Source organism: Dendrobium catenatum, unplaced genomic scaffold (genome assembly GCF_001605985.2).
Source record: "Dendrobium catenatum unplaced genomic scaffold, ASM160598v2 fragScaff_scaffold_156, whole genome shotgun sequence".
In the NCBI taxonomy this organism is placed as follows: Eukaryota; Viridiplantae; Streptophyta; class Magnoliopsida; order Asparagales; family Orchidaceae; genus Dendrobium; species Dendrobium catenatum.
This window is the reverse complement of record NW_021318618.1, coordinates 10,446,921-10,519,009: the sequence shown is the minus strand read 5'-3', so window position 1 is coordinate 10,519,009 and position 72,089 is coordinate 10,446,921. Positions and strand designations below refer to the sequence as shown.

The 72,089-nt window shown below is 34.3% G+C and overlaps 1 protein-coding gene and 1 pseudogene across 1 annotated transcript; one reads left to right on the top strand and one right to left on the bottom strand.

Annotated features, from left to right (window-relative positions):
- Positions 1–26,539: 26,539 nt before the first annotated feature.
- Positions 26,540–27,923, bottom strand: LOC110101215 (annotated as a pseudogene).
- Positions 27,924–33,201: 5,278 nt separating this feature from the next.
- LOC110101216 lies at positions 33,202–35,898 on the top strand. Its single transcript, XM_020829016.1, has 6 exons — positions 33,202–33,340; positions 33,455–33,940; positions 34,024–34,345; positions 34,668–34,931; positions 35,052–35,166; positions 35,296–35,898. Exons 1-6 carry the CDS (start codon positions 33,202–33,204, stop codon positions 35,896–35,898), a joined length of 1,929 nt encoding a protein of 642 aa, XP_020684675.1.
- The last annotated feature ends 36,191 nt before the right edge of the window (positions 35,899–72,089 follow it).

Sequence of the window (72,089 nt, the reverse complement as noted above, 5' to 3'; positions counted from 1 at the left end):
TATTAACAACATGATTTTTGCTAATAGGCTGGTTGATTTACATTCGGTTGGTAGCTTTTACTCCTGGTTTAATCAGCAATCTGTGAATCCTATTTTCATCAAATTAGACAGAGCACTAGTTATTAAGGAGTGGGTTAAGAATTTTCCTAATTCTTATAGCTCCTTCCAAATTCCATCAAGTTCGGATCATTCTCTGTTTATTTTGCACCTGTGAATAACTTTTCATTCCCATCACAGATTTCTTTTTAAGAACTTCTGGACTAAGAATGACAGATATTGGGTTTATCTTTTAAATGCTTTCTCTATGCCCATGATTGGTAACCCTCTATCTCATCTTTGCAATGTTCTTAGGCAGTTAAAAGGGGATATTAAAAACCACCAATGGGCAAATTCTCAATCTCTTAATACTCATCTAGATGTTTTTCACGCTGAGCAATTGCATACCCTTGACCTTATTCAGATGAACCCGTTGGATGATTCTCTGGTTACTTCCCTTAAAGAGACCAATCTTAAAATTTTTTATGCTTCCTCTTCTCTTGCTAGCTGGATAATTCAAAGAGCTAAACTTAAATGGTTACATGATGGTGAAGATGACCTTAAATTCTTGTATGCCAAAATCAGAAGTAGATTGGGAAGTTCTAAGTCTATTGCTAATCCGTTTTCCTGCAATCCTAGTTATACAAGAGAGGAGGTTTTACAATCCATTATTTAGTATTTTTAAAATTTGTTTAACCACCCTCCTCCCCCTTGCAAGAATTTGGATTTATTTCCTGTTGGATCTGCTCTTCCTGAAACTTTTGCTAATTTGCTTACTATGCCTATTTTGGAGGAAGAAATCAAGGCTGCTGTCTTTATGGGATCTTCTAAATCATCTCCTGGGCCCAACGGTTTTAATTATCATTTTTATAAATCAGTTTGGCATATTATTGGCCCTTTTGTGTGTAAAGCTATTAGTGCCTTCTTTACTAAAGGTTATCTTCCTAGTGGGACTAAAGCTACTATTTTAGCTATCATTCCTAAACATCGCAATGCTTGTTCTATCACTGATTATAGACCTATTTCTCTGTGTAATACTCTATATAAAATCATTGCTAAAGTTATTACAGGGAGGCTCAAACTGATGATGCCAATATTGTTAAAGACTCTCAAGAAGGTTTTATGAAATCTAGGATTTCTACCGATAGTATTTTGCTTGCTAATGACATTTTATCGTTGGTCAATAAAAGAGGAGTTGATAACATTTTTTGTGCCAAAATTGATATCAAAAAAGCTTTTGATTCTGTCTCTAGGGAATTTTTGCTTGCTCGGCTATTACAAAAAGGTTTCCCTAAAACCTTTATTAGTTGGATTAAGGCTTGTATATCCAATGTGAATTTCTCTGTGGTTATAGATGGAGCTTTGGAAGGTTACTTCCCATCTTCTGTGGATCTTAGGCAAGGGTGCCCATTGAGTCCATACCTTTTCTGTTTGGTAATGGATGCCTTTTCTAACCTTCTAGATGAAAGAGGTTTCAAAGGTTTTAAAGCTGATAACTTCCACCTCTCTCATCTCTTATATGCTGATGTTGTGTTAATCTTTGGGGAAGTGACCCATGAGAATTGTAGTCTTCTTTCTACTATTCTTAAATATTTTGCGAATGCTTTGGGTCTTCATGTGAATTATGATAAATGCTCAGTTATGTTTTCCAAAAAGCAAAGGAATCAGGAATCATTGTGCCAAGCTCTATCTATTTCTAATATTACCTCCAAGATCTCTTATCTTGGTATACCCATCTCCTTTAATACGTTGAAATTGGTTGATTATTTGCCTTGATGGATAGTATACACAAAACATTTACTAATTGGAAGGCCAACCTTCTTTCATTTGTGGGCAGATTGTAATACTTAAAGTTTACTATTCAGAATACGATTGCTTATTGGATAAGGGGGTCTATATTGCCTAAAACTATTTTTAAGTTTTTAAAGAAAACTTATTCTAGATTCCTTTTTTTTTTTTTTGGATATTACTTGCATCAACAAGCTTCAAATGGTTTCATGGGATAATGTTTGCAAGCCTAAGTCAAAAGGTGGTTTGGGTATCTCCTCTTTAAAAACTATCCAATTTGCATTCAATTGTTCTATCATTTACAGAATGTATAATTGCCCCTGTCCACTTTCTAATTGGTTGTCTTCCAATTATATCTCCCCATGGAGACCTCCAACACTGAATGCTAGGAAATTTTATTGCAAACTTGATTTCATGGATTGTGATTTTGATGTTAGCAAACACTTTGACTACCTTCCTCAACTGACATTTTCAGGATTCAAAGATCGGACGGAAATCAGAATCAGCTCAAGACTGGGTAGATTAGGGTTGAGTCAGTCTGTAATTTTCTTTTTTCCCTTTCTTGAGTCAATTGTAATTGTTTGAAGTGACTGAAGTTAATTAACCCTATACACACACACTTGAGAGATTTAGAATTTCTATTTTTACTCACATCATCCCGGACGATGTTTATATCGTCCTGGACGATCGAGTTCAAAATAGAAGTTCTAATCAAGATTTCTTAGTTAAGGCATCCGTAAATAACTGATCGGCCTGGATAATACTTGTATCAGCCAGGACGATATGCTCAATACAGAAAGAATTTGTCTCCATGATCAATTTAGGTATTCTGTATTTTTGGAAATCGGCCAGGACGATCGTGAGATCGGCCTGGATGATATCACATAATTATGTTAAAAATTAATCCAGGAATCAAGGAAGTAATTAAGGATGATTGATACGATCACATCATCTTGGACGATCGAAGGATCGGCCAGGACGATCTATTCAAAAACCCTTAGTTGCTCCTGGATGATAAATATCGGCCAGCATAAATTCAGGGCGATGTTTTGGCCGATTGGGATCGGATAGCTTGAATTCAGGGTGATGCTCTGGACGATTTTCCTCTGGTTTGAACTGATCGACCGGGACGATCATGAGATCGTCCTAGACAATCAAGACAATTTTTAATCATCTAGATCATCTTCAGGGCGATGTTCTGGTCGATCATCAGTGATTTGAACTGATCGTACAGGACGATATGATTATCATCCTGGATGATAAAGTTGGAAACTTGCAATTAATGAGCTCCTTTTAAGCTCTTCTATTTAATAGCTCTTGTTCAACATTTTGAAAATCCTTGGCTGCTGTCTTGACCTGAGAAAACCTAAAGGAGAGAGAGAGAGAGAGAGAGGATCTTGTGAGGGGGAACTTATGAGGGGGTTCACAAGGGTTGCTCCAAGCATTGTTCCACTTCTTCTTCCCTGGAGTCTCTTATCCTTGGAATGGTTGGGAGAGGTAAGTTTTAGTAAGTGATCGTGGTTCTCTGCCTGCTTCAGGAGGAAGCAAAAGGAGTGGGGTTCTCTACCTTGCCGGGGGTGGCAAAAAGGAGGTGTTTTGTAACGGCTTCTCCGCCTAGCTGTGGGGGCTAAAGGAGAGTCACGTTGGTAGTGTAATACTCGGAAGGCGCCTCCGGGGAGTGGACGTAGGTCAAGTTGACCAAACCACTATAATTGTGTTCTTTTTATTGCTTCCGCACTTTAATTTTTCGCACTTGTTTTTTCCTGGTGAATTTGGTTTGAAATATTTGTTCTTGGTTTTAAGGAATTTTTTAAAATTATCAATTTACCCCCCTCTTGGTTAGCCTCGGGACTAGTTCATAGGGCCTAACATCCCTAACGAACTTTCAAATTCTGAATCTCTATTTACAATATTGCTACTCTTGTGAAGGCTATTTTTAAATTTATTATTACTCCAACTGCTCCAATTGCTTTGCATTGGGATCGTTGGTGTGATAATAACACTCTTTCAGATAAATTTGGTGGTGCATTTCTGGACTTTTTCCCTCTTCCTATGCTGAATCAATATATTCATGATGTTCCACAGCTTATTAGGGACTATATTTCCTGCATTCCGATTATAAACTCTACTGGTCCATGTTTAATTTGGAAAGATTGTGTTAATGTTAAATTCAGATATTTTATTGAAGAATTTTACTGTGTTTTGCCCTCCTGTTCATGGCACAACCTGGTTTGACACAAAAAACACATTTTGAAACATTCTGTATTTGTGTGGCTTGCTCTTGTTGGAGGATTTAAAACTCAAGATTCTTTAAGGCTCAGAAATGTTCATGTGTCTATGATTTGCTCTCTCTGTAATGCTGCTTTGAAAATTGTTAACCACCTTTTCTTTGAGTGTTCTTTTGCCTTTTTTGTGATTTTTTCTCTTATTCCTGCCACGAGAAAATTTTTACTTAGACCTACTGTGTTGCATCTCTTTCAATGGCGGGAATCTGATTTTACGGGCACTATCTTGTATATGAACTTTTAAAAGAAGTTGGTCTGTTGCATCATTTATCAAATTTGGAGAGAGCGCAATAGCAGGAGGTTTGGAAATGATATTCGCAGCATTACTTCTTTGATTCTTATTATCAAAAGAGTGGTTTTTAGCAAAGTTGCTTAATGGAAAAATAAGGAACTTTTAATGGACAATTTATGATATTTTGGTTGCCTTTCCGATTATGCTGTAGTTGCTGGATGGCTGGTTGTTTTTAACTAGGACAATGATGATGCTCCGCTTGCTGAATACTGAATTCTTCACCCCTTGGATGGTCTTCGGGCAACTAGGGTCACTCCTGCTCTTCCAATTTTATTCTGAGTCCTGGTTATTATTATTCAGAGCTTGTGATTTAGTCATTCAGATTCTCCAATCCTTCTAATATCCTGTGTATCTGAGCATTGGTATATGGCTGGGAAGTTGGCTTTCTCTCTATTTCTGCAGGTCGGAGTTTCTCTGGAGCTGGAATGCCTCTTTTGACTGTTTGATCAGCTGCTGTTTTTCTTCAAGTCTTTTTGCTACACTTATCACAATTTTGGTGATACATTTGTCTTTTGTATGTATTGGGTGGTATAGTTGGGGTTTCTTCCTTTTTGACCTACATAAGTGTTTTGTTTTACTTATGTTGGGTAGTTCTTACATGTAATCTTTTTTACTTGTAATCGTTCTTTTCTTAGTAATATATGGGCTTTGGCCCCAAATTTTCCCAAAAAAAAAAAAAAACATAGTTTTTTAATATAAAACTTTATAGTTCAATAATATTTTGTATTTTAGAGAGTAATAAAAATTTTATTTCAAATAAAACACACACGGGAGCACACGCACACACACATAAGGTATGAGGAGAGAGGGAAGACATACTGATGGGCCTCCTATCCTTCTCGAAGACGCTTGCATAAGTGCACTATTTTTTATTTGCCACAAGTTTTGTTGAAACAGCGCAAATAATATTAACAAAAGAAGAAATATAAAATATGATGGTGGTCTTCTACCATATTCATTTGTATTTTGTATATTAATATCTTAAAGAAATTTTTTTGTTACTTTCTATATATACATATATAGAAAGTAACAAAAAAATTTCTTTAACATATATAGAAAGTAACAAAAAAATTTCTTTAAGATATTAATATACCAAATACAAATGAATATGGCAGAAGACCCCCATCATATTTTATATTTCTTCTTTTGTTAATATTATCTGCGCAGTTTCAACAAAACTTGGGGCAAATAAAAAATAGTGCACTTATGCAAGCGTCGTCGAGAAGGATAGGAGGCCCATCATGATGTCTTGTGTCTCTCCTCATACCTTATTGAATGAATAGAATAATCTATTACCTGAGCTACCTGTAGATTTTGACATATATTAATCGGGGCAAAATATATATATATATATATATATGTTAATAAATGGTTGGAAAGGGTTTTTATAATTCTTGTTTAATTCAGAAGAGCTTTTACTATAAGTATAATAAACTATAAGTGTGGGATAAGAAAAAACAGGCTAACCAAAAGATTTAATTGTATTAAATAGATAAATAAATAACAGGAAAATATAATTACATTATAAAACGATTATTAATATTTATATTTTACTACAAGCTACAAAACTCAAAAATATTTATATATTAACCACCACTAGCAACAAAAGAAGGCGTATAAATAAAAATAAAATAAAATAAAATAAAATATGACAAAAACGATCATCCCCTTCTAGCCTCATGTTGTAGGCTCCTTATATTTATCTGAAATAATATAAAATTATATAATGAACATAAAGTCTGACAAGTAATCAAAACTCTATCACTTTATTCAATACAAGACAAAAGTATCAATACATATGTTCAAGTTCAATTTAAAAATAAATCAATAATGATCAGTAAAGTTAAGAGAGATCCATTAAACTATAAGACAAATTTATAAAGAGGACTATAACCCAATAAGCCATATCATTATGATATGTTATGTTGTATAAATATTAATGTTAGTATGGTCTTAGTTCTATCTATCAATCAACTAAATGCCCCATTATGTAATTGTTGTAATTATTAAAAACAAGTTAAGACATCTAGCTTTGACATTATATTTTTAGATTTTCATATTTTATTTATCATATATATCCAACTATCAATCTCATCTTATCTTTCATTTATTTGTAAAAATTTTTTATTTTCACAAGTGGCTTTCTATAATTATTTAAGAGTCATCACCGTCTGTCCATCAGCATAATTCAATAATTTAGTTATAAGTTATAACTAGGACTGCATCACTAACCTTTTATTTAAAAGAAAGTTCATTAGCCCACTCTCTTGCAGAGTGTATTATCTATTGAGAGTCAGCTCGTATTAATTACATTGTTAATAGTTAGCCCTCATTGCTTACATGAAAAAATGCTACCACTTTCTATGTAATGTAAATCATTATGAATAAGAAACTAAATAATTTATAAAATCTCGATAAATCTATGAAATTAATATATTATTTAAAATATAGAGAAATCTACGAAATTAATTCATAACCTCTAATTTAATCAATAAAAATTCAATATATTTCTATCAAAATGGTCATATTGACGGCATCTATAGCATACCAAAAGCATGAGATAAAAGTTTTCTAAAAATCAAGATATCGTAATATTTGACCAAATTAAAATGTGTAAACATAAAATATACAAAATCATTGAAATCAAAGATAGGGTAATTTTTCCTTACAGTAAGAAGAGTAAAATTTATAACTGGACAAATTGGGAAAAATTATTCCATGACCTCCAAACCCCTAACTTTCCTTTTTCTTTCCTCTCCTTTTCTTCTCAAATTCATTTTTCCTTCTTCGAACAGCAAGATGAATTGAATAAAAAGAATTTTAAGGGATTAAAGTTTAGTGCCTTAATATATTTTATTATAAAATATTAATATAATATAAATGTAACTATATAATTTATTCAATTTCTAATATAAATTTTAAATAAATATTTTTGGGAAGTTCAAAATTATATTAAAAAAAATTAAAAAAACAACCCTTCATTTTTATAATATTTTAAAAAAATTGATTTGTAAAACAAACACCTAATAGTCTCAAAACTCCCACTTATACCAACATGCAACAATTTCTAATGGATTTGCACCAATACGCAAAAATTATGAAAAAATTATTATACTTAAAACTGAATAGTATCAATATTATGGTGAAGCTAGTTTATGATTTGAACTTATAATTATTCCTAAAAAAAAAGGTTTATTTAATTCAAAATATGGCTACTACAATACTTATATAGGAATTTGTAAGTCAGCGCATTCCAAGTAGTTATAGAGCCTAAGGGCTAAGAGTTCAACAACATCTTAGCTTTCTCCTTTTTTTTTTTTTTTTTTTTTTTTAAAGATGCATATAGCATTGAATTAAAAAAAAAAAAGCTATTGCAAACATAAAAAACTTAGGCAATCCTTTGAAAGAGAAAGGAAGCCTTTATTTGAATTAAATTAAGCATAGAGAAGAAATTCAAAAAACAGGAGAAATCATAATGAAAATAGGATCCTCTACTAATCATTTTAAACCAATTGGGATGCAGGGGATACCAAAAATTAAACAACTCAAAAGGTTGATTAGTGTCCCAGAATTCCCGATTAGGTAAAAAATATAAAATAGAGAGATGCCTAGTTTCCATTAATCTAAATCCCCTTTCCGAATTCCAACTTGTGCATAAAATAAAACTAGAGAAAGAAAGAAAACTAAACATAGAACAAAAAATTAATTGAAATCCATAATCATCCACTAAGAAGTAAACTTCAATCTTCACTTCTTCAACCATTATGTTAGTCACAATCTTCAACATCTTTATCCAATCCATAAGCCAACCATGGATTCCTTCAGACGTTTCTATGACCATTTCATGAGGCAAATGATGAAGTGTGTCTAACACTATCACTAATACTCAACTTCTTACCTCTTAGACTCCCTTTGATTAGATCAAACACATTCAAATCTTTATTAAACCTTTTCTTCAGATTCCCTGATTTGGAAGGAATAAAGAATTTCCCATCCTCTATCACTGCTTCATTTCTCTTTACTTTGTTTATCTTAGTCAAAGGAGTGACAGAATTATGCAATCCAGCCATAATTTCGATTTCTTTCTTATGTTCTTTTCACTTCAAACCTTCAGCTAGAGAAAGTTCCTCGATAATAGAATCTTTGTATACAGCAGTCTCTGTCTCGAGAGCCTTTGATTTGTCTACCACGACTTATTCTAAACTAGTAGAACAAATTTGCACATCTTCTCCCATTCCAGCATACTCATCATACGGATTTATTTCCCCATCTTCTAGTTGTTCTGTTTCAGAGCTAACCAAGCCAGAATCTTTATTTTTCTCTTTTGTTACCGAGCATTAAAAATCTAGATCTACCCTTCTCTCTTTGGCTAGCATTTCATTTTCTTCACCATCCATTCTAACCAGTTCTTCTGCAAAAACCTGGGACAGCAATTTGAATTTGTTCCCATTTATCTCTTCAACAGGTGCCAAGCTGTCTTTAGGAATCTTTAACTCAGTTGAAACCTGAGAATTCTTCTTGGCAACCAATAATTCATCCTCCAAAATCCCTGCCGGATTGAAGTAGTCAACCTTTATTACTAAATTTGTATTACAGTTTTCTCTATCCGAAGTGATTTCACCTTCTTCTACCTCTTGGTTGAAAATCTTATGCCCAACAGTTTCTTTTTCCTTGGTTAGCAAATTTCCTTCAGGTTGAAAATTATTAGCTTTGCTTTGATACATCATATGAACTTTCAACTGTAATTGTCTCACCTTGGTCACTTCTTTATTAAACCTTTTGTTCCATTTGTAATTAACATGGACCCAAGGTCCATAATTATCTATCATGTCAGTCTCTTATGCCTTATGAAGATTGTCTTGGGCTTGATTAAAAGAAGCATCCACATTACTCTTCTTCACCATACTTGCCTTTTTATGTTTGATTTTTTCATGACCAATCATGCCACAATCATAACAAAAGGATGAGATTCTCTCATATTCAACTTTTTGAAAGAATCTCCCACCCAATCCTTCCACCCAAACACCCAAGGGAAGAGGTATGTCTAGCTCCATACGAATACAAACTCTAGCAAACTCCCTCCTTCCCAATTGAAACATGTTCCCATCCACCATCAAAGGAACACCTACCATAGAAGCAATCATAACAACATTTTTCTCATCCCAACAATGTAGAGGCAATTGTGGCATTCTAATCGATATAGGAGAGGTTAATCCTTTCATAGAGCTCGGTGAAAACTCCATTGACCACCATTCCATTCCCAAAATGTGGCCATTAACAAACCAAGGCCCACCTGATAGGACTCCTTCCATTGCTTCCAATGTTTTGAATGAGCATAAATACCAACCCATTCCTAAGGTTGTAAAATGAAATTGTCCATAATGATCCCATTGTCGTATCAACTCCCAAGAACCTAAATGTGAACAAATTTCCCTCCCAAAAACCTTAGTAACCAGTGAGTGCTCTAACCTTTTAGCATTCAAAACTTCAGCGGATTCATCTAACTTGACAGCTTTTCCATCTTAAGATAGCACAACATCCTCTATTTTGAGATTCAACTTAATATATGGTTTATTACTCCACGGATTACTCATCTTGCTATTATCTTCAATGTTTTCAGGTAATTTCTCAATCACCGGGTCAGTTATGCACTCACTGCTCCACATCCACCCTCTTCTTAATATTATTATAAATTTTTTTGTCAATTGAATTCAAAGAATTCACATTTATCTCGCTTTCATAAACAAGGATTGCATTTGAATTCTCAAATCTATTCACAAAGATTTTCATACAAGATGAAGAAGCCTCATGATCAAAGGATTTAGTCGGAGAAATTCAAAGCCATTCAGTTCCAAATTATGTGGAGTATTACATCCAGTATTTAAAGAAAAATTTTTACCTTTTCCTTCAATGTACCTCATCTTCTCAGACTAAAATCACCATTTTCAGATATGACTAGTTCGCCTTTCAAACTACGTCTGCGAGCCTCCTCTGCTTCACGATCAATTCCAGACACCTATCACCCTTGCTTAGACTTATTCTGCATAGCACTTTGCCTACAGCTCTTGCATTCCCAATCGAAGGCAGTGATGGTCGGGCCATCCACCACCATGTCCCACCTCCCTCCCGAATCCAAGGAGAAAGAACCGGGATTGAAGAAATTTGGATAAAATTTGAACTCAGAACTTTCTCTCTATAGCGTCAAATCGAGAGCTTCTCTCTCTTCCAAGCTTCTCTTCACCTCTCACCCCTTTGAGGTTCTAATTCAATGAACTCTAAAACTATCATCATTGACACCATTATACTTGAATATTGTGTAGATCTTTATGAAACTAGTAAGTATAGGTTGTGATTCTCAACAGGAGTTCCCCAAAATTAGGAATTTTGAACAATTTAATTTATGGTGAGTATTAGCTCAAAGTTTTTAGCTTGAATAATATATCTACAAATGCTTCTAGTGGATTCCATCTACTACATAATTGATATACCCCTTGAGAGATCTAGGATGATCTTGATCTTTAACTGGTTCCGCTATACCTAAAATTTAAGTATTTTATATTTTCTATTTTTTTTTTGGACCCTTTTAATCTTTAATCAAACATTAAGGGATCCTTACTAAATATACTTTGCATATAATAATAAGGAAAAAATTAAATAACATTAAATAAAACTAAACAATAGGAAAAAGAGTTTTCTTTACTTTTGCAGAGTTTTTAGAACAAAAATAATACTGGGATACAAGATAAAAGTATTGTCAAATACTCAAATAGTTCAAATATATATATATATATATATATATATATATATATATTACTTCACCAACAATGATGAAAAAAAAAACTTGACGTTGTGTGGTATGCAGATTGCATTTATGCCATGGGTTTTAATATGATTAGGTTTTCTTTGATATTATTTACTTATAAAATATGCAAGTGCACATATTGATCAAATAATAAAATTTATGAGAGAGTGTCGATCTCACAAGAAAGTTTTTTGCTAACTTATAATTGAATTACTATTATCTACTAAAAAAGCACAATTTATCATACTAACTATAATCAAGGTTTTGAGTTCTACCTCTTATATAAAATACTAATTATAAATGAGTAACTATAGTATAAAATAATTTGGACTAATAAATATGAATTGACAAAGTTTTCCTAATGAGACTTGTTTATATTGAAGTGAATCCGAGCATAAGAAGCCCTATATCTCTATTGAGCTTATAGGGATGTAAGAAAGAAAGGTTTATGACCTTCTTATAATTTTTACATCTCCATATAACCTAGAAGGTTGAACATCCTTTGTTTGTGCATATAAACATTCCATATCAACACTCCTACTTGTTCTATTATTCCTCCTTCAAAAAAATATATCACACTATATCTTAATTAAACACATGATCATTGCATGCATTAAATTAAGAATGGTAGTATTGATAAGATTAATAATTCATTTAAAAGCTCAAGGGTCTATATTAGTACTTAGATTGTGTTCAAATCATTAGTCCATAAGTAAAAAATTAGCTAGACATGATAAAGTTAGAAAGCAACCCAATCTTCATTTCATGCATTAAAGAGAAGATATAGGAGAAAAGGTAAAGTATAATGTAACTTAGATAGTACAAATGCACTTTCCATGTTCATTTTTTCTCTAAATATATGATTACTCATAATAAGATAGGCTAAGATAATCAAAGAAAGTATCCTACAAGTGACATTAGTATCCTATAATGGAAACTAAAGAGATATAACATATAAGATCAAAAATAAACAAAACTCTCCAACTTATAAGACTGATAACTCACAGGGTTACTGGATAAATAGATGCGCCTTTTTGCTAAGTCAGTTCAACGACTCCTTTTAGTAACTGCTCCATCGTGGCAATATAAAAGTAAGAACTATGGCACTTGAAAGTGTCATGCGATGCTGCGCGTTGTGTAGTGTGGTGCTTTGGTGCTCAAATCCCCAAGTCTTAGATGTTGCGGTGTGGATTTAAGGCATATGGATGGTAGTACATTAATTATCCTTTTTTGTATTACTCTAGCACTATGATTTCTTGATCTTGTGATGAGGTGTTGTAAATGCTATGACGATGGTTGTTGGCATACTATGGCGTTGGCTCAACACTTATGAATTTTCATTTTTTTCTATGTATTTATTGAACAATATCAACTAAAAATAATTATTTTATTGATTTTTAAGATTGAAAAATATTATAAAATTTACACATAACAATCATGCATCAAGCTAAAGCCAAGTTAGTTCATTAAAGGAACTCTTCCAATATTATCATCATTACCCATGAGATTTGGGAGACTTAGACCCTTCGATTGGAAAAACTTTTTTGTGACAAATTTCACATTAAAAAAGCTATTCAATATGATTACCTGTGAATTTACATATCTAAGCTATTAGCAAAGGCGTTCCCTCCCATTTTTTTTCTCCTGGGTTGATGCTTTGATTTTTAATATTTATTTCTACTTTATCTTTAAAGTCTTATTGAAATGTTTCTTTCATCTTTCATAGGTTTTAAATAATGTTATCCACTTTTCCATTATCTTTTTTTCCGTAATATGATTTAGTTTTCTAAACTTATCAAGGACTATAACCAAAAGGTGAATTTAAGCTTTGTCAGTCTAACCATCAACCATCTCTAACAATAACAATTTTATTATTATTTTTTCATGCCTCGGATGTTAATCTTTCTAGCCTTATTAAAAATATTTGATAGCTTCCATTTCTCTTAAATCCTAGATGTAAAAGCTGAAAAAATATTGTTATTTTTTGAAGAACATTATGAACCTTTTGAATTTAAGTGAAGACATAGGCTATTTTATCTCTAATCCCCATTTCAAATATTTGGGAAAGCCTCTCTCAACTTTGAGGCACCAATTAGATAAATTTTGACCTCTAATTAATTTAATTTAGTTCAAATATGAAAGATGTGAAAGTTCGTCAGGGATGTTAAGCTCTATATAACTGGCCCGAGGCTAACCAAGAGAGGAGGTGAATTGGTACTTAAAAATTTCTTTAAGCAAAGCACAAATATCACAAACCAAATCACCACAAAAACAAGTGCGGAAGAAAGTAAATGCGGAAGCAGTAAAAATAAGAACACAAGGGTTTATAGTGGTTCGATCAACTCGACCTACATCCACTCCCCGGAGGTGCCCTCCAAGTATTGCACTACAATTGTGACTCTCCTTTAGCCCCCACAGCTAGGCGGAGAAGCCCTTACAAACACCTCCTTTCTGCCACCCCCGGTAAGGCGGAGAACCTCCCTCCTTTTGCTTCCTCCTAAAGCAGACAGAGAACCTCGATCAATCGCTGAAGCTTACCTCTCCCAACCTCTCCAAGGACAAAAGACTAGGAAGAACAAGTGGAACAATGCTTGGAGCAACCCTTGTGAATCCCCTCACAAGCTCCCCCTCACAAGATCCTCTCTCTCTCTCTCCTTTAGGTTTTTTTAGGTCAAGACAACAGCCAAGGATATTCAAAAATGTTGAACAACAGCTCTTAAATAGAAGAGCTTCAAAGGAGCTCATTAATTGCAAGTTGCCGACTTTATCGTCTAGGATGAAATGGAAATCGTCCTGGCCGATCAATACAAATCTCATAAGATCGGCCAGAGAATCGCCCTGAATGCAAACTGGACGAATGTAAATTTGCCTTATCGTCCTAGACGATCTCACGATTGTCCCGGCCGATCAGTTCAAATCAGAGGATAATTGTCCAGAGCATCGCCTTGAATTTGAGCTATCCGATCCAAATTGGCCAGAACATCGCCCTGAATTTGTGTTGGCCGATATTTATCATCCAGAAGCAACTAAGGGTTTTTGAATAGATCATCCTGGCCGATCCTACAATCGTCCAGGATGATGTGATCGTATCAATCATCCTTAATTACTTCCTTGATTCCTGGATCAATTTATGCATAATTATGTGATAACGTCCAGGTCGATGTCATGATCGTCCTGGACGATTTCCAAAAATAAAGAATACCTAAATTGATCATGGCGGCAATTTCTTTCTGTATTGAGCATATCGTCCTGGCCGATACAGTTATCGTCCAGGCCGATCCATTAATTACGGCTGCCTTAACTAAGAAATCCTGATTAGGTCTTCTATTTTGAACTCGATCGTCCGGGACGATGTGAGTAAAAATACAAGTACTAAATATCTCAAGTGTGTATGTGTAAGGTAACTTAACATCAGTCACTTCAAGCAATTACAATTGACTCAAGAAAGAAAAAGAAAATTACAGACTGACTCAACCCAAATCTACCCAGTCTTGAGCTGATTCCGATTTTCGTCCGAACTTTGAGTCCTGAAAAGTCAGTAGAAAATGGCAGTCGTAGTGAAACAAGATTTATTTGCTATCATCAAAATTATAATCCAAAAAATATGTTTGTAACAATCTCCTTCTTTTTTATGATGGCAAACATATTGATAATCAAATTTAAAATAGTAATGCAAAACTAAACAAGCTTTCAAAAAGGATAAGTACAAGCATAGTACAAGAACAAACACAAACATACTACTCCCCCTTTTGACATCTCAAAAAGAATGAGGAAACTAAAAACCCAAACTAAAGCAACTAAAAACACAATATAGAAAAAGAAAGCAATCTATAGAAAATAGAAACTAAAACTACATAAACGAGGGATCCTGATCATCAGATGGAGGTGGAGGTGGTGGAGCCTGCTAAAAGTAGCTAGCTAGCATAGTAAATTGAGCATTGAACTAGGCTATGTCCTGGTTGTGCTGCTGCTAGTGGTGAGTAATGTAGCTGTCAAAATGGGCTAAGTCCTCTGTGCGGTGCTGCTCGTAGCGGGTCATGTCCTCAGAATGTTGCTGCTCCTGTGTAGCAACATAAGCGTCGAAACGGGTATCCCAACGATCAAATCTCTATACTAACTGGTTAAACTGTGATTGTTGGCGAATAGAAACAGGATCAGGAATGGGAGCGGGAGCTTCCTCCTCCTCGACTCCCTAAGGTTCCCCATCTCCTGGGTGGAGACGGGTACTGTGAAGGACATTGAACAAATTGTTTGAGTAGCAGGGAGGCGGATGGTTGGGGTGAGCAGGATATTGAAGATTGTATTTGGTTTCAAGAATATATGAGATGATGTGTCCCAAAGCCAGATTGGGTTTCCTCTTATGACCCGGATCATGGATTGTAGTTAAATGATCAATGTATCGAAAGATTATATCAGTAGCATTAAAATCTCTATGGGTCATGATGTAAAAGGTGGTAAGAGAAAGTAAAGAGGTGATGTTGATTCGGTCCCCGGATTTTGGAATTATGAAGGTGAGAAAGACTTGTTGGATTGTCCTAGCATCTTTCACTAAAGAGCTAGTCTCTCCAACATGAAAGGGAGAGTTGGTTTGGCGTAGAAAATAATTTGCAGCGGACCAGTTGAAGTCAGGATCAGAGATAGTTAAATGCAGCTTATCCCCGATGGTGGATAGCTGCAGCAGTTCAGCACAGTCTTAATATGTGATCTCGACTGGGCTTCGATTCACATATGAGGTTAGGGCAGTGTAGGCAGCATTTATCTGGAGATTTGCAAAAAATTCAAACAGAATTTTGGAGGCAAAAGGGACTTCTAGAGTAAGAATGAAGCAGAGAGAAGTGTGAGCGAAGAGATCTAGTAGCGGATATGAAAGGTAGGCAAGATTGATTATCCTGAAGAGGGTGATGCTGTATTCTTTGTAACGATGGTAAGCTGCTTGATCCTCTCCTTCCCTGAATCGAGGGTCTAGAGTGGCCCTCAAGGAACTTCTAGAAGCCTGTCGGACTCGCTTTCCACTAACCATATCAAGAAACCAGTGAGTAAAAATGAGATAAGAAGGACATTCAAGGTGAAAACAATGGCTGGAATGGCCTGTATTTAAAGAAACAGCCATATCGTCTAAGACGATTGAAGAATCATCCAGGACGATTTCGTTGAATTATTGCGTACAGGCCGATTGGTCAAAAAAGGCGGTCCAATCGGTCGGGCCGATTAGATATCAGCCAGGACGATTAGACACAGGCGATTGTCCCGAGGAGTCAAGCCGAATGACCGTTGAAAAAGCAGATTGTCCGGGCCGATTAGTTGTATCGTCCAGGACGATGCACAATAATTGATCATATCGTCCGAAGTTAAAATGTTTTAATTCTATGCCACGTGTATCATCCAGGACCAACAGTGGATCGGCCAGGACGATTGTCCAATAATGGATCGTCCGGGGCTGATTTTAAGGATTTTGAACATACTGACACGTGGATCGTCCAGGACGATCTAGTGTATCAGATAGGACGATGACCATAAATGCATCGGCCAGGAAAAAAATTGTATCGGCCAAGACGATCAAAAAATGATTGTAAAAGAGTTCGATCATATCGGCCAGGACGATAAGGGATCGTCCAGGACGACGAGTTACAAAAAGCTCAAAAAAGTTCAGCAGATGAAATTTTGAAGAGAAATTATCATATCGTCCAGAATGATAGATATTTCATTCGGGACGATGTGACAAGAATTTCAAAACCAAAGAAAAATGGAGATGATCAACGAAAACCCCAAACAAAAATAAATACATACTAAAAACAACAAAAACATATAAAAATAAGAAAATAAAAAATGAAGTTTTTGGTTTTTTAATTTTTCTATTTTTTTGTTTTTGTTTTTAGCAAAGCATGCATATGACAAATTTCCCAAATAATTAAATTTTAAAGATTTGAAAGATGAATGAGTTAACAATGTCACAATCTGAAAATGGTAGAATATCCGATCCTGTTTACCCTAGCTCGGACTTCTTTCAGGATAAAAATTGTCTTCTAAAAACAAGTGGTCTAACTCAGAATAAATTAGATAAAAAGAAGATCCGTTCAAAACTTGGTTATAAATAAAATATTATACCAAAGTAATTTATCTCTATCATGGAATTTGAAATCAAACCTTTGAAAGTTTCAAATAACCCATGAGTCCTTCTAAGTTTTAAAAGTTTTGAAAAGAGAGGATAGCTTGCATTTAGTGGGCTCATTTTATGCCTCTTGTCACTTTGATTGACTCTTTGAGCATCTTTTGATTTTTGATACACATTCGCGTATATACTTTTCTTTTCAATTTGGCGTCATTGGCCACTTTCCTTTTTTTTTTTTAATTTTGCAAGCTAAAAACTCTTTAACAAACCCTTAAAAAAAGGTTCTTAGTTGTGATTATATCTTCTAGATATTAGAGTAGATGAGGTCTCTTTTTAACATAGAGAAGAACAAGCCACAAAGCAAAATAAAAATCATATGATAAGTGAAGTGGAAAGATTTCAATTAACTTGAAAGATATATAAGAACTTTGGATCATATATATAAGATAGACTATTGTAGCAAGATAAAAAAGATCTTAATTTCAAAAATTATTTGTTAAAATGAGATAGACTTTTTGTTTAGAAAAGAAAACTATATCACTAAAAGAGGTTAGAGTGAGTGAAACCATCAACGATGTTTTCTCCCTTTAACCGATTTAGAAATGCTAATCATTGGCCATAAATCTCCAAAGTTTAAGAACAAGAAAAAATCATCATAAAGAGAACAAAAGTAAAAATGACTAGAACAACTAAACAAAAAACTATCACAAAAACAAAACATAACAATAATCAAAATACAATTCAAAAATTTGTTAAATAGTAAGTTTAAGCAGTTATGAGCTGCGAGCCTCTGTTTTATATGCTCCTCACGAGGTCTTTGGTGAGAGTAATTCTGCAAGAATCAACAGCTGTCAGACTTAGGAACCCAAATAGGTTTGGGTCCCTTCTCATAAAAAGTAGAGTGTAATGCATGTGTGCTATGCTGTGAATCATGCAGTTTTGGTCTCCACACCCAATGTGTACTACGGTGAACAGTGCAAGTGTGTGAGATGTGTCCTAGCATTCCACATGAAAAGCATCTAACACCAGGAAAAGGATTTCTTAAATGGTTTGGATTGTAATGCCTCTTCCTAGGTCTTGGCTTTTGATCAGAAGTAGGTGTCATCCAATTTCTCTTAATTGAGTTCAATTCATCTTTAAGCCTCAAGTTAGTATCTTCTAAAGCATTATTATCAATCCTGAAGTTGTGCTCTATTTCTTTGGATTTCATCAAATCAGATTTCAGTGAGGTGTTGTGAAACTTTTAATGCGTCAAGCTCATTAATTAATTCTGAATTCTTTTTGTTTAAATCATCAAATTCATCAAGTAGAGCCATGTGATTTGATTCAATCGTAGAATGATCTTTGAGAATAATTTCATATTCTTTTTATAAATTCGAAATTTCCAACTTTAAACTAGCATGAGTCTTTTTAAGTTTTTTGTATGAAGCATGAATTTTCTCACTAATTTCGAACAATTGATCATAAGTTGGTTTACATACCTCTTCTTCATCACTTTGATCAAGATGATCTTCTGCCATTAAGCACAAGTTTGTTGTTTCATCTTCAGGTTTCGTCTTCGATGAATCCTATGTAGAATCTGCCCAAAATGCCTTTTAGACTCTCTTCTTGTCCTTCCTTAACTTAGGTTTCTCCTCACCCTTTTCTTTGCTTGAGTGATCTTAAAGTGTAGGACAATCAGCTTTCACATGTCCAGAATTCCTGCATTCATAACACACCACATCATTAGATCCTCTAGAATATTTGTTATCCTTACATTTTCTCCAACTTTGATGATGCTTGTTTTTCTTCCATAGAAAGCTTTTGAATTACCTTGTGATAAAGGCAATGTCATCGCTCTCAGACCCAGAAGAATCAGAGTCAGATTTGTGCGCCTTCAGTGCCACTGTTTTTTCTTTCTTTTTCTCACCTACATCAAGATTTCTTTGATTCACCCCTTGCTCGTAAGCAATGAGTGAGCCAAGTAAGTTATCAATCGAATAGGTGTTTAAATCATTAGATAAAGTTATAACAGTGATTTTAGCATCAAAAGACGAAGGCAAACATCTCAAAATCTTGTTCACTTTTTCATAGTTTGAAAGTTCTCTTCCTAAGGCATGCAAAGAAGTAACAGTCTGAGTAAATCTCGTATAGATTTTAGAAATTGATTCATGAGGTTTCATACGAAAAAGTTTATAGTCATGCAAGGGAATATTCAAACAGGATTGTTTAACTTCATTAATGCCTTCATAAGTGATACATAATTTATCTCAAATTTCTTTACCAGTTTTGCAAGTGGAAACACACATGTAGTCTTCTGATTTTAAAGCACATAAAAAGTAATTAAGACATTTTGCATTTAATTGAGTCAAATCCTTATCATCTAAAGTCCATTCAGTAAAAGGAAGTGAAACAGTAATGTCGTTAAGTTTACCAGTTGGAGGTGTGTAACCATCCTTAACAAGCATCCACATGCGATAATCAGTAGATTGTAAAAACGTAGACATGTGAGTTTTTCAAAAATAAAATAGGATATTATCAAACAAAGGTGGTCAGGTAATAGAATACCCTTCCGGTGTATTACGATTTCTAAAGTTAGCCATGGATCAAAATTCAAAAAGTTTTCAAACTCAGTTTTTATGAATCCCGCTCTGATACCACTTGAAAGTTCTATAGAGCTTAACATCCCTAACGAACTTTCAAGATGGACATCTAAATGTCTCCCTTTGGTTGGAAGATTCTATCTTAAGATTTTTTTTTTCAATTTGGAGTACCATATCACATTCAAATAAGTTTTGTCTTATATAAGATGGATGTATGAAGATCTTGAACAAGTATCATTCAAGATTTCAGGAGGGCTAAAAAGATTAATATGATTCTCTTAGGGCCCTAATTTCTAAAGCTAAAGAAAAAGGTAGCCTTGGCTTTCTTTCCATCATTTAAATGTATCATGGATTCATGTCTAAGCTCACTTGGGAGCCATAGGGTGTACCAATCTACATGCAAATATTGCTTGATAAGAAATACAATTACATATGGAAGCCTCAAATCCACTTAATCTCTTATAAAAATTATTAGGTTTCATCTCCAATTCTCTTTACCTAGATCACCCATATATCCTTCATAAATCAATTATGTTTCCACTTTTCCACTTTTATGGTATCCTTCAATTGAGGGTAAATGTTTTAATGCACTACAGAAAACTCTATCATTACCGTCAGACATTATGGCTGAAATATTTATGTTGGTAAAACTTGTGGGTTTATCGGTGGAATATCCGCCGATAACTTAACGGCTAAATGTCCGACGTAATTTCTATGCTAGTTTATGGAAATCAATTTTAGAAGTCAGGTGGTTATTTTTTTTTTTGTATATGCTACAGGTTTCAAGTAGATTGTCCGTCGAAAACACCGTCTACAACATGATATGACAAAACTAAATCATTGATTGCGGCGTATATTTGCGACAAATGTTTTGGCAGTATATCATTTGGTAATTTAAGCCATTAATAGTGCGATGGCCTTGGAAAGCGGATTATTCTCCTTATGATCCAGTGTACAGTATCGGCCAAAAATACTAATGGAAGAAACGCTGAAATTTACCACCTTAGAAGATTATGGTTTCTCAAATTTTGAGCAAAAAAATTTTCAGCCAAAATCTTACAATGGTATAGATTTTTCAAAATGTAAGTTATCATCAGAATAATTTTTGCTAGTAATTTTCTAGAAATAAGAATTTTCTGGAAAATTTCTTATGTTACCGATGGATTTTGTCTACGGGTAACTGTGTGTTTTCCTGTAGTGCCACCAAATTAGCTCAAATCTATTTTAGTCTCTTCTACTTTTGAACATATGTCAACTTATAACATTTATTAACACAAAGGCTATGACTTTTATGCTTTCAACCATGAGAACTTTCTTAATCTATACATTCATGTAGAATCTAATGAGCTACTACGGAATAGTTTGGCAAATCCTAGCTTTAAAGGCTTTATTAAGAATGTCATTAGTCAAAAAAAAAATCTTAAATGACATAAGTTGATTTGATATCACAACTATCTAATAAAATTCTTTTTTTATTAAATATTAAAGTTTTTGATGCTAGTGCAATTAGAAACATTATGGCTCCACCTCCACTATAGAAAAATTGCCCAAAATCCATGGTGATTTTTGATGGTTTAGAAAATTCCTGACATTTTTTAAATTGTCAGAATAAACCTAGTAGGAAATAAAAACTTGTGACAATTTTCGGTGGAAAAAATTTTTAACAATTTTCCTGTGGCTAAAACAGCTAGAAATTAATGAACCCAAAGTCGCAAGTAAACTGCTAGTAAATTCTAGCATGAAAATCACTGTGGGCAGCTGGTTTATTATCGGTGGTTAAAATCGCTAGTGATTCTAGCGGCCAATCTTCCAGCTATTACTGGATGCAAAATAAAAAAACTGGTAGTAACATCAAGCTATTAGGTATCAAAGTTTCTAGTGGCCAAAATATCGGTTAGCTTACTAACAACAAAATAAAATAACTAGCAGCATTATCAATCCATCCAGCAACAAAGTTTCCATTGATCAAACTGCCAATTATTTGTCGAAAAACTATATCATTTGCAAAAAAATTTATAGCCCTCCTATACTTACATCAATTTCCACATTTACCAGCACATAGGTCAAAACATATTTAAAAAGATTTTAATTTCTAAAATAAACAGAACAGTTCATATAAATTGATAATACATAATCAACAAATATATTTACACAATCCAAAAAAACCAAAAACAATTCCTTAAAAAAATAATATATATGTTCCACAATAAGCATAATATATGAAATCCACTATCAGATGTTCCAAATACACCAAATAGTTTTTCAAACAAATAACAACAAATAACAACACTAATCATTCTCCCTATCCTTACTGCCCTCTGATTCAAGTTTATCCTCTTGCCCTTTTTTCTTCATACTTTTAGCTTGATAAGGTCACAACTCCGTCTACATCTCATTATGATTATTTCTCATCTTCTATCTCTCTTTTTAGGGCTATAATCCTCTATCTAATAGTTTCTTCAGCTCCACTAATATCATAAAATACTAAAGTAGATGTACTACCCTCATAAGCATATCCTTAGAAAGCTATAAACCCTCCCCTTTGCCTTCTTCCAATACATATGATGACATGTGATACTTAGAATACTGGATTAATCATGAAGATGAACACTCACCAGTACAGTGCTAAAATCATTGAAGAATTAAGGTTTACACATCGACTTAAGTTTAATCCATAACCATCAAGCATTTTTAAACCTTGAAACCTTTGACATATTAAACTTTTTGATCTAATGTGAACAAGGTGCTTTGGGATTTATTATTTTGCCATCATTGGTTGTTACTAACTCTAGATTTCCTTATCAACAATACTCTTTAATGTTCATTATAGCTTTAGCATTATCCTAGCTCTTGTCTTTAACATCCATAATTGTAATAAAAATATTTTTGAGAAAGTTCTGTTGCAAACCTGGATTCAAGGAGTATAATTTTGATGATATAAAATATTTCTCATATTCCTATTTTCTTACTACTATTACTACTGCACATTTGTTTTTGTTTCCCTGCCTACTAATCTTTTAGGTCCACAAGGTCTAATGCAAATCAAGTCAGCTCATGATATGGTAGATTAGGACTGAGTCAGTCTGTAAGTGTAATTCAAGTGTTTTTACATTTTTTTGAGTCAACTATAATATGGTGAATCCTGATGCTAAGTAACCTTGCATACACACACTCTAGGAGAGAATTTCTATAGGCTTAAGAGGTTTTCTATTTTTGATCACATCATATAGGACGATAAAAAAAAATTGTCCTAGATGATTAGTTAAAATAGAAACTCTAATTAGGGGATTTATATTAAGTCATCCAAATTAAATAAATTATCATGGATAGTTTTGACATCATCTGGGATAATATGCTCGAATTAGAAAATCACAAACGCTAAACATATTTAGGCAAGATTTTATTTAAAAGATTTTACTCTAATCGTACAGGACAATACCATATTATTATAGACGATTCATTACAATCATGCTTAAATTAGCGAGGAGATTAAGGAAAGTAATTAAGGTTAGATTGATCGATCATATCATCCTGGATGATTGCAGGATCGTTCTGAATGATATTCATGAAAAACCTTAGTTTTCCTCGATGATCAGAATGATTTGCTGGACGATAATCGCTGAATTCGAAATAGTCATACAAGACGATTCAAGAATCGTCCTGGACAATATGTTATATTTCTTCAAGGTCAAAGATGTATCTCCTGAATGATCGAAATGATTTGTTGGATGAAAATCCCTGATTTTGAACTCATCGTACATGATGATAAATCATTCTGGACGATAAGTTATATTTCCTCATCGTCAAACATAAATCTTCTAGACGACAAGAATGATATTATGGATGATATGTATGATTTTGAACTAACGTACATGATGATGTCTACATCATCCCGGACGATCAGAAAAAATAAGGTTTCTAATCGTCCATCCCACCGAAATCATCTTGGTTGAAAGATCTGAAATACACTGTTTGTACAGGAAAATATATTGATCATCCTGGATGATCTTTGACGACAAGTTACAAATTAGGGAAAATTTTAAGTCCTTTATAAGATCTCATGTTTATTCAAGGGGAGATCTTTTGTTGTTTTCCTAACCTAATAGAGCTTAGAGAAGGAGAGGGAGAGCTTGGGAGAGAGAGAGAGAATCTTGTGAGGGAAGTTTGTGAGGTGTTCACAAAAGTTATTCCAAGAAAGGATTCCATTCATCTTCTCCATTCGTCGTCCTTGGCTCCTTAGTGGCTCTGGGAAGGTCTTCTTTAGCAATCAGTCAAGGTTCTTTGCCTGCTTCAGGAGGAACGAAAAGGAGGTCAGGTTTTCTATATCAACGGGGTCGGTGGAAAGGAATTTGTAAGGGCTTCTCCGCCTTGCAGCGGGAGCAAAAGGAGAGTCACTATGTTTTAGAGCAATACCTGGAGGAGAGGCTCATGGGAGTGGGCGTAGGTCAATTTAACCAAACCACAATAAAATACGGTGCGTTCTTTCTTATTAAGTTTTCACATTTTAATATCCGCACTTTATTTTGCTGTGGATGATTATATGGTTTAATGTTTTAAAATATTTCAAAGAGATAATGCTTTTTGTTTAAGGATTTTTAAAACTATCGATTCACCCCCCACCCCCCCCTCTCTTAGTTAACCTCGGACTAGTTCATAAGGGCTTAACAACCCTAACGAACTTTCAAGTTCTTGTCAATGTGAATAACATTCAGATTATACCTTATCAAATCATTTAGAGGCCGGAGTTCTGTTGATGAAATGAACACACTTCGGAGGGCGATGAGAGGGTGTCGTGACAAAAACATATGAACAATGCGAAGAAATGAGGAAGAAGGGGAGGCCAATTTTAGGGCAATTTCCAACAGTTTTTCGGCGGTTCTAACCGCGGAAAAATTTTCACTGAAAAAAGGAAGCTAAATCACCTGTAAAAGTCGCCACCTAAAGAAAATACAAGCGGTGTTTCTGGCGGTCATTAACCGCCAGAAATTCTTAAAGTTTTGTATTTAATATCGGCAGTTGAACCGCCAGATAATTGCAGCAGTTAAATTGGTTGTAGTTCAGGAAATCAAATGACCGTCGAAAATACTGTCAGTATGCAACGATTTTTATAGTGCTCCTTGTAATAAATAACTCTAAAAATGAGTATATTTATTACGGTTTTATATTTAATATCGACAGTTTAGCCGCTAGATAATTGTGACGGTCAAACCTACTTATGTTCTGGCAATCAAATGACCGTCGAAAATACTGCCAGTATTCAACAAATTTCCTATAGTGCTCCTTGTAATAAATAACTCTAAAAATGAGTCTATTAACTACCACTTCTCCTTAAGCTTTTTTTCAAACACCCTTCTAAAAGAATGGCTCAAAATGGATTGCGAGTTTTCTCATTGGTTTCTTCATCCTCCAAAGTTTACAATTCATTGAAAATATGAGAAATATCGCCAAATTAATTTCATAAGAAGTTATATTTTTTGTTACTACATTATACTATTTACTCTATATGGAGAGAAAGGTATCTGATGAAACTATGGGGTAATATTGATAACTCCTCGTTCCTCTTAGCTCATGAAAGTCATTTTCTCTAAGTTAAATGGACAATATGAAGAAATGATTGCGAAAATTTAGCAGCTTTTTTTAATTCATTGGATCTCTCCTCGGGGGCAACTAATTCTCTGATTTTTTTTAGACTCTATAGTCATGCTTGTCTCTCTTACAATTTACTTATTTTAGTTCTTCGGACAGTGATGTATGCAAGGACCCCCTTCGATTCTAATATTTGGCTTGGATGACTTCGTGGTGCTTCGATCATTGCTTGTTGTTCTTGTATAATTTGTGCAATTTGTCAGATTCTCCAACTAAGTTGTTCTAGGCCTTATGCTAGCTAGTCCTTTGATTAATGGCCTTTTTCTAAGGCCATAAAATTTTTTTCTAAGGCCATAAAATTTTCTTTTAATCTTATTTTTTCATATGGTTTTTGGTTAGTTATTCTCCTCATTTCTCGTTTTAAGTTGTACATGTACATTTTAAGTTCAACGGCTTCTAGATCAATATATTTAGCTATCTTTAAAATTTTCCCCAAAAAAAGTTAGAAGCATCATATAAGAGGATGGCTTTCTGAGTGGTACAAATTCCATTCTTACATCTATAACACGAAATAAATTCCTTGGCCTTGTGATCTTAATGAATTTTTTAGGCCTCGATCTATGAGTTTTTTCTCTGGTTTCAAGGAATGCTCATCATCACCCTATTAATATTTTAAACACGTTATTTTTTTTTTATATTTTGTAAGTATTATGGTAATCAGGCAACTTACATTTTTTTATTGATATTTAGCGCATAAGAAATAAATATATAATAAAAATAGCAATTTAATGGATATAAAAACTAAATTTTTGTTCAGTAAAATCTTATTCACCATCCTTTCGAAGGTTTATAATAATTCTATGAGAGCCCATTAAACAAATTAAAGCAACCAGCCTTCTGAAATATCATAACTCGAAATACGAAGATCTTCATGCAACCAGTAACACTTACTACCATACATAAAAGTTATTATGAACTAAAATTAAGAAAGAGAAAACATCCAGGTAATCCTAACAAGAATCACAATACTAAGAATATTTAGGATCCAATGCTAATTAACTAGGGATAAACTTCAATAATGGATCTTAAACCAATCGAAGTTATTATCTTGTAGTCGCTAAAACCAGCAGCTACAAATAGCTCGCGCCATTCATTCTCGTCTCTTTCCTTTCCTGTGACAAGAATCATCATTTCCAGATCAAATAAATGTTGCGTCTCCAAAGAAGTTTGAGTATTGATGCCTACACCAACTACCATATCGATTACTATCACTTTTCCACCTTTCTCTTTTGGAGGAATCGCTTCCTTGCAACGTTGCAGTATCCTAACGCAATCTTCATCACTCCAATCATGTAATATCCACTGCATGACATTAAAATTTTAAACAACATAACGAAATTACATATAATTATTTTTTTATCATGCTTTGAAATAATGAAAGAAGACATTTAATTATAAAGATAATTATCCCAAATACAGGGGATGATTCATGAGGCTAGTAATGATTACATTTAATAGGATTAATATTTATTTTTCTAAATTGGTTTTTATTGATGTAAAATTCTACTATTAATTTAATTTTAAGGGAAATTAAAAACTCTGTTATGCTATTGCTTTAAGGTCGAAATCAGCAGTGTGTATTAGTTTTTACTGACCTTAAGAAGAGCGACTTCAGCAGGCGGGAGCTCAACAAACATGTCACCACCAACATACTGAATTCCTTCCATCTTCTTAGCTGAGTTGACAACATGCGGCAGATCAAAAACAGTGCATTTCAATCCCGGAAACTCTTTCGCCAATGCAGCCGCCATCAAGCCGGTTCCACCTCCAACATCCACCAACGTCCCAATTCCCTTAAACGCCTCACGTCCAACATGCTTCAAAACATACATAAAAAAAACGGAGTCACATGCCATCCCCTTATCAACAAATCATTAAGCTCTGGCTGTGCACCCGTGAGGTCCCAGAATGTCTTCCCATGTGCCATCTCAAACGGGGTTGTGGACGTATCCGATCTATGAAACCAACGGGAGAGTTGGTGGCACGGATCAACAAAGTGGTGGTCAAGTTGAAAGAGAATGAAGGGGGAACAAGGGCTATTGGGAAAGGCGGTTGTGAGGAGTTGGGAGACAGGAGAAAGGCCGAAGGCTTCCTCCCCGGAAGGACTGATGTGGGATTTGAAGATGCCTACGCGGGAGAGGAGGCGCATCATGATGCGGAGGTGGCGGGATTTTGTTTCGGGTATGGAGAGAAAGGAAAGGAGGTTGGAGATTGTTGCCGGCATGCCTTGGCTGAGGATAGCGTCGGGGATGCGGAGTTCAATGGCGCATTTTAGGCACATGGATTTGATATAGCTAAGAGAATGGTTCCATAGAACTGCCTGGGCTTCTAGGATTTCCTGAACCTCGGCGTCGGTAAGGTTGATGCTGGCCGACGTCGTCATGCTCTGTTCTACTCCTTCTCTGCCTCCCCCTCAATCGCCCTCTCCTAACACTATCATAAATGAACAGAAAACTGCTGCTTCTGCTTGAGCGAGCAGTGGATATATAAAGCTTGGATGGGTCGTGCTATACAGAATATTTTTTCCCAAAAAAAATATCAGAATAATTTAGCATATTGGGTCAGAGCATTCAGAATTCTACGCGAACGTTCATTTGGTCGCGTTGAACAATTTTTTTTAATTCTAGTTGGCTTAAAAACGCGTTCACGCTACGTTTATTTTAATCTTGTAAGGTTATTAAAAGATATCATAAGTATTTGTTTAATGAGTTTGAAAATTTGAAATGAAAAAAAATTGCTCATAATTGAGCGTGCGATTATAATACCACGGGATTGGTGGAGAAACTTATCCTCATTTCTAGTGAGAGAAGTACTGGATTTCTAGTGAGAGAAAGTTCGCCTGATTTGAATTTCGGTTTTCCGCGGCATTCCCGCATTCGGTGGTGGAGGCGTCGGATGATCGCCGGCGTTGTTCTGCCGGTGTCATGAATGCTCCGCGACCTTACGGATCTCTACTTCCTAATGGTAGAGTTTCAAATGGTATTGTGATCAGAGACGGAGAAGTACCGCCGTGTCGTCAAGTTCATGTTGAAGGAAAGGGAAAGAACATTATGGTTGAAAGTATGGTTGGGAAGAAGTTTTACAATGCTCAGACCTCTCCTCCTGTTTCAACCAAGAATAAATTTGATGCCCTTTCAAACCAAGATGCTCAAACTGACCCTCCATCTATGACTGTTGTCTCCCTTCCCACCTCTTCTTCTTCTTCTGAGATTGGCCCTAGGGATAAACCGCAGGATACCTCTAAGCCTTCGACCTCCTCCAATAACCACCTCAATGTCCCTAACACCACCTCTACCAAATCCACAAGAGCAAAATCGGCCAAAAAGACCACCACACCCACCTCAAAATCCCAATGACCAGACTCCCTTTCATGGCGTCCTGGAATACCCGCGGGTTCAACAGCCCGGACAAAGCCCTTTGCTGCCAAAATTTAGTCAAAACCTTTAACCTTGATCTGTTTTTTCTTTTAGAAACCAGAATCACCAACCCTTCTCTCCACAGCCCCTGGTTTAACATCACTCATTCTGTTTTTGCTGCTGAAGGCTCCTATGATAACTTTGACCTTGCCTCTCCGGGTCATATCTGGATAAAGTGGAACACGGCAACTGTGAATTTTAAGCCTCTTTTTACGTCTAGTCAGTTAATACATGGCTCTATTTTTTCTGGCAATACGGAGGTTTACTGTGTATCTGTGGTTTACGCCTCAAACTCTATGGATGAGAGGCTCACTTTGTGGAAGGATCTTTATGACATTGCTGTTGGTATTTCGGGCCCTTGGATTATTTTAGGTGACTTCAATTGCTGCAGGTCACAACATGAGAAAGCTGGTGGCTCTTTACTTATTAATAGCAAGGTTTTAGATTTTAATAATCTAATTTTCAATATTTATGTTCATGATCTATCTTCTGTTGGTCACTACTTCACTTGGTTTAACTAAAGGGCGGAAAACCCTATTCATATCAAACTTGATAGGATGCTGGTTAATGACAGTTGGCTAGACAGTTTTCCTAACTCATACTACATTGTGGATAGCCCTCGGATTTCCGATCACTCACCTATTATCTTGCACAATGATCAAACTCCACATCAGAAACATCGTTTCCTCTTCAAAAATTATTGGCTTACTAAAAATGAGTTTTGGGATTCTCTTATTCAGATTTTTTCCCAAAGATTTCATAGCATCCCTATACATGCCTTTATCAGAAGCTCAAAACTCTCAAGATCAACATCAAAGCTAAATCTTGGGTTTCCTCCAATTCACTCCAGCAAGATATTACAGAACTCAGTAGCAATCAAAACTTATTTCTGTGTCAAATTCAGGCCTCCCCTCTGGACCCTGAAATTAACTTGGCCCTTAAAGACATGAACGACCAACTTGCTGCTAAAAATTCAGATTGGTCAGGTTGGATTATTCAAAGAGCTAAGGCAAAATGGATGTCAAATGGGGAGGACGATCTTAAGTTCTTATACTATAGGATCAATGTTTGACACAACTCCAATCTTATTAGGAGTATCACGACTATTGAGGGGACCTTCAATACACCAGTTGATATCAATAAAGCTATTATCAACCATTTTCAAAAGCTCTTTAACACTGCTGTACCGTCCACCTCCTCTAGCTGGAATGCTCCCATTCACATCAAACTCCCTGAAAGTTTAATTCCTCAATTGACCTCTCCAATTTCGGTGGAGGAAATAAAGGCTGCTATTTTTTCCTCCCCTAACTGCTTAGCTCCTGGCCTAGACGGTTACACATTTGAATTTTACAAATCTTCTTGGAACACAATTGGCAGACAACTCTGTGAAGCAGTTTTTTCCTTCTTCTCCACCAACTCTATGCCTAAGCATGCTAAAGCAACCGCTATTGCTCTTATTCCCAAAAGGCCACAAGCTCAAGACATTGCTGATTACAGGCCAATATCACTCTACAACACTTTCTACAAGATCATTGCTAAAATCCTAGCTAATGAAAGATGTTATGCCTTCCATCATTCACCCCAGTCAAGCCGGTTTCATCAAGGATAGAATTATCTCTGACAATATTCTCCTGATAGCCGATATGCTCAAAGATTTCAATATCAAACCCAAACAGTCTTTTTTCTGTGCTAAGTTTGATATTCACAAGGCCTTTGACACTGTCTCTAGGGAATATCTGACTGGTCGTATGCTTGCCAAAGGATTTCCTGATGTGTTTGTCTCTTAGATCAATGGTTGTATCTCCGACGTCCACTTCTCTATCTCTATTAATGGATCCCTTGAGGGTTTCTTCCACTCCTCCTCTGGCCTTAGAAAAGGATGCCCTCTATCACCTTATCTCTTCTGCATTGTCATGGATAGTTTATCCTCTTGTTTTGAAGAAGCAGGTTCTAATCATTCATTAATTGGTATGGAGGCTGGGAACTTTTCTATCTCCCATCTACTTTATGCTGATGACCTTTTGGTCTTTGCTAAGGCTACTCAGGGCAATGCTCACTCTTTGAATCACATTATTTCTAGCTTTGCTAGCATCTCCGATCTTCAAGTGAATAGTAATAAGAGTAAAATTCTTTTCTCTAAGAATACTTCTGATGATCAGGATATCAGCAATATCCTGAATATCCCAATTTTGACAACCCCAATTAAATACCTTGGCATTCCAATCTTCACGTGGAAATTGAAAGTTTGTGATTTTCAGCCTCTATTGCATAAGATTTCTATTTCTTTGGATGGCTGGAAAGCAAGAACCCTATCTATGGCTGGTAGACCTCAACTATACTATTAACAACATCCTTGTCTATTGGATTCATTAGACTCTGATTCCTAAAGCTTGTGTTAAAAAGATAAAAAGCCTTTGTTCTAGGTTTCTTTACTTTGGGGACATTAACAAGAGAAAATTGCACATGATATCCTGGAAAGAGACATGCAAGCCAAAAATTTATGGGAGGCTGGGGGTTTCCTCCATTGAGTCTCTTTATTTTGCTTGTGGTTGTACTGTGGTTTGGAGATTTTACAACTCTAAAAGCTAACTTTTTTGCTGGTGGAAGGAAAAATACGGGTCTTTTTGGAATACCGGTAAGCCTCAATGCTCTGTTTATTGGAAGGCTCAATGTGATGTTGCTAAGTGCTTGCTTCACTCTATCAATTTCAAAATCATACCGAGCAGCAGTCATTCATTCTTCTGGGACCCATGGTGCTTTGGGCAATCTGTGGCTGAACGACTGGAGCAAGAAAACATTCATTATATGATCACACCATCCAATTCTAATTTGAAAGTTAGCAATTTTATTTCTAACGGTAATTGGAACTTTTCTTTACCTTTTTCAGCGTGTTTAGTTAATAATCCATCCCAATTTCTAACACGCTGGATGAATGATGTTGGACCGGTCCTACTAAACCATCCTTTAGCACTTTCACTATGCAATTGTTTGAGGATACTGAGAAGGTTTCTTGGTATAATTTTGTTTGGCATAAACATTATACTCTGTTGTACTCTCTTTTCTCTTGGATTGCCTTTAAGAATGGTCTCAAGACAGCTCAGGCTTTAGCTGCTAGAGGTATCCCTGTTAACACACACTTTGAAACTCAAAATCATCTTCTTTTTCAATGTGATTTTTCATTCCAAATTCTCAAATGCCTCTTGCCTAGAATGAGTTTTATGATGCTTAGGCCCAATCTGTGGCAGGGGTTTAATGTGTTTGGGGATATGGAATCTGATAAGAATAGAAGGAACTTCATGTTTCTTCTAACTTCTGATATTGTTTACTTTTTATGGAAAGCGCGGAATGACAGAATGTTTGGAAATATTACTGATAGCCTTGAGACCATTACTTATAAAATTAAAAGGGCGGTTTTACACAAGACTTTCAACTGAAAATGTTTTCACCATATACAGGATATGCTCACTTGATCTCTTCCTTTTTGGCTGTGAAAGGTTTTCGGATGCCCCTTGGACGGCTTCTCCTTGCAACTAGGGGCTGGCTGGGTGTTTTGAAGGACGATGATGACAGCAATCTTTTTTCCTCCCCTTGGATGGTCTGGATTACCAGGCTTCTCCCAGACAACCAGGGGAATTTTGGCGACCTGGGTGTTCTTCTTGCAGATTGCACTGAGTGCTTATTGCTTATTGCTTACTTTCTTATTTGCTTCATTGCACAATTGCCTTTTTGTTAGGCTGCTAGTGCTCAATTGCCTTTTTTGTTCTTAATTCCACTGTATTCAGTCTTTTTTTATTGTTTTTTTTCTTCTTTAGCAGCAAATGCTGATAGGATTTTGTCAGTTGCTAAATTTTTTATGTTTAGCATCTAATCTTCTTACTGTAACTGTTTTTTGCTTCATTAATGATATGGACTGATGCCCCAAATATTCCAAAAAAAAGAGAAATCCAGGTTTGGCAATTCTTGAATCATCGGCTTCGGTTGATTTAAATTTACGTGTGAACAAGTTTTATGGAGTTCTTGATAAGCTTAAGGGGCATAATATCAAAGATGATTTGAATTCAGTGATGGTTGAGGATTTTGTGTTCATTCCAGACGAACAAGATGAATGTTTGCCCAAGATAAGAGGGTAGGAGTTTGGGTGAGGTTGCTGAAGCATGGTCGAAACCGAAGCCAATCAAGATTTCATTCAATAGGGACTAGGTTGAATTTTCAGAGGATGGCATTGCTGTCAAGTTGAACGCAAATATGGAGGCAAAGAATTCTCAAATTTTGAAGAATTCGGTGGTAATTAAAGTGTTGGGTAATAATGTGCCATTTTCGGTGTGCAGCACAGAATTGAGGAGGCAATGGAGCAAATTCAGTGGATTTTACTTGACGTCTATTGGTATGAACTGGATTTTGTGTTCATTCCAGACGAGTAAGGTGGTAGAAGAAATTCTAAATGGTGGACCTTGGTATGTGAACGGGTTCATTGTTGGTATGGATAGGTGATCTGCAGCATTTGATCTGAATACATTTAAAGGAGTTTCTGCTCTTGTTTGGATTAGACTTACGTGTCTGCTTCTGTATTGCTGGTATGAGGATAATATCGCAAGAATTGCTTCTTGCTTGGGGACGCTAATGTACATTGATGGCAATACCTTTCGCTGGGGTAAATGGAAGTTTGCCCGTGTATGTGTGAGGATCGATCTGGAGAAGAAACTAATGAATGGTGTTTGGGTGGATGGATCAACTGGAAGGTTCTTCCAACAGGTGGAGTATGAGAAAATTGATCTTCTCTGTTATCAGTGTGGTAGTGTGGGCCATGACAGAAAGATATGTCCAGAAAATGTAACCATTGGAATACAGGATCAAGCATTGAGGGAGACGGATGGAGTAAATGAAAATAGTGAGAAGGTTGTGTCTGACAGCAAAACTTCTATGATTAGATTCGAATATGGACCTTGGATCCATGTTCAGTTCAAAAATAGGAGAGGTAACAGAGGTAATGTTATTGGAAAAGGAATGAATGTCAATGGGTTCAACAATGATATCAGGGGAAATGTTAATAAGAAGGTCACTGTGCAGAAGGAATCAAGGTGGTGGATGAGAAGGTTGCTGATCTTGGAAAAACTGTCCTGGTTCTAGGTGTTTATTCTGAAACTGAGAATTCTGTTGGGGATAAGAATTCAGATACTATTTTAACCAATAGATTTGCAGTTCTGGGTGATAGTATTGAAGAGGAATGTATGGGAAATCATGCAGAAGTTTATAAAACAGAAGAAGGAGGTTTGGAAATTATGGATCCAAATGTTAATAACAGTAATGTTTCCAACTTTAAGCTATCCAAGAAATTGAGATCATTAGGGCCTGATGAATCTAACTACAAAAAAAAGAAGAGGGATGGCAGGTTGAACCCCATGGGTGGGGAGAGACCATCTGCACTTGTTTAATGTCATCCATTCATTTTTGGAATTTTAGGGGGGGCTAGGAAAAAAGAGGCTTCCCTGTACTTGAAGGACTGTTAGAGATCAGAATGTGTATTTTATTGGGCTTTTGGAGACCAAATTGTCTAGTATTGATAGGAGGGATGTTGACTATTTTATTGGGAATGAATGGGAGTATTTTCATTACCCTGCGGTTGGTACATCAGGAGGCATTTTGGTGATATGGAACAGGAAATTGGTGTCTTTTGAGGTTATAGAGTCATCATAACAAGCCATTGTTGGTAGTCTGACGGTTCCCATCTTGGGAACTTGGAGAGTTGCCACGGTTTACGGGAGTAGATATTGTAAGGAAAGGGGGAGCCTGTGGAAGCAACTTCAGAAGTGTATAGAGGATACAATTCCTTCCATTATTGGAGGGGCTTTTAATTGCATCAATAACAAGGAGGAGAAGAGAGGAGGCAAGAGGTTCTTGTTTTCAAAAGGACCTAGGGAGATGAAGAGCTTTATGGTGAATTCAGATTTTCATGATATTGGAAGTGTTGGACCAAGGTTTACTTAGTGTAATAAAAAAGAGGGCACCTCTCGGATTTGGGAGAGGTTGGACAGATGTATGTTAAATTCGGCTGCTATTCAAAAGCTTCCAATTGCTACTATCAAGCATCTTGCTAGAGTGGCATCTGACCACAGTCCTATTGTTCTAAATATGAGAGATAAAGTGCAGTTTAAGGCTAAAACCTTTAAGTTTGAGGACACTTGGAGATCGTACCCAGCAGCTAAGAGCATTGTTTATCACTCTTAGAAGAAGAATGACTTTGGTGATGAGTATATGATCTTGCAAAGGAAGCTCAACCGTACTTTGAAGGCACTATTTTTTTGGAATAAGAATAAGTGCAAAGATTTGAATTTGTTGAAGGAAAAATTGAAGAAGGAAATCCTTAATCTTCAAAACAAGGAAGCTTTGGGTGATAATTGGTCGAGTGGTGACCTTTTGGTGCTTAGAAACAAAGTTCATGAACTTAATGTCATATTGAGGAGATTGTCTACTTGGTGGAATCAAAGGGCAAAGGTAAGGTGGCATGAGGAAGGAGATACGAATTCAATGTTCTTTCATAATTTTGCATCGGCAAGAAAAAATGGAAACCGTATTAATCAGATTAAAGATGAGTTCAATATAATTCATGATGAGGAGGATCAAATTGAGAAGGTTTTCACACAATTTTTTGAGAAGAAGTGGAAATATAGAGAATGTGAGCTGACGGGTTGGCAATTGGTTGATGAAAATCAGAAGGTTAGTGAAGAGGATATGGTGATGCTTAATGAGGATTTCTCTGTGAATGAACTGCAGCTCTTGGTTTTTCAGCAGGGAAACAACAAGGCACTGGGTATTGATGGAGTTACCTCTTCTTTTTACAAGAGTTATTGGAGTATTTTATGGGAGACTCTTTGGAGTGCTATCAATCGGTTTTTCAAATCCAGCATTATGAATAGGGAGTGGAAGGATACATTAATTGCTTAGATTTCTAAAGTAAAGTACCCTTTGATGTCATCAAATTATATGCCTATCAGCCTATGTCTGACTAATTACAAAATTATGGCTAGTATGCTAGTTAACAGATTGAAGAAGGTTATTGCCAAGATGGTTTCTGAAGAGCAAGTAGCATTCATTCCTGGAAGATCCATTTTAGAGCATTGTCTTTTGGCTCAGGAGATCCTTCATAAGTTCAAATTATCCAAGAATAAGAAGGGGATGATGTCTTTTAAATTGGATATGGAGCAGGCCTACGATAGCATGGGATGGGCAACACTTCGTCAGGTTCTTAAATGGTACGGCTTTTTGACTATTTTCTCTAACATCCTTATGGAATGTGTTGTAGATGTGTGGTTTTCTATCATCATCAATGGAAGGAACTCCAAGTGGATTTGTGCTCAAATTGGATTCCGCCAAGGATGTCCGCTTTCTCCTTACCTTTTCATACTATGTTCTCAACTCATGTCCAACTCATTGGAGCAAAGGGGGAAGAATCTTGGCATTCAGATTTCACCTAGAAGTCCAAAGATCACACATCTCCTTTATGCGGATGATGTGTGGATCTTTTCTCATGTTTCCATTGCTTTAGCCAACGCATTGAAGATCATAGTGGAGGATTTTTGTAAGTGGACAGGGCAAAGAGTTAATGTCAGCAAATCACAAATTTTGTTTGGCAAGGTGGTCAGTTATTCTATGAAGAAGAAAATTGCTAGTGTTCTCGGCTTCAAAGAGGTCAAGGAAATGAATTCCCTTAGTAGGATCAAGATGGAGGATTTTCAAGAACTTTTGAGTACTTTCATGGACAAACTCAATTCTTGGGGTAAGAAAACTTTGTCAATGGGAGGTAAGCTCACTCTCATTGAAACCACTTTGCTATCTATGCCAAATTTCTTAATTACTCATTGTTTGGTTCGCAAATGAGTTTTGTATGAGTTGGAAAAATTATGTAGAAATTTCATTTGGCATAAGAATGATGGAACCAATGGTATGCATTATATTGCTTGGAGAGAAATTTGCAAACGAAGAAGTATGGGTGAGATGGGCTTGCATTCTCCTTTATTAAGAATTGGCTCTTTAAGATCTAGATTGGCTTGGAACTATATTCAGAAACCGGACTCTTTGTTCCATCAAGCATTGAAAGCTAAATATGGTGATGATGTTTTGAATGGTGATCAAAAGATGGTTACTTCTAGTGCTTGGAAGATTATGTTGGATGGGGGAAAGAATTTTAAATTCGCTATTAGATGGAAGGTGGGAAAAGGTGATAAGATCAATGTCTTGAATGATGCTTGGTTGCTTGATAAAAGCATCAACCGATGGTCAACGTATGTTGATTGTGATGTGCTAGATGGTATTTATGTTCAGCAGCTGTTGGTAAATAATGGTGAGTGGAATCTTAATTTGTTACAAAGAGCCTTTCATCAGGAGCTAATTCTTTTGATTAGACAAATTCATATTGAGTATGAGGAGGAGGATCGGATGGAGTTGCTGAAATGGTGTTCGGGTAAAACAGTTTCTGCATTGGTGCATGAAAAAGTGCTGTTCAACATTTGTACCTTTGAAGATGTTGAGTTTTATAGCTGGTTGTAGAAACTTAAACTCAGTAAGAAGGTTGAAATCTTCTAGTGGAGGTTAGGTAAAGCTGCGATTCCTACGACTCTGTTTCTTAAAAATCGCAGAATTACTGAGATTGCTATTTGTGTTAGAGGCTGCCAAGTGGATGAATCGTATGAGCATATAATGGTTCAATGTAAATATATGGTGGAAGTCATTATGAAGATGCGTGAATGGTGTATTCTAATCCCTGTTTTCAGTTCTCTGGATTGCTATTTACGTGAGCTAAAGAGGCTATCAAGTTGTAACTCTGGAATTGTCAAGGTTTATTGTACAATTGTGTATCTATCTTGGAAAAATCGGAATTCTGTGAAGCATGGTAAGGTTGCATTGCCTTGCTCTATGGTTGCTTCTAATGCATTGTTCTTAGCCATCTCCAAATCTAGTCCATATCTCTCTAGCTGGGGTACTAATCTCCTTAGGGAGTTTTCAAATACTTGGTGCCCTCCACCAAAAGATTGGATTAAGGTTAACTTGGATGCCTCTTTGCTTAGCTCCAATCTTGCTGGTATTGGTGGTGTTTTTCGGTATCACAAAGGCCGGTTGATCAGTGCATTTGGAAAAAAAAATGCCCATTGGGATGTTGCTCAGCTTGAGATGGAAGCCTTTCTTACGGTGAAGGAGTTCCTTAAGAGTTGGATGTTGGAGTGCAAGGGGTTGATCATTGAGAGTGATAATGTCAATATTATCCAATTCATTCAAGACTTATTGAAGAAGAATAACTGGATTACGGATAGGTGGCCGACAAAGGATTTATTTTTTTTAAATGATTTCAATAAAGTTGTTTCCATCATGCCTATAGATGTTGTAATAAAGTAGCTAATTGTTGTGCTACTTTGGCATTGGAAAGTAGTTTTTCTTTTGATAGTTTTTCTTTAGAGAGCATCCCTTCCTTCTTGATGAACTTAATCAAGGAGGAATGTGATCCTTTTATTACTTGTAACTAGTTCTTTGTTGCTTTTTAATGCAAACTGGTGCAATTTAAAAAAAAAAAAAAAAAGATTATGATACCACGTGGGTGCCACCGTGAAACCCAGCAACAATGAGGGGTTAAATATTTTTATAATGTTATCGACGGTGCCAACTTGAATGCATAATTTTTATTTTTATTTACAGAGCTTAGGCTTACAATTAAGAGGCCTTAAAGTCAGTCTTTGTGTATATATTTTTTGTATGAATTTGCCTTAAAAGATCTAAATGCCCAAAAAAAATTCCATAATTTTTTTATCTCTGTTGAAATTGTCATTTATTGTCTTGTACATGATTTTATTTCAAACAAAATAATTTTAATTTATTGAAATAATTTATTTTTAACTTATTCATTAAAAATAATTTATTTTATTTATCTTGCATTAACTCAATATAAAATTATTATTTTTTTACATTTGTTGCATCCTGGAGTATTTGCGGTAGTAGAGAAATGTAAAGTTTAACATCTTAGATTTGTACGAAGATCCACTACCCAATCAAATAAAGAGAGATAGTGCAGTATTTAAAGAGATACCAACATTTTTATATGGAAAACCTTGAATAGGGAAAAAACCACAGGGATGGCCGAATTTGAATGAATCCAATTTTATTTATAGTCGAGTATAAATTTGGCCCTTGCTTAGGGGAAGGCCTTAGTTTGATGTAGTAAATATGCATCATATAGAGTGTGCTACATAATGAGAATTGAAAGAATTACTATTGATACAAGTGTTTGGTTGGTAAAACCATAGTCAGTGAGAGATAGAGGTCAGAAAGACCATAGTATAGTGACGGTGGTTAGAGGGACCGGAGTCGGCAGGCGATAGTGGTAAGAAAAGACCATTTTTTGGTGACAAAGGTTATAATGACCATAATCTGGATATGGAGGTTCGGAGGGACGTAGTAGGTGGGCGACGGAGGTCGGATGGATCATTGTGACAAAGGTCAAAAGAACCGTAGTCTGCGGGCAACAGAGGTTGGAAGGATCGTATTTGAAAGGCGATGGAGGTCCGACATCAATTGGTGGCCTTGCAAAAGTTCGACGTTAGTTTTGTTGTGACTCGAGCTGACGAGTTTATCTTTTTGATGTTAACAAATATTATGGCTCACATCTTTATATTTCATAGTATTTTTCATTCTATGCTTGTTTGTGTGTATAGTAACAATTTAGATAAATCATACTCCACACTGATGAAGACTTCAAGAAAGATTAGATTAGGGTTTCTTGTAATAAAGTATGTAATTTTTATATTTTTCTTGAGTATGAGAGAGTGTGGTTGCATTTGAGTAACCATGCATACACACATTGGGGGAGTGAGTCGAAACTTTTAATTTGTTTAAACAGTTCATATTGTATGATATATGGTTCGTACAAATGACTAACAGAGTATGAAATGGTGTCATACATAATCGTACTGGATGAACTTGTTTAGTTTTAAAACTGCTCATACAGTATGATGTCAATTCGTATAGACGATCGACAGAGTACGAAATCAGGTTCGTACAGGATCGTAAATGGATTTTTGAACCATTTGTACGGGACGATATATATTTCGTATGGATGACAAACTTGAGTTCGTACAAGTACATACATACAATTTGAACTATTCGTATGGGATGTTATATGTTTGTACATACAGATTATGTGGGACTGTATGCAATTGGATAGTACGATTGTAGGATAGTTTTCTTGCAATTTTTAGTTTTTGGGCGATTTTCCATGTCCTTTCTATATAAGGAGTCCTAAAAACTATCACTAAATACCTTTGTTGCGAATTTCTCTTGAGAGTGGCAATTGAGTGTGAGTGTTTGAGTGAGATTGTGAGAGTGAAGTGTGAGTGATCATTTGAGGTGGAGTTGTGAGGGATTCACAAGGTTGCCAAAAGCGAGGATCTCTTTGTCTCCTTTAAGTTTTTGCCCCTCCTCTGGAGGCTCTTAAGTGAAGTTCTTCAACATTGGTCGCGGGTTCTCTACCTTCACCAGGAGAGCAAAAAAGGATGATTATCTACCTTTATCAAGAGGTTGAAAAAGTATGACGGTTCTCTTCCTTCACCTGGAGGGTGAAAAATGACGACGGTTCTCTGCCCTCACCATGGAGGATGAAAAAGGATGACTATTCTTTGTCTCCTCGGGTTAGTGAGAGAGAGTTTCTTAGGGCTTCTCCGCCGTACTATGGGAAAAAATGGGAGTCACTATTATTTAGTGAAATACCTCAAGGAGTCTATATGGAGTGAACGTAAGTTTAGTTGGACCGAACCACTATAAAATTTGATTTTCTTCTGTTCTCTTTTATTTTCTGCATTTTTATTTTACGCACTTTAATGTTTTGTGGTTGAAAAATCTTTTGTGAAAATCTTATTCAAACAACTGTATATTTTAAGGATCAGAGTTTTACTTTTTTATAAACATTTTTTAAAAATTCTATGAAATTTTTTAAATAACCAATTCACTTCCCTCTTGGGTAGCCTTAGGAAAATTACTTTAGGTCTAATAACATATTCAGACTTCCAAGTGGTATGAGATCCAATTTTAAAAATTAAGTTTAGATTATTTTTTGAAAAATGATTATGGCTATTTTTTGAAAATGTAATATGACTAAAAGATATTCGCTCACTATACCACCTTTATTTTAAAATATTTCTTTTGATTTTTAAAAATTTTAAATGTCTACTTTCTTGCAATCAATAAATTATCAAATGGGGCACATAATTCAGATTGGTTATTCTGTACCGTCACGTATTAAAGATTGAATCAAAACTGGTATCCCATTTTTAGAATTGAGTAGAGTAGAACAAATGTATGCTCACTTAAATGCTAAATATATGAATTGTTTGTTCTGTGATTTAAATTCTGAAGATTATATGAGAATCTCTACATGCACTATCGGCAAGAAAATTTAGGAAAGTTTATGCACTACATACGAAGGTACTAGTGAAGCCAAGAAATATATGTTATATATTTTTATGCATGACTGTGATCTCTTTAGCATGAAATCTTATGAGACCATCTTAGACATGTTTATTTAGTTTTCACAATATTAACATCATTGTAAGCTTTAGGTAGAGAAGTTTCAAACTATAAAAAGTAAATTAAAATTCATTATATTTATATGAAAAATTTAATGATAAAGTCACTGCTATAATTGAATAAAAAGATTTGAATAATTATACTATTTATAGTAAAATAAATTTAAATTTTATACTAAAAAGCTGCTTTAAGAAGCAGTACGAAAGCCATCCCAAATGAAGCGTAAATATCACCAAAACTAATATCCTAAAATATGTATATCAACACTTCATGAAATTAAAGGGGTGTGTGATTTATTTGGTTGACTATTTTGCATGCCATAAGAAAAATGTAATAAAAAAAAAAAAATTAAGATCATAAATAGCATCCAAACTAATTCGCATTAGCGTACAAAAAAAGTTCGTTAATATGTATAGATTTAGTGACCAAAAGTAATTACTGATCACTAATTTAGTAAAAAATAAATAAAAAATTTTGTCACTAAAAGCCACATTGACTAGGCTACTGCGACCAACCCGTGGCCTAAATTTTTTTGGTCGCTATTTATTTTAGCGTCCTAATTTTTTTATTATTCGCGACCAATTTTGATAGTCGCTAATGACCTTTTTTCTTGTAGTAGAGTTTTATTAATTTCAGACTAGTCATAATCATATTTTGAGGTCAAGGTGTGAGCTCTAGTGCCATGGGTCCTTAAACTAAGAAATAATGAAAGGTCTCTTTGTGGTAGGCATATATCAAGGTCAGAATAAAAAAGAACCGTGTTGAAGAAAAGAGTGGCATGATAGAATAGTGGATTTCATCTTGAATGAGGAGTCTAGATGATTTGATTTTGGCAACTACATACCGAAAGAAAGCATCCTAATTATCCTTAGACAAAAAGTTGTCATCCCCACCCCTAGATGACGATCCCTTAGAATCTCGTGAGTGTTTTCTGGAGCTTGCCATTTTCTAGGTCAGAGGCTATAGAGGTTTTGGAGAACGGTTTGAAAGTGAATGAAAATGATTTCAAAGACCCTTATGTATAAAGAAACAAGACCTATCGTTTCATAAGAAATTGGATTTGTATGTACGATCTTTCGATCGTACTGTACAAAATTGTTTTCTTACGTATGAATGGAAACATCCAAAATGAAATGACCTTTTGTAAAAACACTATTAATGAGGTGTCCTTTTGTACACGCTTTTAGACCATGCTTTCATAAAGATGAACATATGTTTGTATTGGATTATAAAAAATTTAAGATCATTTTAAAGATGATTAGGTTTGTCCTTAACAGAAATTGACACATGGATCGTACAGACAAAAAATGATTTCATACATATGATTAATTATAATAACTGATTCTAATACGATAACATTCCACAAGTATACAAACGAATATTTATAACTTATATGTACGATGACGTCATTGTACCATAGAAATCTATGAAAAAATCTTAGTTTTATGATCTCAACTCGAAGATCAATCATAGACATGCTTCATAGTTCTTATAGTATGAAATAATTAATAAAAACATGATTCAATTCAATCATAAAAGTATCACATGAACTATGAAGTGACAAATGTGACAAATGTTGATTTTCAGTAAAAACACGACTTTATATCAATCGTATGATACTTTTATTTTCAACTCCAAGATCAATCATATACATGCTTCATAGTTCATGCTTCATGTTTCTCTAAGTGACAAATGTCCAAACTAAAAACTCACAAAATAAAAACAAAAATAAATAGAAATAGAAAAACAAAATCAAACATACATAAAGAACATATCAAGTTTGCAAAAAAATTTATCTAAGCATTATTATCAATCACACCTAACCTTGTTCTTAAGGTGCTAAAAGTATCAAAGGCTAGTGGCTTTATAAAAATATCTGCAAGTTGATTTTCAGTAGAAACATGATTCAATTTAATTTCACATTTGGCTACATGATCCCTAATGAAATGATTCCTTATGTCTATATGTTTGGTTCTAGAATGTTGGATAGGATTCATTGAAATACAAATGACACTAGTATTATCATAATAAATTGGAATTGTGCCTATTGTAAATCTTAAATCAATCAATTATTATTTCAACCAAAGTACTTGAGCCACATAACTTCCTAAGGCAATGTATTCAGCTTTAGAAGTAGAATGAGCTATAGAATTTTATTTTGTACTGGACCAAGAAACTAAGGAATTTTTTATGAATTGGCAAGTTTCAGATGTACAGCAAAGTTTGAATCAGAATATCTGACAATTTCAAATGAAGTGTTGTACTTAAGATATGAAAATCCAAAGTTTTGAGCTCTTAAAAGATGTCTTAAAATTCTTTTCACTGCTGTCAAGTGTGATTCTTTTGGATCAGATTAAAATCTAGCACACAAATAAGTATTAAACATTATATATAGTTTGCTAGCAGTAAAATAAAGCTATGATCCAATTATACCTCTAAATTTCTTTTGATCAATAGATTTCCATTTGGGTCTTTATCCAACTGAACGGAGGAACTCATTTGTATAGTTACTAGTTTAGTATTATCCATATCATACTTCTTCAGGATGTCCTTAATATACTTTGACTAAATAAGAAATGTTCCCTCCTAACTTTGCTTAATGTTAAAACCAAGAAAATAAATTACATTTCCCATTAAACTCATCTCAAATTTATTACTCATTGTTTTAAAAAAAACCATCATAAAGATTTTTATTTATAGATCTAAATATGATACCATAAATATATATTTGAACAATTTGTATATCTTCTTGTAATTTCTTCAAAAAGAGATTTGGGTCCACACTTCCATTTAAAAAAGATCTCTCTAGTAGGAAAGTTCTTAACCTCTCATACTAAGACATAGGTGTCTATTTCAATCCATATTATGACTTTTTCAATTTAAGGAATTTAGAAATTTCAAAACCTAGAGGTTGCTCAACATAAACATCATGTTGTATCACCCCATTAAAAAAAGCACTTTAACATCAATTTTAAATAATTTAAATCCTCTAAAAAATACAAAGGCTAACTAAATCTTAATTGCTTCGGGTCTTCCTACAGCGGTATAAGTCTCCACAAAATTAATACCTTTAATATTATTATACCCCATAGACACCAATCTAACATTATTTCTAATCATAACTCCTGAATCATTCATTTTATTTTTGAACACCCACTTAGTTCTAACAACACTTTGATCCTTTGGCCTCTCAAACAATTCCCAAACATCATTCTTTATAAATTGATTTAACTCTTCTTGCATGGCCAAAATTTAAAATTCATCCAAAAGTGCTTTATTAAAATTTTTTGTTCTATCATTGAAATAAAGATAGAATGGTTAACCTCTTTTCTAAGTCCACACCTAATCCTAACATCCTCACTAGGTTCACCTAAAATTAATTTCTTAGGGTGATTTTTAGAAAATTTCAATTCTCTGTGAAAAGAGTTTTCTTTTTTCATATTTTCTTTCAAATTTATCTTTTCAATCACTTGAGAGTTATTTTCTATATGATCCTCTTCCAAATTTAGCTCTTCCAAAATTCCAAATTCATTAAATACAACATGTGTGATTTCCTCAACTACGAAAGTTCTTTTGTTAAATACTCTATATGATTTTCAAACACTAGAGTATCCAAGAAATATTCCTTCATCTAATTTTTGATCAAATTTTCTTAAAGGAGATTTTCCATTATTATGTATGAACACATTACATCCTAAAATATGCAAATATGACAAATTAGGTATTATCCACTTAAGAAGCTCCTAGGGTGTTTTATTCAATTTTTATATAATATTCACCCTATTCAGAACATAACAAGCTATACAAACCACTTCAGCCCAAAAATATTTTGGAAGTGAATATTCTGCCAACGTGGTTCTAGCACCTCAATTAATGTTTTGTTCTTTCATTCGACTACTCCATTCTGAATAAAAATGAAAAATAAAGTCTCCATTTACAATACCCTAATTAATTCTTCCTTGAAGTCTTCAATAATCTGGAGTATAATTTTCTTGAAATCTTAGTACACACATACAACAAAAGTAATATATATCTAATATATATTAGGATAAATAGTAATTAAAATAATATTATTTGGAATCATCAAAAATATCTATGTTGCAATAATCTCAACAATAAAAAAACTAAGTTGCAACAATCTCAATAAGTGTTTGGGAGAGATTGTAAGAGTAAAGTGCGAGAGATCAAGTGCGGGTGAGTTGTGCGGGATTCATAAGGTTGCCCAAAGCGAGGATCTCTTTGTCTCCTTGAAGTTTCTGCCCATCTCCTCTGATGGCTCTTAAGTAAAGCTCTTTAACATTGGTCGTGGGTTCTCTTCCTTCACTAAGATGGTGAAAATGGTTGACGGTTCTCTTCCTTCACCTAGAGGGTGAAAAGTATGATGATTCTCTACCTTCACCAGGAGGATGAAAAATAATGACACTTATCTTCCTTCACCAGGGAGGGTGAAAAGGATAACTGTTCTCTACCGCACCGAGTTGGTTGGAGTGAGTTTGTAAGGGCTTCTCTGCCATGCTATGGGAGCAAAAGGAGAATTACTATTATTTACTGCAATACTTTGAAAAGAAGTCTTTGGGGTGTGGACATAGGAATAGTTGGACTGAACCACTACAAAAGATGGTGTTCTTCTATTCTCTTTTATTTTCTGCATTTTTATTTTACACACTCTAATGTTTTGTGGTTAAAAAAATCTTTTGGGAAAATTATATTCAAACAACTACATATTTTAAGGATCATATATTTAATTTTTTATAAAAGGTTTTAAAAAATTGCAAGAAATTTTTAAATAACCAATTCCCCCCTCTCTTGGTTAGCCTTGGGACAATTGCTTTAGGTCTAACAACCTATTCAACTTTCAAGTTGGTGGTTGTACAAAAAAACTAACATTAATTTGTAGTCCGGTAGAAGTTCAATGTCAGTTGGTAGTTGGGTAGAAGTTTGACATCCGTTGGCGGTCGGGCAGAAGTCTGGCATCGGGTAGAAATTTAGTGAATAATTGAAGTTCAATGTCGGGTAGAAGTTTCACAAAAATTCAACTACGGGCAAAAGTTCGATGATATGTGGAAGTTTGATATTGGGTAGAAATCCAGCGATTGGTAGAAGTCTGACGCCAGGTTAAAATCTGGTGATGGGAGGAAGTCCTGCGATAGGAAGAAGTATGACGTTAGGTAGAACATTGGCTTCGCGCAAAAGTCTGACATTAGGTAAAAGTTCGACAGAAGTCTAGTAATGGGTAGAACTTTTGTGCTAGTTGGTGGTCGAGAAGAACTCCGACATCGGTAGGCTTCCTGGTGGAAGTCTGGTGGTGGTAGAGGAGTCTAGTGGAAATAGAGCTCTTTAACTTCTCTTCTTTTTCTTCCTTTTCTTCTTGCTTCATTGCATCCTTCTCTTCTCTTCTTACTTTGGGGGATGAAAGTTCATTTGGGATGTTAGGCCCTATGAACTAGTCCCGAGGCTAACAAAGTGGGGAGGGGGGGGGGCGGGGGTGAATTGGTATTTTTAAAAATCTTTAAAAAAAAAGAAATATCACAAACCAAAATCACTACGGAAAAATAAGTGCGAAAAATTAAAGTGTAGAAGCAGTAAAAGAACACAAGGATTTATAATGGTTCGGTCAACTTGACCTACGTCCACTCCCCGGAGGCACCCTCCGAGTATTGCACTACCAACGTGACTGTGCTTTAGCCCCCACAACTAAGCGGAGAAGCCCTTACAAAACACCTCCTTTTTGCCACCTCTGGCAAGGCAGAGAACCCCACTACTTCTGCTTCCTCCTGAAGCAAGCAGAGAACCACGATCACTTGCTAAAAATTACATTTCCCAACCCTTCCAAGGTCAAGAGACTCTAGGGAAGAAGAAGTGGAACAATGCTTGGAGCAACCCATGTGAACCCCCTCATAAGCTCCCTCTCACAAGCTCCCCCTCACAAGATCCTCTCTCTCTCTCTCCCTCTCTCTCTCTCTCTCTCTCTCTCTCTCTCTCCTTTAGGTTTTCTCAGGTCAAGACAGCAGCCAAGGATGTTCAAAAATATTGAACAAGAGCTCTTAAATAGAAGAGCATCAAGAGAGCTCATTAATTGCAAGTTGCCGACTTTATCTTCCAGGACGATATGGAAATCATCCTGGCTGATCAGTACAAATCTAAGAAGATCGGCCAGAGCATCGCCTTGAATGCAAACTGGATGATTGAAACTTTGCTTGATTGTCCCGGGCGATCACGATCATACCATCCAATCAGTTCAAATCAGAGGAAAGTCGTCCAGAGCATCGCCCTGAATTTGAGCTGTCCGATCCAAATCTGCCAAAGCATCACCCTAAATTTGTACTGGCCGATATTTATCGTCTAGGAGAAACCAAGGGTATTTGAATAGATCATCTAGGATGATGTGATCGTATCAATCATTCTTAATTACTCCCATGATTGTGAGATCAATTTAGGCATAATTATATAATATCATCCAGGCCGATCAAAGAATCGTCCTGGCTGATTTCCAAAAATACAGAGTACCTAAATAGATCATGGCGACTATCTCTTTCTATTTTGATCCTATCGTCCTGGTCAATACATGTATCATCCAGGCCAATCAGCTAATGACAGCTGCCTTAACTAAGAAATCCTGATTAGAGTTTTTGTTTTGAACTCGATCGTCCTGACCGATAATAATATCATTTGGGATGATGTGAGTAAAAAAAAAAACAAGTTCTAAATCTCTCAAGTGTGTGTGTGTGTGTAGGGTTGCTTAACATCAGTCATTTCAAACAATTACAATTGATTCAAGAAAAAAACAGACTGACTCACCCTAATCTTCCCAATCTTTAGCTAATTCTGATTTCCGTCCGATCTTTGAATCCTGAAAATGTTAGTAGTAAAAGGCAGACGAAAAGAAGGAAGAGTGTTTGCTAATCATCAAAACATAATTCATGGAATCTGCAACAATCTCTCTCTTTTTTATGATGGCAAACACTTTGATAATTAATCCAAAAATAGTAGTGTAAAACATGGAATTGAAAGTGCAAGCATACAAAAGTCCCCTCTCCCCTCTTGACATCTCAAAAAGGAGGATGAAACTAAGTAACAAATCAAAAGACCTCTTTTTTTTCTTTTTTTTTTGAGGCATGAACATGTAGTACTCCATGTGATTATTTTATAAAATTTTTGTGAGCTAATGAATCAACATAAAAAAAATCCATAAAACGGTATAATATCTGATCATGATTACCCTTAGCTCGGACTTTCTTTTAGGGTAGAATTGTCTTTGGAAATCAATGACCTAACTCAAAGAATTCAATTGGATAGAAAAAAGGATCCATTCATCACTTGTTTCTAGAAAAAATCTCTTATAGAATAATGAACCAAAGTGAATTTATCACAATCGCAAAACAATCGAAATCAAGCCTTTGATATATGAAATCCTCTAAGCTTTAAAAGATTTGAATGGAGAGGAGAGCTTGCTTTTGGTGGGCTCATTTTATGTCTCTTGTCAATTGAATGGTGCTTTGCGCATCTTTGATTTTTGATACACTTTGTGTATATATATATTTTTTTAATTTTGGCATCACTGCGCATCTTTTGTTGGCATCATTGGCCAAATTTTTTTATTTTTGCATGCTTCATTCTGTTTCAAAAACTCTTAAAAACAATCTTAGTTGTGAGTATATCTTCTAGATATTAGAGAATAGGAGCTCTCTCTCTAACATAGGGAAGAACAATTCACAAAACAGAATAAAAAACCAATGACAAGAGTAACGAGGAATCATGATGTGCAAAAAAAGACTTTGATCATTATAAATACAAGATAGATTTGCTTTGGCAAGGTTAAAAAAGATCTTAATGTCACACACAATTGTTAATTTGAAATAGATTTTTGATTAGAAAAGAAAATTGTGCCACTAAAATAGATTAGAGAAAGAGACACAATCAATGGTATATTTTTACCATCTAATAGATTAAGAGATGTAAAATATTGACTACAAATTTTCAAAAATAAGGACAAGGCATACGATACCATTTCAGTGATGATTTTGAAAACCAAATTAAAAGAACATGAAAGTAAAATAAGTCAAACAAAAAACTGAAAGTAAAGCAAAAAGGAAGAAAAGAACAACAAAGAGTAAAAAGGAAAAGCAAATAAAAAAAAAAGAACAAAAGCAAAAAAAAAGAAAGTAAATGATCAAGTTCATGCATTTATGTCAATCACACCTAATCTGGTCCTTAAAGAGCTGAAAGTGTCGAAGGTCAGTGGTTTAATAAAGATGTCAGCCAGTTGATTTTCAGTTGTCACATGGTGTAAATCAATGTCTCCCTTAGTCACATGATCTTTAATAAAGTGATTCCTAATGTCAATGTGCTTAGTCCTTGAATGTTGGATAGGATTCTTAGAAATGCATATGGCACTAGTGTTGTCACAAAAGATTGAGATGGTGCCTATAGGTAATCCTAAATCCAATACCTGTTATTTCAACCAAAGAACTTGGGCCACACAACTCCCTAAAGCAATGTACTCAGCTTCAGCAGTGGAAAGTGCAACAGAGTTTTGCTTTCTACTAGACCATGAGACCAAAGATTGTCCTATAAATTGACAAGTTCCTGAAGTGCTTTTTCTATCCACCATGCATCCTGCAAAATTAGAGTCAGAAACAATTATCTCAAAAGAAGTGCTATGCCTCGGATACCAAATCCCTAAGCTTTGGATCCCCAAAAGGTATCTAAAAATTCTCTTAACAACAGTCAGGTGAGACTCCTTGGGTTCAGCTTTTAACCTAGCATAAAGGAAAATACTAAACATAATATCATGTCGGCTAGCCGTTAGGTAAAGTAAGGATCCAATCATGCCTCTATACTTCTTTTGATCAACAGACTTACCACTTGGGTCCTTATCCAATGGAACACTAGAAGTCATGGGAGTATTAATTGGTTTAGCTTTATCCATCTCATACTCTTCAAAATATCATTTATGTATTTCGTTTGATTTAAAAAGGTTCCATCATCCAATTATTTTATGCTAAAACCCAAAAAGTAGGACAACTCTCCCATCAAACTCATCTCAAACTCTTTACTCATTATTTTAGAGAACTCATCACAAAGTTTCTTATTAGAAGATCCAAAAAGTATATCATCCACATAAATCTGAACAATAAGCAAATCATCACCAACTTTCCTAAGAAAAAGGGAGGTGTCTACGCTCCCCTTAACAAATTCCCTTTCTAGTAAGAATGTGCTAAGCCTCTCATACCAAGCTCTTGGTGCCTGCTTTAACCCATACAAAGCCTTTTTTAATTTAAAATCATGATTTAGAAATTGGGAGCTCTCAAAACCTGAGGGTTGTTCTACAAACAAATCCTCTTTTATTTTCCCATTTAAAAAGGCACTCTTGACATCCATTTGAAAAGCTTAAATCCTTTATAACAGGTAAAGGCTAATAGCACTCTAATAGCTTCCAATCTTGCTACAGGTGTAAATGTCTCCTCAAAGTCTATCCCTTCTATTTGATTATACCCCTTAGCTACTAATCTTGCTTTATTCCTAACCACCACTCCAGAATCATTCACCTTGTTCTTAAAGACCCATTTTATTCCAACTACACTTTGTCCCTTTAGTCTTTCTACAAGCTCCTAAACATCATTCCTAACAAATTGATTCAACTCCTCTTGCATGGATAAAATCCAAAACTCATCTGAAAGGGCTTGGTTTATGTTGGTGGGTTCAGTCATTGAGATAAAGGCAGAGTGGTTCACTTCCTTCCTAAGTCCATGTCTAGTCTTAACACCAGTAGAAGGGTCACCTAAGTTCAAATCCTTGGGGTGACTTGTAGAGTATCACTAATCTCTAGGAAAGGTGTGAGAAGGTCCAACCCTTTCCTCCAAATATATATTTTCTACTCCTTGGGTGACATCTACTACTCCTTCAATGTTTTGGTGACCTACCCCCTTCTCCAAATTTTCTAATCCAGTGGTAATCTCTCCAACATCATTATCATCCTCAACTTCAGGTTTTTTAGGATCAGACTCATCAAATACTACATGGGTAGTTTCTTCCACCATCAAAGTTCTCTTGTTAAACACCCTAAAAGACTTCCCAACACTAGAATATCCCAAGAACACTCCTTCATCAGATTTAGGATCAAATTTTCTCAAGTGAGACATCCCATTATTGTGAATGAAAACCTTACAACCAAAGACATGAAGGTGGGAAAGATTGGGTGTCCTAACCTTAAGGATCTCATAGGGTGTCTTATTTAATTTGGCTCTAATATTCACCCTATTTAACACATAAAAAGTTGTGTTAACCGCTTCAGCCCAAAAGTATTTTGGAAGTGAATACTCAGCAAGTATAGCTCTAGTGACTTCCACCAAGGTCCGGTTCTTTCTTTTAGCTACCATGTTCTACTGAGGGGTCCTAGGAGCTGAGAAGTTGTGGCTAATCCCCTTGCCCTCACAAAAATCTCCAAATATTTCATTCTCAAACTCTCCCCCATGGTCACTATGGATGGTCAAGATCTCACAACCTAGCTTTTTCTGAATCCAAGTAGAAAATATTCTAAACTCCTCAAAAGGCTCATGTTTATGTGAAAGAAATCTAGTCCAAGTGAACCTCGAGTAGTCATCAACAATCACCAAACCATAAACTTTCCCTCCAAAGTTGGCAGTGCTAATTGGTCTAAATAAATCCATGTAAAGGACTTCTAAAGGTCTAGAGGTGCTAATATCCTTAATGGGGTGAAAGGTGGAGTGGACTTGCTTTCCTAGTTGGCAGGCATCACAAAGGTGCTCTTTTTCAACTCTAACTAGGTCCTTTGAGTCACTTTCCTAAGGGTTTTCATACTTGCATGACATAATTTATGGTGCCACAACCATGAATCATCAACAATTCTTTTTAAGAAAAATGAAGCAGCGCATTCAATGTTATTTAAAACAAGCATGCAGACGTTGTAGATCCTCTTTCCCTACAAAATAGTATTGTTGCTTAAACTTAAAATGCATGAATTTGCAAAGAATTGCACGATGAAGCCCTTGTCACAAAGTTGACTGATGCTGAGCAGGTTGTGCTTTAATCCATCTACAAGCAAAACATTTTCAATCATAAGGTTCTTGGAATTACCAATTATACCTGAGCCTACCACCTTCATAGTGGTGATATCTCCAAGAGTAACCTTGCCTCCAGTCCTGTACTCCAGCTAAACAAATTGATTGGCATCACTAGTCATATGTCGAGAGCATCCGCTGTCCAAGTACCACATACTCTCACGAGGCCTTTTGTGAGAGCCCACCTACAAAATTATCAAATGTTAGATATAGGAACCCAAACAGGTTTGTGTCCCTTCTTATGAAAAGTAGAATGCAATATATGTGTGGTATGCTGTAAATCATGCACCTTTGGTCTCCACACCCAACGTGTACTATTGTGAAAAGTGCAAGTGTGTGAGATGTGTCCTAGCATGCCACATGAAAAACATCTAACACCTGGAAAAGGATTTCTTAAATGGTTTGAGTTATAATGCCTATTTCTAGATTTTGGCTTTTGATTAAGTGTTGGTGTCATCCTAGTCTTCTTAAATGTATCCAATTTATTTTGAATCCACAAGTTAGTACTTTTTAAGGCATCATTATCAATCTTCAAATTTTTCTCCATCTCTTTAGAATTCTTAAATTCAGATTCAAGTGAGGTGTGTGTGACTTTTAGTGACTCATGCTCTTCAATTAATTCACAATGCTTTTTATTTAACTCATCAAATTCATCAAGTAGAATCATGTGATTTGAATCATTCGTAGAATGATCTTTGAAAATAACTTCATGTTTTTTTTTGTAAATTCAAAAATTCCAATTTCAAGCTAGCATGTGTTTTTTTAAGTTTTCTATATGATGCATGAATTTTTTCAGAAACTTCAAGGAGTTGATCGTAGGAAAGTTCACATACCTCATCTTGATCAAGATGGTCGTGCATCATAAGTGTCGGGCAATCAGCTTTCACCTGTCCGGGCTTCTTGCATTCATAACAAACCACATCAGACGATCCTTTAGAATAATTGTTATCCTTACATTTTCTCCAATTTTGATGAAGCTTTTGCTTCTTCCTTAGAAAGCTTTTGAATTGCCTTGTGATAAAGGCAATGTCATCGCTATTAGACCCGGAAGAATCAGAGTCAAGTTTGTGCGCCTTCAGTGCCACTGTTTTCTATTTCATTTTCTCACATGCATCAAGATTTTTTTGATTCACCCCTTGATCGTAAGTAATGAGTGAGCCAAGTAAGTTATCAATTGAATAGGTGTTTAAATCCTTAGATTCAGTTATAGCAGTGATTTTAGCAACAAAAGAGGAAGGCAAGCATCTTAATATTTTGTTCACTTTTTCATAATTTGAAAGTTCTCTTCCTAAGGCATGCAAAGAAGTTACAATTTGAGTAAACCTTGTATACATATTAGAAATTATTTCAGAAGGTTTCATACGAAAAAGTTTGTAGTCATGCAAGAGAATATTCAAAAGAGATTGTTTCACTTCATTGGTTCCTACATATGTAATGCACAACCTATCCCAAATCTCTTTTCCAATAGAGCAAGTAGAAACACGCATGTAATCCTTAGACTTTAAAGCATAAAAAAAATAGTTCAAACACTTTGCATTCAATTGAGCTAAATCTATTTCATCAGAAGTTCATTCAGTAAAAGCAACTTCAGTTTTAATTTCATTAATTTCATGAGAAGGTGGAGAATATCCTTCTTTGATAAGCATCCACATGCGATAATCAGTTGATTGCATAAAAGTGGACATGCGAGTTTTCCAAAAATCAAAAGGAAGGTTGTCAAACAAAGGAGGTCGTATAATAGAATATCCTTAAGTCATTTTACGATTCCCAAAGTTAGCCATGGATCAAAATTTAAAAAGTTTTCTAACTTAGTTTTTATGAATCCCGCTCTAATACCACATGAAAGTATGTTAGGGATGTTAGGCTCTATGAACTAGTCCCGAGGCAAACCAAGAGGGGAGGTGAATTGGTATTTTTAAAAATCTTTAAACAAAAAGAAATATAACAAACCAAAGTCACCACGGAAAAACAAATGTGGAAAATTAAAGTGCGGAAGCAGTAAAAGAACATAAGGGTTTATAGTGGTTCGATCAACTTGACCTACGTCAACTCCCTGGAGGTGCCCTCCAAGTATTACACAACCAATGTGACTCTCCTTTAGCCCCCACAGCTAGGCGGAGAAGCCCTTACAAAGACACCTCCTTTTTGCCATCCCCGGCAAGGAAGAGAATCGCACTCCTTTTGCTTCCTTCTGAAGAAGGTAGAGAACCACGATCACTTGCTAAAACTTACTTCTCCCAACCCTTCCACGGACAAGAGACTCTAGGGAAGAAGAAGTAGAACAATGCTTGGAGTAAGCCTTATGAACCCCCTCACAAGCTCCCCCTTACAAGATCCTCTCTCTCTCTCCTCTCTCTCTCTCTCTCTATCTCTCTCTCTCTCTCTCTCTCTCTATCCTTTAGGTTTTCTGAGGTCAAGATAGCAGCCAAGGATGTTCAAAAATGTTGAACAAGACCTCTTAAATAGAAGAGCTAAAAGAGAGCTCATTAATTGTAAGTTGCCGACTTTATCATCCAGGACGATATGGAAATTGTCCTGGCCGATCAGTACAAATCTCAGAAGATCGGCCAGAGCATCGCCCTGAATACAAATTGGATGATTGAAAATTTGCTTGATCGTCCCAGCCGATCAGTTCAAATTGGACGAAAATCGTCCAGAGCATCTCCCTGAATTTGAGCTGTCCGATCCAAATCGGCCAAAGCATCGCCCTGAATTTGTACTGGCCGATATTTATCGTCCAGGAGCACCCAAGGGCTTTTGAATGGATCATCCAGGCAGATCTTATGATCATCCAGGATGATGTGATCGTATCAATCATCATTAATTACTCCTATGATTGCTGGATCAATTTAGGCATAATTATACAATATCGTTTAGGCCGATCAAAGAATCGTCCTGGCCGATTTCTAAAAATACATAATATCTAGATAGATCATGGCAGCTATCTCTTTCTATTTTGAGCCTATCGTCCTGGCTGATATATGTATCGCCAGGCCGATCAGCTAATGACGGCTGCCTTAACTAAGAAATCCTGATTAGAGTTTTTATTTTGAACTCGATCGTCCTAGCCGATAATAATATCATCCGGGACGATGTGAGTAAAAAACACAAGTTCTAAGTCTCTCAAGTGTGTGTGTGTGTAAGATTACTTAACATCAGTCATTAATTGGTACGGATGATTCTAATGTAACTTTAATTTCATCTTCTTCCAAAAAAAATTAATGTATACTTTTATCTGATATACAATTTTGCAATGTAATTCCTCTGATATTGCATATGAATTTGTATGAGCTTGATGCATGTTTTTTAATTCATAATAAACTCGACCCCGAAAGGAAACTAAGTTATTTATGCATCACTGAGACATGATTTGATACATTTCTCCATATACCTTTTTGAGGCTTTTTAGCCTCTTCAGGTATTCATATGAATGATGATTTTATCAACCACTTGCTTTTATAGAATCTTTCTAGAGTGAATGTTGTCCACTCAGATAATTGCTCGATGATGTTGACCTCTATGGAAGAAGTCTAGAGAATTTACTAAGGATGCATGATCTTTTCGAGATAGTATGTCAAAGCATTCCTCGATAATGTTAACCTATGTAGAAGAGTTTGAGAGAATCAATTAAGGATGTATACCCTTTTTGAGGTTGTATGTCAGAGCACTGCTTGATGAAGTTAATCTGTGTAGAAGAGATTGAGAGAATCCATTAAGGATGTATAACCTATTTTAGGTCGTATGTTTGAGCATCTCTCGATAATGTTAACCAATATAGAAGAGGTCAAGAGAATCCATCAAGGATGTATAACCTCTCATAAATTGTATATCAGAGTGATATTCGATGATATTAAGATGTGCAGAAGAGGTCAAGAGAATCCATTAAGGATGTATAACATATATGAGGTTATAAGTCAAACCATCGCTCGATGCATTAACATATATGGAAGAGGTTGAGAGAATTCACCTAGGAAGTATGATCTATTCAAGGTTGTATGTCAGAGCATTGTATGATTATGTTAACCTATATGGAAAAGGTAGAGAGAATCCATTTAGGATATAAGATCTATACGAGGTTATATATCATAGCTCTACTTGATGACATTAACCTATACAGAAAAACTTGAGAGAATCATTCAAGGATGTATGACCTATTCGAGGTTATGTATCAAAGTACTGCTCGATGATGTTAACCTATATCGAAGAGGTAGAGCGAATCTACCAAAGATGTATGACCTATCTAAGGTTGTATGTGAAAGCCCTGGTCGATCATGTTAATTGATATGGAATACGTCTAGAAAATCTACCAAATTTGTATGACCTATTCGAGATTATATGTATAAGCACTGCTGGATGAGATAACCTATTTGGAAGAGCTCAAATCAAATCCTGCTGGGATTGATTTTGCCTTGATTGGGAGGGGGAAAATGCCACGTGTATCCTGAATCAAAGGTGGAGAATAATCTACCTTTAGACTGTTAATACCTTTTTTAGCATGAGACTAAGACCTTATCCAAGGAGTAGAAGTCCAGCAAGGGACTATATAAATCTTATAATTGACTGGAAACATCATAACATTTGATAGGATTTTATTGAAATTTCATCTTGATACTGGAAGCATTAAAGGATCTTTTTTACCATAGTTGCATCCAAAGTTTCTTCCCCCTTTATGTATCTAATTTTTATGAAATTGATAAAGCAATAACTAATATCATGATGTTGACATGAGTGATCTTTTGAGATTTGAAAAATAGTTGCCCCTAGTCAGGAATGACGTTCCCAAAGATGACACCAAACTTTTGCATCCTAGTGTATTCATGGTGGTAGAGAAATATAAAGTTTAATGACTTAGCTTTGTACGAAGATCCAGTATATAATCAGATAAAGAGATAGGGTGTAGTATTCAAAGAAACACCAAGATTTTTATGTGGAGAACTCAGAATATGGTAAAAACTATAGGGTTTAGGCCAATTTGAATGAAACACTATTATTTGCAATCAAGTTCAAATGAGGCCCTTCCTCAGGGGACAGCCTTGGTTTGATGTGACAAATATACATCATATAGAGTGTGTTACATGTTGGGACTTGAAAGAATCACTATTGATACTTTTTTTTGGTTAGTAAAATTATAGTCGATGGGAGACAAATTTTTGAAACATTATAGTCTTATGACGGTGGTCAGAAGGATCATAGTCACCAGGCCATAGTAGTTAGAAAAAAAATATTATCTGGCGACGAAGGTCAGAAGAACCACTACTTGGCTATGGTGGGTGGAAGGACCATAGTTGGCGGCTGACAAAGGTTGAAAGGACTGTTTCATAGTGATAGTGGTCAAAAGGACCATAGTTGATGGGCGACGGAGGTTAGAAAGATCGTAGTCAGAAAGTGATAGAGGTTCGACATCAATTGGTGGCCTTGCAAAAGTCTAGCATTATATGGTGGTCAGGATAAAATAAGTGGCATTAATTGGATGTATAGAAGAAGTCCAATATTAAATGGTAGATAGGTACAAGTCTTGTGTTAGTTGGAGGTCAAGTAGAAGTCCAGCGTCCGGTAGAAATCTGGCGATGAATGGAAGTCCTATGTTGAGTAGAAGTCAGAAGAAAATCCTATGATTGGCATAAATCTGATGATAGAAATTTGATGACAGCAGGAAGTTTGACGTTAGGTAAAAATTTGGAGATGAACGAATGTCCAGTGTCATTTAGAAATCTAGCGATGGGAGAAAGTCTAGCTTCAGGTGAAAAATTGACGACGTAAGTCTGGTGTTAGGAGGAAGTCTAGCATAGAATTGAAACTCGATGACTGGAGGAAGTCAGACATCGGGTAAAAGTCTGAAAAAATTTCTGCAATGGGTAAAACTTCGTTGACATTTTGTGGTTGGGTAGAACTCCGGTGTCAATAAGCTGTTGAGTGGAAGTCCGATGGTGGTCGTGGAGGAATCCGGTGGCAAGAGAGCTCTCTTCCTTCTCTTCCTTTTGTTCCTTCTCTTCTTGCTTCCATATTTTGTCTTTTTTATTTAGCGAGTTGGGGGGGGGGGGGGGGGGGGGGGGGGGGTGTCTTCGCTCCCTCCTCCATTGAAGAATGATTGGCCTATTTATAGTTTTTAGAGAGTGACATGGCTACTAAATAGGAGGAAGATCAAGGGTGAATTGGGAGTGGTTTGAAAGGATGGTCGATGCTGAATCCCTCAATTATGAATAATTTAATGGATATTTGATTGTCTTAATGATATCAAAATTTAATGATCGTTGTCTTGTCAGACCCATCTCGTCGAGCCACTCAATTCGATTATAAGCTTCTCACATTTGGAAACTGTTTGGTGATCAAAATTATGGTTTGACCCTTCAAATAAGCTTCTAGTCTTCATTTTTTACCCTTTTCGGCATGGATTAAGTTTAACTTGGTATCATTCAATTTGTATTTCTGAGATGTTTAGTTTGACTATAAGTTTGCTTAAATCGGAGTTCAGATGGTCTCCAATTTAATTTTTGAAGTTTCCAACTCAATTTTTGCCTCGATATACGTGCTTGATCAAGATAATTTTTTGATGATATGACAACTTCAAATTATTTCTATATAATGAATATGTTAATAAATAATTTTGATTTAAAATTTCAATATCACATGTTTTTTTTTAATATTTGAATATATTATAAATCACAGAATTCTCGCGACATGTATAATTTTAGAAAACTTTTCAACAATCTTTCATCACTAAATATTCTTATAATATATAAATATTGCATTTGACACTTTCATAGATAGACAAGTAAGAATATCAGGTTTTCTTGTTGGAACATTCATGGCCGTAACAAGATAGATAGTTAAACGTCTTAGCTTATTACTAGGACCCAACACACATATAGATTCAAGAGGAGTGTATGAATTGTGAATGGAACTTACATTTTTTTGTGGATTACTTGGGCAAAGGTACTAACCCAATTAAAATGATTACATTTGCATTTTTATTTTGTTATAAGTGAAGCACTTCCGAAGGTGAAGGCATTAATATTTTGTAAAAAATACATTAGTTGGTTGAAGTCAGTGGAGCCTATTTGCAAGAATACAACATATATCCTAAAGTCTTTAATCCAGTTCTTCCTTCAAATTATAGACCAATAAGTCTTTGTTTATCCTTTATAAATTGGTAGCAAAGATGTTGCTTAATAGATTAGAGTTGGTAATACATAAAATTGTTTTAGAGGAGCAAGCAGCTTTCATCGACGAACATTTTTTATATGACCTTGTTCTTTTGGCTCAAGTAGTGTTCAACAAATTCAAATTCTTTAAAGCAAAGAAGGTCTTGATGGATTTCAAGGTAGATATGGAACAAGCTTATGATACCATTGGATAGTCTTCTCTAAGGCAAGTTCTGGAATACTTTAATTTCCCTTCCAAATTTTCTCAGCTTCTCTAGAATGTGTGATGGAACCTAGATTCTCTTTATGGGTTAATGGTACTAATTCTAATTGGATTGAAGCAAAGAGTGGCTTTAGGCAAGGGTGTCCCTTATCACCTTATTTGTTCATTATTTGCTCTCAGGTTTTGACAAATGCATTTATCCATGATGGTGGTAAGAATGGAATTAAAATTTCTCCAAATTCTCCCAAGCTTTTTCATTTATTATATGCAGATGATATTTTCTTATTTTCTGAAGCTAAGTATCATAATGTGAGAAAAATGAAGATAATTCTTTCAAAATATTGCAAGTGGTGAGGTCAAACCATTAATATATAAAAGTCTATTATATTATTTGGTAAATCGGTTGTTAGGAAGGAGAAGAAGGTTATATCTCTTGCGTGGAAGTTCAAAGTTGTTAATGAATTTAATTACTTAGGAGTAAAGATTGCTTTAAAGAGACTTCGGTCTTCATATTTTCATATTCCTTGGAAAAGGCATTAAGCAAATTGAATACTTCGTTGAACAAGTTTATTTCTTTACAATGAAGATTGGAGCTTGTTAAATCAATGTTGCCTTCTCTTCCAATATTTTTAACTACATGCTCACTAGTTCCTTTGGGGATATTGAATGAATTTTATAAAATATGTTGAAGGTTTATTTTGCATAAAAAGGATGGAAAGTTTAGTATTCATTATGTTCCTTGGAATGTTTTACGCAAAGCAATAATGTAAGGAGGATGTTGGATTCATTCTACTGTTTCAAAAGTAGGGCCTATTCGAGCAAAATTTGCTTGGAATCTTATTTATAGACTCAACTCTCTTCTTAACAGTAATTTTATTGATAAGTATGGTAATGATATTTGGAATGTTGAAGCTAAAAGAGGAAGTTCTTCCACTTGAAAAGTTGTTGTTAATGGTGCTTAGTTTCTTCGTATAATAGTAAGTTGGGAAGTTGCAAATGGTGAGCTGATTAATACTCTTACTAACTCTTGGATTCTTAATAAAGTTTGCTTGAATGACCAACGTTTGTTGCTGCTAATTTGGAAGATGGGTATAGCCTTAACAATTTTATTACTGATGGTTCGTGGAATGCTACCAAGCTTGGGAATTTATTTAGTGAGGAGCTATGCAAATTAATTATTCAAGTTCCTATTAATGATGATATGTCATGAGATCATTTAGCATTGAAAACAAAAATGTCTGGAAATACTATTAAGGGTATAATTACTATGAATATGATAAAGAATTATGTTGACGATAATTCTTGGATTTGGATTAAAAGAGTAAAGATTTTACCTTGTGTGGAACTTTTTGGTGGCATGTTTTTCAAAATGAAATACCTTCAAATTATTTTTTAAACTATAGAAGACTTTTGGATTATAGTTCTTTTCCAAGAGGATGTGGGAAAGAAGAAAGTATTTATCATATTGTGGTTGAATGCTCATTACTTATTCTTGTTTTAAAGCTTTTGAATAATTGGGGTTTTGAAGTTCCAATTTGATCTTCCCTTTTAAATTGCATTTATAAGTTGAAGATCCTCTCGCATAATAATTTGTTTATAAGAAATTAATAATGCAGAGTAGCTTTCTTTACTTGGAAAAGCAGGAATAAATTTGTTCACGGTGGAAAAGAAGAAGGACTGATTTCTTTTGCGGCAAATACTTTATCTTTTGCTTTAGCTTCGTCAACCCCTTATATTCATTCAGGTCACTAGGAAGTTAATCAGCTGTCTATGCTGTCTTGTTCTTGGCATCCTCCACCACCTGAATGGTTAAAGGTAAATATTGATGCTTCTCTTTTAAATACTAGTAGAGCTGGTATTGGTGGAGTTTTCAATGATCATAAAGGGAGTTCCTTGTTGGCATTTGGATTCAAAGGATTACATTGGGATATATCTTAGTTAGAATTAATGGCTGTTCATTCGTTGGAAAAGGTTATTCATGATCGAATGTTGGAAGCTAAAAGCTTAATTATTGAAGGCGAAAACTTTAATATTATGAAGTTTCTTCAAAGTTCTTATAAAGAAGACACGTTCATTCTTTCTTTTCTTAGAAAGTTTAGTCAAGTTATTTTTAGTTTTATAAAAAGAAATTATAATAAGTTTGTTGATTATGTGCTAACTTTGCTTTGTTTAGTGATTTTGTTTGGTAGGATATTAGTAGTGTAAACATTCCTCCTTCATTCTTTTCATTGATTAAGGAGGAATGTGATGGAGTTAAATCTCCTCATTTGGTTGTATTTACTTTTATTTCTTCTTTAATGCAATTTGAGTTTTCTCAAAAAAAAGAAGAAGAAGAAGAAGAAGAAGCTAAGTGGTATTGTTCATGTTGATGTACAACTTTGATCTTATATGCGATGACATGCAATGGCATTATGATCAATGATAAGTGATGAAGTCGGTAGATATCAAACAAGTTAGGAAATACTAGTCGAGAGACTATATGTTGATTAATCATTATTGGGGAAGCATAATTAGAAGGATCATAGTCGGGCATTAGTGGTCGGAGGATTATATATGACAGATGGTGATCAAAAGGACTGTAGATTGAGGTCACAGATCTATTGTAGATGGGAAACATATGTCAAAAGAATTATAGTTAGGAAAAGGTTACTAAAAGGAATGTGCTAAGGCGACGATGGTTGAAAGACCGTAGATGGGTTACAGTGCTATGAAAGATTATATTTAGACAATGTTTGTCAAAAGGATTGGAGTTGGAAGACACGAAGGTTAGAAGGATTGCAACAAGGTGATGTTGGTCTAAAGTATAGTGTTCGAACTATGGAGGTTAAAAGGATCATAGCTGGCTATGGTGCTGATTGGATTTTGCTTGTTTTTCTTACTTAAATACTGTTGGGTCATCTACAAATAATTTATTTTACAAATGCGTAAGTCTTGTCCAATGCAAGTGTTCATGTCATGTCAAGTAATAAACAAATGAGAATAGTATTATTCTCTCAAGGAGCTTTAAATTATCATAAATTCATCTTAGTACTAAATGAAACTACTCTATTTATCTAGCCAAATGATTTATAATAGATTTTACAAATTAAAATAAAAATCTACAAATACAAAAGATTAATCTAATATTTGTTAAATCTATGAACCTATTATATTTAAGAACACATGAATGCAAAATAATGTTTTTCTACCAATTATGGCTATGAATTAGAGCACAAGTACTCTTTATCCCTATCAAACTTGTTGGAGTATTAGCAAATATTCCTCTTAACTACAGTTGTACTATCTCCATAAGACCTCATAATAGTAACTACCACATGTATAAGTTATAATAGGACTACATTTTAAAGCTTCTAATTATTTTGTAATCATCTTGTTGATAAGACTAAAGAGGGAGTTGAAGGTAAACAATAATTATGGAGGTCAACCTTAGAGTCCAATGGTTTTCGTTTGGGTATATCTAAAACTTAATATATGGAGTATAATTTTAGTAACAATATACCTAGTGAGGGGATTGTAACTTTGGTCAATCAAGTTATTAATAAGAGTATATGTTTTGGATATCTTGGATCTATTATTCAAAGTGATGGTGAAATAGATGAGGATATTATCAGCAGAATTCAAGTTGGATGGTTGGAGTGGAGGAACGAATCTAGCTTGTTGTGTGATTGAAAAGTTTCCTTCAAACTTAAGGGAAAACATCTATAAGATGGTGGTGAGACCTGCAATGCTTTATGGTGCTGAATGTTGGCCACTAAAAGAAACGCATAATACTAAGTTAATTGTTCTAGAGATGAGGACGCTTAGGTGGATGAGTGGCTTTACCCTTAGAGATATAATACAAAATGAGCATATATGTGAAAAGGTTGGAGTAGCTCCTGTTGAAGATAAGATTAGAGAGAGTTTCCTTAGATGGTTTGGTCACATTGAATGGAGGCTTTCCGATGACCTGGTTAGGAAAGTTGAGGTTTTAGATTTGAGTTATGTTAAGAAAGGTAGAAGTAGACCTAAAAAGAATTGGTTACAAAATATTATAAAGTATATTTATTTATTAGATTTAAATGAGAATTTGATTTTTAACAATACACAATTTCAAAAAAGTATTCATGTAGCTAACCCCACGTAGTGGGACAAAGGCTTGTTGTTGTTGTTGTTGTTTATCAAGGCTCTACATCACATTATGTTTTAAGTTTATGCATAAACTAGACGAAGTTCAGAGGATTTAAAAATAACTTAAATAATTTATGAAGATTGAAACTACTATATGCAATTCATGGCTTTTAAATAATCATAGATTTAAAACTAATTGATTAGCTACATATGGAGACAAAATTACACAACACAATTTTTTTTTAATTTTATTAAGAAACATAATACAAACTACAAAGAAAAATACAAATGATAGAATAAAGGTTAAATTTGACCCAAATATAAAGTACATAGTCTTTTATACTCTTCTACTTTGATCTACACTAATACAAAACACAAAATAGGTACATAAGGGCCAATTCCTCTCTACTCTCTCTCTCTCTCTCTCTCTCTCTCTCTCTCTCTCTCTCTCTCTCTCCCTCTCTCTCTCTCTTTGACACAACTCCCCAATGTGCTAACCACTTTACAATAACACTAATTCTACAATTTATACTTTTATAAAATAACTTAATTGATGCGAGGGTGCAAGTTTAATTTAGTGGCATTGTGGCATTGCTAGAATATCATGTAGGTTCATCATTTATCTCATATTTTTACCAGTCTACTTTTCACCCACTACAACATTGGGTGATTTTGCACTAATGAACTAGATCAAGTGATGTGTTACCACATAGATAGTGCCTTGATACTAAGCTCTCCATTGAATTTTCTAAGGCATTTTGTTGCAGTGCTGAAGTGGTGGCATTGCAGTGTTGTGGAAAGATATGGTGTTACAATGTTGCTTCTCTAATGTTGCAATGCTTGTTCAATTTTTATGATTTTAACATGTTTCCTACAAAATAATATAAGGATTAAAAGCACAAATATCATAATATATGCAATTTGGACTTAGTAATTTTCTCTTATCAAAGTCCCCCAAACTTTAAGATATTACTTATCTTCTTGAAATTTATAATGCACTAGGTTAAAAATATCTTTTGCATTCAATATAATTTATAGAAAATAGATATTAACAATCTAAGTAATTATAAAGTACATAAGTTGAAATATTTTACAATGAAATAATTTATAAGATCATATTCCTTCATATTTGAATTATTATTTTTTTAAAGTTAAACTTCTAAAGGTGACTAGCTTACTTAGGTTTACTGAATATTTGGAATTAATAAACTTACACATTTTGTTAAACCTTAATCTACTTACAAGCTTTATTTAAGTATTATGATTTCAATAATTCCTTTAAGAGTTTAAAAGTAGGGCTAAACATTGCAGGTTTCATTTTTTGATATGCTTCTATTTAGAAATTTTACTTTTACTTTTTCTTTTATTTAGTTAAATACCGTATAATGATTTTTAATATCTATTTTTTGCCATCGCTTATTTTTTTAAAGTGGGTCTAGACATTATCGGCTCAAATTTTTAATATTTGAATACTTAGCCCATTTTAATCTTTTCACTATTAATTTTTTTATTTATTAAAATATTGTATTTTGATGTTGAATACTTGTCAATTGCTTCCACTCATTATATTAATATAAAGTTTGTTAAAGGTTTTATAATGCCCAATTTACGTTATTTTTAGCTAATATTGGATTAACCTAATGAGTTAATTCACATTAATGCTTAAACTTAATATTCATTTATAAGTAGTCATGTACTTAAATTATTTATAGAATTTAACTTATCAAAAATTACTAATTTTAATGATAAGATTAGTTGTTACTTTTAACTATTTATTGAAAAAATTTGCAAGTCATGTACTATTAAATACTTAAGGATCTTAATTTTGAATTTTTCATATTTTACAACTCAAACCAAAAGTGCAGTATAGTAAGGAAAATAATTTTCATAAAATAGGAGAAGTTGATTTCATTCATTCTTTTTCAATTTTACACTTAATATAGTTAAAAGTAAAGGAAATTAACATAACAAAATAAACCTTCAAAAACTGCAAAAAATTTAAAATAAAATAAAATTATAATAATAATTAAAAGAAAATAAACCATAATAATAATAATAATAATAATAATAATAATAATAATAATAGTAATAATAATAATAATAATAATAATAATAATAATAATAATAATAATAGTGGGGTTGTGCTATTTGCTTAACTTTGCCAATGAAGGTCCTGTTCTTGGAAACATTTCGAAGGGGGCGGGCCTTAAAATATGTCCTGCTAACTATGAGTGTCCATATTCCAACTCTTTAATATGTCGAATACATCTATGTTGTAGACAACCTAGTATTAATACTGCCTTTGGTGTTGGAGCATCATATGGTCGTAGTGGGCTTATATTCCATTCTCTAGCCCCGTTAGTCACTATTCCATGTGATAAACAGAAACACCAATATGATCAACTTTATCCTCGAAGTCCACCACCTGATCTCCTAGCATCCTAGGATTTCAACCTCACTACTAGCTAGGTTGGTTTGGTTGGCCAATCTCATTCTCCTCACTCTAATAAGGGGATTTTGAATGACAAGAACTTGGACCTAATTTGGGTAGATGCAAACATAATTTATTCCTCCTGTGGATTTCCTACTACTTATAATAACTCACATAAGTCACATATAAGATTATGATTCATTAAACCTATAGAACATAATTCGTTGAGCACATACTATATATATTGCAAGATAATATTCCCAATATCAAAAATCATTTCTATTTTAATTTTAAAAATTAAAATTAACATATCCTTCCTCACCTCGCATATATTTCTCCTAGGCATAAGCTTCACAAAAATGAATAAGTATCATGCTATGGACTTTTATATGCGGGATTCCATAAAAAATGAATATTCTCTCTTCTCTTTCATTAGGCATTTAAACTTTTCCATGTCAAGAATTTAGTTATTTCATCTTAAACTATAGTAGTTATACATAAATTCAGGTATCCATAACCTATAAACTAAAATTTGGGAATTTATAGAACATGGTTTATAAAAGGAGTAAAGGGGATCCACTTATCACGAACGTAGATGGGGCTCCTTCATGTTAGCAAAGAATTCTCAGAAAATATACTTATTTTTAAGTTAAGGCTAGATGATCAGGGAATCTAAGTTGTAATATATAATAATTCCATAAATAAACCCCCCCCCCCACCCCACCCCCCCCTCTAAGGAATTATGTTTTGAACTACTATATGAAGCTTTAAATGGTAAAGGTAATCAACTTGGTATTAAATTGGGCCCAAATACTTATAAATTATCTCATTTTCTATACGCTTATGATGTGTTAGTTATTGTCGAGGCTTCCAAAAATAATGGAAAACTTTAAATCAAATTCTTATTGTATATTATAACTCGACTATACAACATATTATCTTGTAAAACTTCATGATTCTTTATGGGAAGGTGGTTTAAAAAAAAAAGAGAAGGAATTAAACAAAATAGTGGACTTAGATCTATTGATGAGATTTCCTACATGAGGGTAAAAATGGAATTGAGAAAATTAAAGGCATCAAATTTCCAATCAGTATTGGATAAGGCCATTAAAAGATTAAATACTTGGGGCACTTGATCTCTATCACTGGCAGGGAAAATTTTGTTAATCAAAAAAACATTTTCTTATGTTCCATCATTCATTAGAACTCACTCATTGGTTCTGAAAAGTGTCTTATTAGAGATTGATAGATTCTATATGAATGTTCTTTGGCACAAGGAAGAAGGAATGCAAGGGTTTCACTATATATTATTGAATACATTGTGCTCATCTATAAATTTAAGCAATTTTGGTATTCAAGGAGCTACTAAGAGATAGGGTCCTCTTAGATCTCAACTAGCTTGGAACTTCATCTGAAATTAGAATTCTCTTGTTAATATGAGTATTAAAGGCAAGGTGTGGAGGACTATGGGATAAAGAGGTAAAGAGAAATGCTTATCCTTCTTGGTGTATCATTAAAGAAGGAGGTCAATTTTTGAAATGAAATGTCATATGACAGATATACTCTGGTTTAAATATTGACATTATAAATGACATTTGGTTGCTTTACAGATGTTTAAAGAAGTGACCATCAATCTGTAATCAGATGGATCTCCAACATAAAAAGGTTTCCATACTACTTGATGAAGAAAGAAAATCAGATAAGGAGGTATTAAAAGTAAATTTCTCTGATGATATGGTAAAGATGATATAGGAAACTACTATTTTAAATGATACTAAAGAAGACAATCTTGAATTAATTTGTACCAATTTTAGTAAATCAGTTACTGGTTTGAACAATGAATCTCATTTTCATATTCAACAAGAAAATTAAATTGATTTGAAATGGATGGAAAAATTTAAAGTTTTCCTAGGGAGTTTTTATTTTGGTGAAAACATTTTAACAATGCTCTACCTACAAATGGATGGTTGAATCATAGGAAATTACATGATAACAGCTTCTGTCCATCAGATTGTGAAGATATTCAAGACTTGAAGAATATTTCAACCCATTGTATCAAATTATTAGAACTATTAGATATATTTAGACAATGGGGCATTAATATACCAAAGTTTTAAAGTTTGTCCTGATGCTATGAAGGTCTAAAGAACATAGTAGTGGTGAAACTGAGCCTTGCAGGAATTTAATTTTCTGCTGTGTTTCATAAATAGAAAGAAAGAAATAAGTGTAAGAATGGAAAATTAGTCCCTTTAGCTTCTTCAATTGCTGCTGAGATCCTATCTCATTATATGTTCATGCATTTGTTTCCAATTGAAAAAGAACTAGGATATTAATAAGCATGATTTGTTGTCAAAAGCTTGGTATTCCCCACCTAAAGATTGCATCAAATTGAATGTTGATGCTTCTCTTATGAAATCCAATATGGCTGGTATAGCAAGAGTTTTGAGATATTTATAAAGGTAGAATGCTTTGTGCATACAGTAAGAAAATTATTCATTTGGATGACTCGTATTTGGAATTAATATCTATCATAGATTTTTATAAATTCAACTCAAGAGTGGGTGATGGTCAATAAAGCTATTATTGTTGAAGGTGATAATGTGAATATCATTAAGTTGCTTTAGAATTCTATAAAGAAAATGTATTACAGGAATAACCAAGTCCAAATATTGGATATTTCTTTCTTAGAGGTGTTTAAGAATGTTATTTTTCATTTTCTTTCTAGAGATTATAATAATGTGGCTGATTTGTTTTCTCATCATGCCGAATTAGGTGATTTTTATTGGGATGTTTTTTTGGGTAGAGAACTTCCATCAACGTTTGTTGACTTGAGCATGAAAGATTGTGATAGGCATCTTTTCCCTTTTTAGATTGCATCTTTCTTCACTTGTTTGATGCAATTTGTAGATCTAACCAACTAAATTATCATACCACTCCTCAACGGTTGAACTAACAAATTTGAAAGTGCATAATTTTCTTTGATAATGAAGATAGCACACCAAGAGGAAGGTTGGGGGGGGGGAGTTTTTTGGTTATTTAAAAATAATTATTCAATATTTTTTTTAATAATGAACAAAATTAGATTTTATGTGAAACGTCTAATTAAATGAACAACACAACTTCCAAGCAAGTGCGAATTTTTGTGTTTCCAAATTTTGTAGAAAATAAATAATAATATTTTTTCCTTTTATTTTCTAATTTTTTTTCTTTAAAAAATAAATATAAAAATAAATCAAAATAATTTTCTTTCATAAGTGTAATTATAATAAAACTAGAATGCTAAAAATTAGATTTTAATAAAATAGTGGTATTGAAAGGATATGTAAAAAGTAAAGAAACACAAACTAATTTTTATAATGGTTCAAACAACTTGACATCATCCAATCCCGTAAGGTCCTCCCTTTAGGAATTGCACAAGCACAGTGAATCTCTATCGGCCCATAGCTAGAAGGAGACGCCCTTCTCCCTTTCTACAGGTGGACAACGTGCCTTTATAGACTCTTTACGCTTGAAGAATATATCCTTTCACCATCTTATTTTGGCAGAGCCTCCGAATCCTCCTCTCGCCTCCTCGATTTGGAAGAGTTGCTGACTCCTCCTTTCACATCCTCAGTCATATAGATTTGTTGAATCCTCTATTCACCTCCTTGGTCTTGTAGGGTTATCCTATTATTAGCTTCCTCGGCTAATGAGCCTTTGGTACCTAAGGCTTTCCTTTATAGAGCTCTTCCCAAGAGACACATCAATATAATTGGATGACCTTAAGTATAAGTCAATCCGAACAACCATGTGAAAAGACCACTCACACACTCTTGAATTTCTTAAGTCTCTTCTTACTCTCACACAACCTCACCCTCTCTCTACCTTACTCAATGCTCTCTCTCCCATCTCTCTCACTAGATAAATGGAAGCCTTTACTTACAAAAGACTCTTTTATGAAATAAATAAAGAATTTATAAGTTGAATTTAAAAAGTTGTAATTTCAATTTAGCAACCTTTGATCGTATAGTCTGATACTCAAATCATATATAATAAAGTTAGTTCATTCTCTTCTATAAGGTCTAAGATTTTCTAATACGATTAATTCACATAAAAAGTACTTCATATAGAATAAACCCTGGGATGACTAATTATCATCTAGAAGGCCACTTTACCGATCATACAATATGATTAAATTGTATCGTATAATCATCAATCCAAATTAATCCTGATTTGATTAGTTAACTAAAATGATTAAATTAGATAAGACATTTAAAACTAATGTAGTATGATTAAAAAAACTTTAAAGATTTAAAATATTACATAATTTAAATGATGGAGAAGATCATAAATATAGCTGATCATCTCATATGATGGTGTGGTCATATAATGCGAATAGTTAAAGCCCATTACAAATTAATCTCCTTTAACTAAATAGTTTTATTAATTTTTTATTCCACTAATCATATAGTATAATCAAGATCATCCAATTTGAACTTAAAAAAATTAAAATACTTAATTACACTCCCCCTTGTGTATGTGTGTGTATGGTTCATAGGCCAATACACACCCATTACAAATATAGACTCATAGAAAAATGAAAATTAGAGACTCTTTAATACATAAACTTACTAACACAACAACACATTGAGTAAACAAAATCTTGAGCCTTAAATCCTTAGTGTTGCTTCATGTATAATGTACCTAAAAGGGTTAGTACTGCACAAGAAAATATAGACATTTTGTAAAGCAAGAGAAACTAAATAAATATCTAATAATATTTTTAATCATCCAAAAAAAGATTTGGCTCCCAGATTACAATAATCTCCCTCTTTTTTATTATATGTAAAATTATTTGTTGGAATTTTAAATTGTAAGTAAAATTTTAATTTCCTACTAAACTCTCAACCTTTATAAGTGATTTATTGTTATTAAAAATTGGAAGAATAATAATAATAATGATAATAATAATGATATTATTATTAATATTATCATCATCATTATTATTATTATTATTATTATTATTATTATTATTATTATTATTATTATTATTATTATTATTATTATTATTATTATTATTATCATTATCATTGTTAATTTATATTTTTTTCTAAATGAAAACATATAAATAACATTTACAATAATTAATAACATAACAAGTAATTGAAGCACAAATAAACTAAACTAAAAAAAAAAACTATACAACCAACACACTCACTACTCATTCTAACATCGCCAATAATAGGAATTAAAAAATAAAAAAAACACAAAAAATAGAGAGTATAAGTAAACACATGACGAAGAAAAATAAACATACCATCACAACTTAGCAAACAACTACCCCAATATTTTTAAGCACTAATGTTAATGACAATAAGTTTTTTCTTAAGTGTGCTAAATGTGTCATAATTTATGGGTTTGGTAATGATATCTTCCAATTAGTTTTAAATATCAACATTAGTAGTTCAATATTTCCCTTGGTTACATGATCCCAAATAAAGGGATGTCTAATATCTATGTGTTCAATACATGAATGTTAAATTAATTTTTTTTTTAAATACAAAAGGAAGTAGTATTATCACATATAATAGGGATTGTACTTACAT

Excerpts from the sequence above, each read along its gene's own strand:
- LOC110101216 (XM_020829016.1), top strand. The coding sequence starts at position 33,202 with ATGGAGGCAAAGAATTCTCAAATTTTGAAGAATTCGGTGGTAATTAAA. Across the intron at positions 33,341-33,454 it reads ATTTTACTTGACGTCTATTG|CATTTGATCTGAATACATTT; the intron begins GTATGAACTGGA and ends GGTGATCTGCAG. Across the intron at positions 33,941-34,023 it reads AAATAGGAGAGGTAACAGAG|AAGGAATCAAGGTGGTGGAT; the intron begins GTAATGTTATTG and ends GTCACTGTGCAG.